General features: G+C 41.5%; 1 protein-coding gene across 1 annotated transcript; it reads left to right on the top strand.

Annotated features, from left to right (window-relative positions):
- The first annotated feature begins 34,748 nt into the window (after positions 1–34,748).
- On the top strand, positions 34,749–71,393 carry TMEM150B (transmembrane protein 150B). The gene is made up of 7 exons (XM_075191339.1): positions 34,749–34,835; positions 56,850–56,930; positions 58,123–58,182; positions 59,367–59,434; positions 64,302–64,429; positions 68,161–68,338; positions 70,638–71,393. The coding sequence occupies exons 2-7, from the start codon at positions 56,866–56,868 to the stop codon at positions 70,832–70,834; spliced, it is 696 nt and encodes a 231-aa protein (XP_075047440.1). The 5' UTR covers positions 34,749–34,835; positions 56,850–56,865; the 3' UTR covers positions 70,835–71,393.
- The last annotated feature ends 696 nt before the right edge of the window (positions 71,394–72,089 follow it).

Below are 72,089 nucleotides of genomic sequence, written 5' to 3'. Positions count from 1 at the left end.
TCCTGTCGGCGGTCAGACCAGCTGACCGCCGACCTCCACTCCAACCAATGATTGGTCTGGTAGCACTATTTAAACTAGACTCTGGCATCACTAGGGTGTCAGAGTATCTAGTCTCCTAGCCTGTCTCTTGGCTCCCCTGTGATATCTTAATATATATTCATTCTGCCTGCATCTCCTGGACTCTGACCCCTGCCTGCTTTACTACTCTCTCGGATTCTCCCTGGTTCCTGTTGTACCTATTGGCTCTGACCCCCGGCTTCCCGACTACTCTTCTGCCTGACCCCTCTGTACTTCGTTGCCTGCACGGATTTGACCTCGGATTGTTGACTACATTTATTCACCCAACCTCGCTGGGAGAACCGCGACCGACACGTCTCAGCGGCTAAGTCCAAAACTCCTTGCGGGGTTCCCTGGTGAAGACCTGGGGCGTGGTTAGATCCCGCGCCTCCCTGCGTAGCAGCGCAAATACCAGCAGGTAAGGCCTTCCAACTATCTTGTTTGTGACAGAATAAAGTACTTGATCTACAAGTCTAACATACTTAGCTTAATTGCTTTGTTTAATCTCCTTCTTCAGTTTCTCAAGCTGTTTTTCCAAAAGTCTAATTAAGGGAATCACGTGACTCAAGCTAGCAGTGTCTGATCTCACTTCACAGGTGACTACTTTGAATGGTTTCAGCACCTTGCACAATAGTACTCTTGAGTAAAATACTTCCCACCTCTTTTCCCAATGTCATGGCTTGTGGAGTACGTGGGGAAGGCTTTTCGCTGTTCCTCCATCCGCAGAAGCATATACAGGGTGGAATTCCACCTTGTCACCACCTCTTGCTTCAGTTGGTGTCAGGGCAAATTAAATTGCTCTTGTAGCTGTTGCAATCTCATACATGCTGTTGCCGAATGCCGGAAATGTCCAGATATTTTACGGGCCACTGACAGCGTCTTCTGCATGTCCCTGTAATTTTTTAAAAAGCTCTGCACCACCAAGTTTATTGTGTGAGCAAAACAGGGAATGTGTTGGAATTCACCCAGCTGTAATGCTCTCACAATATTGGTGGCATTATCAGAACTGACAAATCCTGAGGAGAGTCCAAGTGGGATAAGCTATGTTGCAATGACATCCCTTAGTTTTTGTAACAGATTGTCAGCTGTATTCCTCTTAGTGAAGCCGGTGATACAAAGAGTAGCCTGCCTCTGAAAAATGTGTTGTACTTGGGTACCTGCTGCTGCTGTTCCTGCTGGTGAAGGCGAATCACCAACCCAGTGAGCTGTCACAGTTATATAGTCTTTAGTTTTCCCAGTTCCACTTGTCCACATATCTGTGGTTAAGTGTACAGTGCGTAGAATGGCATTTTCTAGCACAATAATTAAATTTTTACGAACCTTCTGGTAGAGGTGAGGAATAGCTTTTCTAGTAAAATGGTGTCGTGATGGAATTTGGTAACAGGGAAACAAGACCTCAAGTAATTGTCTAAAACCAGCTCTATTAATAGTAGATATTGGACGTAGATCTAATACTAGCATAGTCGCCTTGGCATTTGTGATTCGCTTTGCAACTGGGTGACAGCTTTCATACTTGCTTCCTCTTGCAAATGATTGTTTAACAGTCAATTTTTGTAAACTACTAGTAGTCTTCTTCTTGGTCTGCTTCTGGGATGAAGATTCACCCCCAGCAGCAGCAGCGGGATTAACGCTCAATAATTCTTCTGAGGAATCCAGGATAGTGGAGCAGTCATCTAGCCTTACCATCTTCAATGCAGCACTAACTCCGATCGCTACTGAGGATGCTGTTGTGGGTGTAGATTGCAGGCGTCGGGATCTAGCTGAGAGAAGGGACCTAGCTGATGATAGACTGCTTGTTGTTATTTTTTTAGCATAAGTTTCTGTTTTTCCCAACAGCTTGCCATGAACTCGCTTCAAATGGTGTAACATGGATGAGGTCCCTACCTCTACTGACTGTGGCTTTACAAACGCTACAGATGGCTAGACAACTGTTGTCAGGATTTGGGTAAAAATAATTCCACACTTAAGAGGTGGATTTTTTTGGTCTTATGCCCAGGCATGACAATGGCCTTCTTATTATCACGTGCAAGAACTGCTTCCACTGGTCCAGGACTTACACAACAACATCATTCTCATCAACATTCCCATTAGCGCCCTCGTCAGCTACACAAATATCCCCCTCATCCTGCTGCAATTCCTCAATTTGTGTATCACCGGCTACACTTTGGCTGTTCATGCATACATCTGCAGAAATGCTAAAAGGGGCCTTCTTTATGGGTACACTATCAGACAGGTCAGGATTACACAGAGCACTCGTGGATAGATTCTCCTAAGGGATTTGTGTCATTTCTGAATCTGAACATACATTTTCCTCTAATGCCTTACTGTTTTCTTCCAGCTCGGCTTTTACATGTAAAAGTATTTGGACACCAGTTTTGGAGTCCGAATGACAAGGTGTTGCTTGGTCATGACTGACCTTACAAGAAGATGCCTCAGTGACAGTTGCAGAACTAGCACTCATAGAGAAAGGCGAAAGCCCCATTCTTTCCTTGCCACTGCGTGTATAGAATGGTATGTTGGCAATTTTATTTTTTTCTGCAGATAACTTTGCCTAGATTACAGGTCTTTTTTTATTGACTAAGGTAAAAGGTGTTTTTTTACATTTTTTTTCCCCTGACTTAGAAACACTATGCACTTTAACTTAGACTTTAGCAGATGAGGGATTACTATCATCATGACTGGTGTCAGCAGCTGCTTGGTACTCCTGGGCCTCTGTGTACTGCTGTGAACCCATTTTGATAACACAGTGCAATGTGACTGCAGATTAAGAACAATACTGCCAGCCCTATTATTTCTATTTCGGCAATAACAATTAAAAATGGAGCAATGGAGCAATGGAGCTCTGCTCTTTGTGTTTTACCTATATAACACAGTACAATGTGACTGCAAATTCAGAAGACCAACCTGCCAGCCCTATTATTTCTATTTCAGCAATGACAATTAGCAATGGAGGTCTTCACTTTGTATGTTTCATCTATAACACAGTTCAATGTGACTGCAGATTTGGAAGACCGAGCCTGCCAGACCTATTATTTCTATTTCAGCAATGACAATTAGCAATGGAGCAATGGAGCTCTCCTCTTTGTATGGATGACCATTTAATAACGTTATTTATTATTAACATTCTAATTGTAAAACTTATATATATTATAAAACAGTGTAAAAGTGTAATAGTATTTATATAAACTCAAGTGATTTCGTTTCACACAATACATTGCAGTCAATTGCCCGTTTAATACATATATAGGTCATTGTGTCTGAGTAAGTGCATGTGTGTGAGTCAAGCTTTACTTATTGTTCCAGGTGTGTGAATGCATTGTGTGTGTGTGGGGGGGGGGGGGCGACAAGGGGGGGCTGTGTAGGGGGGAGATACACAAGCTAGACTTCAGTTTAAAACCCACTTTTCAAACATAAATTCCGCAGCCAAATCTTCTCACACTATAAACTCCATTTACCTCACATATAAACGGTAAATAATAACAGTCAAGTAATTTCCTCTTGTGTATACATTTATCTAGCGCTGTAAGTATTGATTGTGTTTGATTACATATGAACGGTTACCATTTATTCTCCTATTACTTCATATCACTTATCTCAAAGTCCAACAGCCATTATTCCCTATCCCCATTCCCTTCACAAGGAACCTTCTAGATGGTAGCCATTTTACAAGCATGGTAGCTTCTAGTTCCATTTTCTCTGTTGTCTGCACTCAGCCTGCTCTAAACATTTTACTTTGCTGCCATATTAACTATTCTAATCTCTCCAGCAATAAACCACATATTTTCAGAGTTTAAGAGTTACAAACTACCTTTTAAACCAACAGTCTAACAAAACTTTATATTGAACAATCTGACCACTTCCTGAACAATCCAATCATTTTCTATGCATCTAAGTCCTGATCTCAGCCACACTCTTCAACAAACAGCATAGCAAGCTTTCCAATTCCATCTTAATCAAAATCTCAGTAATATAACAAACAGTATACCAACTACACGTTTTCTTAATATACTTGTAAGTCTACCACAAATATCTATTTTACACGAAATACATCTATTTAGTGAAAGCCAACAAGGCATATTACACAAAATAACTTTTGCAACCAATACAAATGCTACCAGGACCAAAACTTCACTAACTCCATATTATCTGAACTCAGACAATTCTATTTAAATAACCTAACAAAACAAACAGTTACATCTTATAACTATTCCATTCAAATAACCTAGCAAAATTTCATTATAACATTAAACCAACACAGAACCACACAGAACTATGTATATATCCAGATTCAACCATCTTCCATTCAAAAACACATTACGGTTCATTCAAATTAACTTCATTTACAAACCATCACAAAACTATATATTTCCAAATTCACTCACCTTCCATTCAATTACATTTTACCTACTAGCCAGAGCCTTCCCAGGCCCCAGACAACTTACTTTCCAGCATGTTCAGCTAGGAGCTATGTCTGCATGTCTTATCAGGCTGGGAGCAGGGCACTAAGAGAAGCTTAGTGCACTTAGTGTTTCCGCTAGTGAAAAAGTTCACTTGCAAGTGGGCGGAGTTTACCTTTCCACAGGAAGTACTCCCAGCATGTAGCCTGTCTCAAAAACCAAGACCTGTTTTTCTTTGGTTTTCATTAGTTCCATAGTAACAGGTGGGGGAACAGATTTTATGTGCAAAGTCACTGTCCTCATTCAAATATAGTCAAATCTGCTCATATATTATGAAATGAAATATAAAATAGATTATTTATATACTCTTCATCAACGATCAATATGGCTCATTTAGTAACTTTAGGATGCAAATTTTGCCCTGATCCACAGAAAAAGGCATTATACATCTACTGCAAGTTAGACAAGGAAAGCAAGTATCTGATATCTGGATGCTATGGTTTAGTGCACATTTTGTCACCAAATGCAATATTAATAAATGAGTGCTTCTGTGGACCTTATGACGGATAGTTGAAACACAGTGTAAAATTCCTTGGTTTTGCATTAGTGCGTCTGGATAGTCCACCCCAGCACATGAAGGTGCACACTACTCTCTGCTCTCTGGACATGCTTCCGCAATCTTGAAGTGTACCTAAAGTACGTGAACACTATTTCCCCCATCTGTCCCTATTTAGGTGAAACAGTCGTGATTTGGGGGCTATATACGGCTGTCCCAACAGTGGATACCTTTGTCCCATGGATCAGAAAGTTGGGAGGTATATCCTGTTCACTGCAGTGATGAACAGGTGCTGCACGAACCTTCCACTGGTATGCACGCCAATGAGTGGGTGTTTTGAGAGGAGTGGAGTAATGGTGGCCTAGGATTTCAGAAATGATGTGGCCTCACTCCCTCGGACAACTGTTCAGATTTGAAGGGCTGCAAAGTTATGAGGAATTGGAAAGGCTGAAATATCTAAAGAAATGCACATTGCAAAAGTCCAACCTCCTATCACTTTAGCACCACCCCTTAAATTAAATAAAACTTTTAGTTTTGCTCCTAAAATACTGCTTAGTTTAGAATCATCGCTTATATTAATCTCAAGAGTGAGGGGAAATTAGTGTTGTATTTATGATTTGTGGGTTTAAGGCTTTGTTTGGGCAAAGTGTGCCTACAAATGCACTTTTCCACCAAATCGCAACTGGAAAAGGCAACTTGACTCCCATTAAAATACAGGATGAGCCACAATATCCATTAGCTCAATTCTCATGCAAAAAATCCCTTTACGTTCCTCAGCAAAAGGTATGCCCCTAAAAAGTTTTCTCTCCATCTCTTTATCTAATTTAAGCACTATAGCTCTGTAATGGAAATCTTGCTTTTGCACTACTCCACAAATCTGGATGCACCTCTGCACCTACTACATAGTTTGCAAGGAATGCTCTTACTCTGTTCACCTCGTCTCATCAGCTAATGAAAATTTCTTCTACCTCAACAATTGTTGTCATCTTGCTTGGCAAATGCCAAGTGCCAAGCACATGGCATTTGCCAAGCAAGTGGTCAAAGTGGGCCGGTATACAGCGGTATGCCATATCGCCACTTCTATCACTGCTGGTGGTACCCTGAACAGTCTGCTAGATGTGACATCTGTGCTGCTGGGACCAGGTGACAAAAGACCTCTTCTGACCTGCAGCCATAAGCGACTTGCTTCTGACCAGCTCACTTCTTACCTGCAGCGATGCTCATTGTCGATGCTGGTGCCTCATCTCTACTGCCTACCACTGCATCCAAGCCGCGTCTCACTTCTCATCGTAGACTTCGCGATGACCGGATGTGGAGCGGGAACCGCAGTTTAACGCACACTTCTGGTTTCTGCATTTGGCATTTTCTCCAATCAGGACTTTGACAAAGTTCTGATTGACATCCGGTCATCGCGAAGAGGACGGTAAGCGACTTTCCAGCATCAGGATCAGAATGGACAGAAGAAAGAAGACTTTACTGGACAGAGAAAGCATCTGACAGGGTAAGGCAGAATTAGCAATAGGGTTAGAACTCTGTCTCTCCTCTCTGTACCCGCTGCACAATTACTCTGTGAAAAAATTGAGGATAATGTTTTTTGCAGTCACCAATTACTCTGCAAAAGACTATAAACATTATCCTCAATTTTTTCACATGATTTATACAGGTGCGTCTTATACAAAGGAGCATCATATACATGGGGAAATACAGTATTTGTAAGGAGTTATAAAACTACAATTGATGTAATCCATATTATGATTATCAGTTCTTCTATTCTTTCTATGCACAATATTTCAAATTTGTATAATCTATGTAATTCCATCTTGACCTGACTGAGAAGGGGACTGTTATTCTTAACAGAAACATTTGAGACTGAGAGAGTTAAATGAATTCCTAAATAGTTGTACTTCCATACACAGGCAACCTGTGATTGTATCTTGTTTGATTTTTGTGCCTGTGGTTAGACCCAATACACTTGACCTCATATTATTGACTTTGTAGTCTGCAGCCTCAGCAAATGGGTACAAAGTTTCCTGCACAGTTGAGAGGGAGGATAGCATGTTTGATAATGCTAATATTACATTATCTGCAAAAAGACCTATGACGTATTTTGTGCCATTGATGTTGATTATTTTTGATTAAGTTCGATCTAGAGCAGTTAATGCAATAAACACAACTCTGCTCTTCCTAATATAGAATTTGCAGGTATATGTGTATATATATATATATATATATATATATATATATATATATATATACATATATATATATTTACACTATATGAACAAAAGTATTCAGATGCTTGACCATTACACCAACAGGGACTATAATGACATTGTATTCAAATACATATACTTTAATATGGAGTTGGTTCCCCTTTTGCAGCGATAACAGCGTCCACTCTTCTTGGAAGGCTTTCCACAAGATGTTGGAGTGTTTCTGTGGGAATTTGTGCCCATTCATTCTGTAGAGCATTTATGATGTCATGTACTGCTGTTGGACGAGAAGGTCTGGCTCGCAATCTACGCTCCAGTTCATCCCAAAGGTGTTCAATGGGGTTGAGGTCAGAGCTATGTGCGAGCCATTCAAGTTCTTTCACACCGAACTCATCAAACCATGTCTTTGTATTCCTTGCTGGGGAACAGTCATGTTGGAATAGAAAAGGGCCTTCCCCAAACTGTTGCCACAAAGTTGGAAGCATGCATTGTCCAAAATGACTTGGCATGATGAAACATTAAGATTGTCATTCACTGGAAATGAGGGACCTATCTCAAGCCCTCAAACATAGCCCCATACCATTATCCATCCATGTTTTTGGTTTTGGATCTGTATTAAATTTGTGTTTTGGTTTTAGTTTTGGAAAAATCTCCCTCAGGTATTTTGGTTTGGGTTTTGGATCAGTATTTTTGTTTTTTAAATTGCTAAAAAATGCTAAAATCACATAATGTGGCTCTTTTTTTGTTCCTACATTATTATTAACATCACTTTCCAGTCATTTCCAGTCAGTTTTTGTCAAGTGACAAGAACACTGCTGCCCCTCCTGTTTCAGTACAAGCAATGGCATTGGAGAATGGAAAGTGAAATAGAACACAGCTACCCCTGTATCTGTGTGAGCAATAGTGCTGGATCTCCTGGGGAGGGAGGTACGTATGGAATCCAAAACCTGCGAGATCCGACAACGCAACAATAACGTTTTACCTCGATTCAAATCCAAGGAAGCGGGAAAGTACCGGAGCTGGCTTGATATTAGGATTGGCGTTGTTTGGGAGGTTTCGGTTTTTGGAAAACCGAGCCTGAGCATCTCTGCTTCACAGTTGGCATAATGCAGTCAGGTAATGTTCTCCCGGCATCCGCCAAACCCAGACTCACCAATCTGACTGCGAAACAGAGAAGTGTGATTCGTCACTCCACAGAACACTTTCCACTGCTCCACAGTCCAGTATCTGCATGCTTTACACTACTCCATCCAATGCTTGGCATTGTTCTTGGTGATGTGAGGCTTGCCTGCAACTGCTCGGTCATGGAAACCCATTCTATTAAGCTCCCACTGCACAGTTTTTCTGCTTACATTAATGCCAGTGGAAGTTCGTAACTCTTCAGTTATGGAATCAGCAGATCGTTGGCGACTTTTACGCACCATGCGCCTTAGCAGTCGTTGACCCCGTTCTGTGATTTTACGTGGTCTTCCACTTGCGACGAAGTTCCTAAACACTTTGACTTTCTAATAATATCACTTACAGTTGACAGTGGAATATCCACCAGAGGTGAAATTTCATGAACCGTGTTATTGCAAAGGTGGCATCCTATCACAGTACCACGCTTGAAGTCACGGAGCTCTTCAGAACGACCCATTTTGTATGGGGTTTGCAAATGGAGACTGCATGGCTAGGTGCTTGATTTTATACACCTCTGGCAATGGGTCTGATTGACACACCTCAATTCAATAATTAACAGGTGTGGCCAAATACTTTTGTTCATATTCTGTATATAGTGTCAATTATTAATCCATTCTCTGCAATACCCGCTGTACAGTCCCTTGGTTGGAGTTGTCAGTCACACCACCCAAAGTTGTAACAATAATTATGAAGTGTCCCTCCCCAAAAAAGTTGTCAAAGACACATCCAAAAAGTGTGGGAAATGCAATATCAGTAACAGAGCTGAAAGTCTTACGGTAATGCCATTTATCTACATAGGCACCTTCTACAAAAGATTGAGTGCAATTCTGATTTGTATTTAATCCCACTTGGGCATAAATTTACTAAAAACCACAAGTTTTTTTGTCACTTTGATTAGTGATTTGGAAACCATCAGGCTTACTAACAGCCATACCGCGCCTAAAATATACAAACTAGAGTGTTTGGATTGGTAGAAATCCAACATTGGGGATCCAAGTGAAAATGAGTCGTGGCTCGGTTTCGCTCCCCAAATTCGGATCTCAAAACAATGCAAAACGTAGTTTCAGGGAATTTTTTTTGCAAAACTCGCGATATATATATAGTCCTCCCTCATTTTCTCAAGGGCCATTTTAGAACAGACAGCGTGTAGTGAGAACGTTAGCTGCACTGGTCTGCTCTGAAAATAGCATTCAGGGTGAATGAGGGACATAGAAAGCAATAGAATTGTGTTATTATTGTAAAGCAGTTCTGTACAGATTAGTCAGCTAGAATAGTTTGCTGAGCAATTGGTTTTAATTTTAATCTTTCAGAAAAGTTACACGAACTAGTGGCTACTGGTTGTTTCTAATGCTTTGCATATATAATAGTACTAATATGTAGACTGAGTTAGCTATCATTCTGAACTAAGTAGTACATTTAGTGGAGGAAAACAGTAACAGCAGAATCCAAAAAGAAAATAGATTTATTTCTTTTAAAGTTTTTCTAGTGAAACTAATCTTGCGTGGGGCAATAACATTTGAAATTATTTTGAAAAAAACTCAGTGTTTGCGAGTGAGGTTCAGCAGTAGCTGCAAAAACGCAATATATTCTAATCCTTTCTATTTTTTTAATACTTGTCAATTTGGAAAGGGTCATTCAGTGACATCTGTATTTAAAAAAGGGTGTTTGTGTGACGGATTTTAATGGGCATTTTTGACATTCAGCGACCCCATGTAGAACATTGCAGCAGCTAACAAAAAAAATTTCATCTGAGATGCCACCAACTGAAGCAAGCCCAGTAGATAAATTAAACAAGCCCATTAGATAAATTAGAAAAAAAATAGTGTAAGGTGCAAAACATAAAAATGTTGAAACGCTACACACACTAAATTTGGAACATTACACAACATGTTTCATGGAGAGTGAAGTAAAAATCAGATGTCATTAGATGAACAGATGCATCAGTAGATATTTAGACAAGTAGATAGCCAATTGTAAAGAGCTAATTTACTGTCACTATATAAATAAATGATGATGCTGAAAGACGAAGGTCGCCTGTACCCATGCTTAAAAACTTCAAAGACTACGCACACAATACACATCTCAACGGTCATTGCATTCATCAGTATCCCGAGTGCAGAGCTTTCATACCTTGTTTTACTTATATGCTCTGTACCATAATGCTGCCCTTCTAAATCAAACCAGTGGACTAATATATACTTATGGGGAGGGAAAGCTGAATAATCATTCTCCCAGAGGAAGCTTCATCCACCTCTGAACTTGCAGCAGAGGTCGTCCCCAAGAAGGGGTGTAGTCACTCTGACACCAAATTTTGCACAGGCCAATTGTATGCTGCAATGGCTCGAGTGTATCTAGATGGTGGCCGCGTTCCGCCTTTGCCCTGGCAGCCAGGATATCACTTCCTGGCTGTTGCATCCACCTCTCACACTGCCACTGCATCCCGGCTAGTAACAGGCAGCCGGGGCATGCGTCTGTAATTAAATTATTGCTGCCTTCTGAGTACACGGGGGGCGTGCTCTTGGCACCATTTCTGATTGGTTCTGATCAGTTTAAAAAGTTAGGGAGGGCTTAGTCTCCCTGCCGATTATAGCGCTTTTACCCTGAAATAGCTAAACTGCTCTCTGTGCTGTGAAACCTCTGAATACCTCTGATTGATTCCTGCTGTGCTCCTTGGCTTGTTTTCTGGATCGTACCTGATTTCTGATTGCCCCTGACCTCTTTTGGCTCATTCTTCTGGACCATCCTTGTTTGTTGCCAGCCCCGACATACAGGCCTGTTTGTGACGCTCCCTGCTCGCTGCTGACCCACGACCTCTGGCCTGACCCTGGTTATCTGTGTACGGAGTCGCCTGACTCCCTAACTCCTATCTCCGTGCTAGCAGTTCCTGCTCATCAGCTTTTACTATATTGAGTTAAGTCCTGGGGGCATCCAAGTACCTGTGAGTGCGTTCAACTCTACGGGAAAAGTGGCTGCTATAGGTGAAAATCTCTCCTGCTAGTTCTGAAATCTTATGACAGTTACTAGGAAGCTGTAACATCGTAAAGGATTGGGTGCAATAAAACCCAGATATCAACACTATGCAGTTTAATTATTTTTTTAATTGAACCAAAGAAAGCAAATGCAATCATTGCGTCACATTTCTGTGTTAATAGCTGGAATTAGTATTTACAAGGAGTATGCTCAAAAAAACAGAACAGTTTTATTGAACAAACATAATTAAAAATAATGCAGGGAAGGTACAGACCAGGTATAGCTGAGTATAAACAACGAATATCTGGGTGTGGCTGGAAACAGGTAAATAGCAGAAAATACAACAATTGGTACACGTGAACTGGTTGAGTGTGGTGAATAGCCAGTGTCAGGGAAGACAGCTAGCAGCTTGCAGGAAGTCCAAGGGAACAAGAACAATAATAACAATGACCAGCAAGGTGCACTGTGGGAAGCAGGCATAAATAGGCAGAGACACAGGTGCAGTTATTAACCAGTAAAAAGGTTAACTCCTGCTGGTGAAAGGAAATTGACAATAGCAGCACCACTTGTGAGAGAGGTACTGCAGGGTTGGTGTAAAATAAAGACAAAGTCCAAGGATAGTCCAGCAGTCAGGAGCTGCAGAGGCAGAAAGCTTTCTAATGGGGGATGCAGCAGTGCAGCCTGAGGTAGATCCTGACAGATGGCAAGTTACAAAATCTTTTATTAAGACAGTTCATTGCAGACTTTGGCCAAAATTAGTAAAAATTTGGACAGTTGTGAAGGAATCATTAGAAAATAGACTGGAAATGGCTGGAAATGAATGTTAATACTATAAGTAGCAATATTGGAGCAAAAATAGCTCAAAATGACATTATTTTACCTATTTTTCACAATTTTTTATTAAATCCGAACCCAAAACCAAAACCTTTCACAATTTTTTTGGCAATACCTGTCACAAAACCAAGACATGAATGTGTTTTAAAACCAAACCCAAAACCAAAAACGGGGGGCAGTGCTTATCTCTAATACAAACCATGTGAAGCTGCATTTGCAAAAAAGCACTTAAAACCGCTACAGAAAATCAGGTTTTTAGACTGATAGTTGAGATCGATAAAAACTCATGTAGTTTGAGGTATCTTATCTGCCAGAACGTGCAATGAATAAAGTTTAAAAAAATACCTCCCTTCCCTTCCAAACAGCCAAGGCTCCCTTCCCTTCCAAACAGTATTGAGACCGGTTATCTGGGGGGAAGGGGGGCATGTTGAACAAAAGAACCTAGAGCTAAATGGCCCAATTTTGATTAGCACTGACCCATTGTTTTCTTAAGAGTCCGTGCCTGATTGGCTGCTCGGCTATTAAGTAGGTAGGCTAACTGGAGAGTAACTCTTGTTGAACAGTAGCTCTTGGGGTGTGGTCTTTGTTATCTCTCTGTTTTGTTTTTTAACTTCCCATATGGATTATGTTGGATCAAGAAAAGAAGAAGATTGTAGGAAAGTATTTACAATGGACGCTACACTACAGAAAAAAATATGAGAGCAATTTATTGTTTTTGATTACGATGGCCTTTTTAATTATTTTCCTTCATTAAGGGGGTGCTATAATTATTTTCTATCATTACAGTTTACATGACATGATGAATCATAGTAATAACCCATCCGTGGTCTTGTATCCTTAGACAAACCCTACCTAATATGTTACTATGAATAGTAAAGTGTTTAATTTTTGCCCAATATCTTTGCATATGATTTCCCATTTACATTTAAAATTGAGACAGGTCTAAAATTTTGAGGTCTGTTTAGTTTGTCCCCAGATTTCAGGAGTGTATTTAGCTTTACCTCCAACATTTCTCTGGGATATTAAATTGAATAAGGATAGAATAAAGAATTGGGAGCCAGGACATTTGTAAATCTTTTGCAATAACCATCTGAAAATCTATCTAAGTCTGGGGATTTCTGTATGACACTTTTAATTGAATTTCTGTTGAGATGTGAGATGTTGCTGTCTTCTGGGAAATTTCTATTCAAGTTTAATTTCTGTATAATTCGGTAGCAATGTTAGTAGTAGGTTGGGGTAAATTTCATATACAATTACAGTACAGCAAGGTTAGAGGTAAACAGTGTGATATAAAATAACAGTGAACCATCTTTAGTTCTTTGGTTAATTTATAAATCTCACTTTCCCTAGTTTTCTTAGCATGGGATGTCATCTTTATTAGTTATCACCTTAGTAAGCCTTCATGAGCACACCAGACAATATTAAAGTAAGGTACCCTGCTGGTTTTTAATAGGGATGTGCACCGGCGACTTTTGAGGTCTCGTGTTTTGTGTTTTGGATCCGGATTTTCGTTATTTTTGAGGTTCGGATTTGTCTCGCAAAACACTTGACGAAAGGTCTCGGTTCGGATTTAAGGTATTGGATTCGGATTTTTTTTGAAAAAAACATAAAAAGTTTAAAAATCAAGTTTTTGGGCTTATTTTCACTCCTAGGCTATTATTAACCTCAATAACATTCAATAACAAGCATTTCCACTAATTTACAGTGTATTCTGAACACCTCACAATATAGTTATTAGTCCAAAACGTTGCAACAAGGTATCTTTCTGGACTGCGTAGAGGAGTGGGTCACCACAATATATATTAAAAACCCTGAACTTTTATGATTCGCACCAATAATTGTACCTGGACTGCGTAGAGGAGTGGGTCACCACAATATCTTAAAAACCCTGAACTTTTATGAATCGCACCAATAAATGTACCTGGACTGCGTAGAGGAGTGGGTCGCCACAATATATTAAAAACCCTGAACTTTTATGAATCGCACCAATAAATGTACCTGGACTGCGTAGAGGAGTGGGTCACCACAATATCTTAAAAACCCTGAACTTTTATGAATCGCACCAATAAATGTACCTGGACTGCGTAGAGGAGTGGGTCACCACAATATATTAAAAACCCTGAACTTTTATGAATCGCACCAATAAATGTACCTGGACTGCGTAGAGGAGTGGGTCACCACAATATATATAATAAGAAAACCATCAACTTGTTTGATTCGCACCAATAAATGTACCTGGACTGCGTAGAGGAGTGGGTCACCACAATATATATAATAAGAAAACCATCAACTTGTTTGATTCGCACCAATAAATGTACCTGGACTGCGTAGAGGAGTGGGTCACCACAATATATTAAAAACCCTGAACTTTTATGAATCGCACCAATAAATGTACCTGGACTGCGTAGAGGAGTGGGTCACCACAATATCTTAAAAACCCTGAACTTTTATGAATCGCACCAATAAATGTACCTGGACTGCGTAGAGGAGTGGGTCGCCACAATATATTAAAAACCCTGAACTTTTATGAATCGCACCAATAAATGTACCTGGACTGCGTAGAGGAGTGGGTCACCACAATATCTTAAAAACCCTGAACTTTTATGAATCGCACCAATAAATGTACCTGGACTGCGTAGAGGAGTGGGTCACCACAATATCTTAAAAACCCTGAACTTTTATGAATCGCACCAATAAATGTACCTGGACTGCGTAGAGGAGTGGGTCACCACAATATATATAATAAGAAAACCATCAACTTGTTTGATTCGCACCAATAAATGTACCTGGACTGCGTAGAGGAGTGGGTCACCACAATATATTAAAAACCCTGAACTTTTATGAATCGCACCAATAAATGTACCTGGACTGCGTAGAGGAGTGGGCACTGGGCACCACAATAAAATATATAAAAAACCTTCAACAGGTCTGCATTACACTACACATACGGCTGCTCCTCCATCCTCTCCATCATATACATGTTGGAGTTTTAGCGTGTGACAACCTCTTGTTTTTGATAATGTCAGTGCATTTTGAATATTTTTCAATTTGCCCCACACCACTGAATGTACTTTATCTATGATACGCATCTATCTATCTTGACTGCGTAGTGTGGTGGCCCCGGTACACAATTTGGTACCGGGGCCACAATAAAATAAATACACCCTCCACGTGTCAGAATTCCACCAAACAAGTATCTGGACTGCGTAGTGGGGTGGCCCCGGTACCCAACTTGATACCGGGGCCACAATAAAATAAATACACCCTCCACGTGTCAGAATTCCACCAAACAAGTATCTGGACTGCGTAGTGGGGTGGCCCCGGTACCCAACTTGATACCGGGGCCACAATACCTCCTCCAAACATGCTACAGACAATTCGTCATTGAGATCCCATTAAGTATGTTAAAGACAGACAGGGTCCAAGTGTTATTAGTTGACTTTGTAAAGAAAAAAACTGTCCCTGTTGCACATAGTCGTGCAATGAAGACTTACTTTTTCATTTAAAGGCACGATCTTTCAAGTGTAGTGTTTGTAAGTCTAAGTCATATTATACTTTTGGTAAAATTGGTTTTTTTTGTTCCTCTTTATGTTAATTAATTAGTAATAGAATTAAAGTAGGAAATAGAATTAAATAGAATTAAAGTAGGAAATAGAGTGGTATAGAGTTGTAGTGTGGTATAGATAGAGTGGTCCACACAATATAATAATAAAACCCTCAACTGGTCTGAATTCCAACAAACAAGTATCTTGACTGCGTAGTGTGGTGGCCCCGGTACACAATTTGGTACCGAGGCCACAATATAATTTAAAAACCCTCCACGTGTCGGAATTCCACCAAACAAGTATCTGGACTGCATAGTGGGGTGGCCCCGGTACCCAATTTGATACCGGGGCCACAATACCTCCTCAAAACATGCTCCAGACAATTCGTCATTGACAGACCCCAGACAGACAGGGTCGTAGTGTTATTGTTTGACTTTGTAAACCCAAAAAAATGTCCCTGTTGCACTTGCACATAGTCGTGCAATGAAGACTGACTTTTTCATTTAAAGGCACGATCTTTCAAGTGTAGTGTTTGTAAGTCTAAGTCATATTATACTTTTGGTAAAATTGGTTTTTTTTGTTCCTCTTTATGGTAATTAATTAGTAATAGAATTAAAGTAGGAAATAGAATTAAATAGAATTAAAGTAGGAAATAGAGTGGTATAGAGTTGTAGTGTGGTATAGATAGAGTGGTCCACACAATATAATAATAAAACCCTCAACTGGTCTGAATTCCACCAAACAAGTATCTTGACTGCGTAGTGTGGTGGCCCCGGTACACAATTTGGTACCGAGGCCACAATATAATTTAAAAACCCTCCACGTGTCGGAATTCCACCAAACAAGTATCTGGACTGCATAGTGGGGTGGCCCCGGTACCCAATTTGATACCGGGGCCACATTACCTCCTCCAATTTCCAAGTGTAGTGTTTATAACATCTTAACACTACACTAATTCTAGCACGTCAAAACCTCTTGTTTTAAATAATGACAGGGCATTTAACTTTTGATTTAATTTATTGAATTTGTTGGCATTTTCTTTTACTTTTTGAACATGGCAAACGACTGTTGAATGGTCACATAATGCCAAAAAAAAAGGTGCAAGATGGAATTGTCCTTGGGCCCTCCCACCCACCCTTATGTTGTTGAAATAGGACATGCACACTTTAACAAACCAATCATTTCAGCGACAGGGCCTACCAAACAACTGTGGCTGAAATGATTGGTTTGTTTGGGCCCCCACACCAATAAAACAATTCATCTCTCCCTGTACAAACTAAACAGGCTCTACTGAGGAAAGATGTCGTCCTTATCCTCAACCTCTGATTCCTCTCCCCCTACAGTGTGTACTTCCTCCTCCTCACACATTATCAATTCGTCCCCGCTGGACTCCACAACCACAGTCCCTCTGTACTGTCTGGAGGGCAGTGCTGTACTTCATTGAGGAATTGATTATTCATTTTTATAAACATCATTTTTTCAACGTTGTGAGGAAGCAACCTCCTTCGCCGCTCACTGACCAGGTTCCCCGCTGCACTAAAAACTCTTTCCGAGTACACACTGGAGGGGGGACAACTCAGTTAAAAAATAGAGCCAGTTTGTACAGGGGCTTCCAAACTGCCTTTTGGAGTTCTACCACGTCACTACCTCTAGTTAATTTAGATTGCAAGGCTTGTAAATATAAATACTTTGAAGATAAAAAAAAGCAGGCTGCACAGACTGTGGAGCTAGAAAGTGAAATTAAATGGACCACGTTACTTTGGTGGCTATCTATGCCCCCCCCCCGCCCTACACTTGTAGTTGAATATAAATAAAGCAGCCTGCATAGACTGTAGAACTAGCAATTCAAATATACAAAGAAATGGACAAAGGCAGTTTGGTATCTGTCTGCATCAGATCCCCTCTCCACTAGGAGTAAAACAGAAAACTTTTCAGCCGTTATATAATCTAGAATATAAATAGAAATTGAGAAATGCAATTTGGTATCTGTCTGCATCATAATCATCAACATCCTCCTCAGCGCCAGCTACATCAATATCCTCCTCCCAGTGCACAACATTCACACCTTCATTAGCCAAATCTGTAACTGGACTGTGGGTGATCCTTCCAGCATATGCAGAGGGCGTGCTGCAAATGCTGGATGGAGTCACCTCTTCCCGTACAGTGATGGGAAGGTCAGGGTTCACAACCAACAACACCCTTGGACTCGCCTTGGGGATTTGTGATGTCATCTGTTTAGAAGGCAGAGTTCTTTGCTGTTTTGTTGTTGTTGCTGACAGCATAACTCTCTTAAATTTTTTGTAGGGGGGGGGAGGAGGGCTTTGATCCTTGGGTGAAGTTGGACCACTAGTCATGAACACGGGACAGGGCCTAAGCCGTTCCTTGCCACTACTTGTCGTAATTGGCATATTGCCAACTTTACGTTTCTCCTCAGATGATTTTAAGTTTCTTTTTTTGCTGTTTTTTGAGAACTTGGGCTTTTTGGATTTTACATGCCCTGTACTAGGAGATTGGGCATCGTGCTTGCCAGACGACGTTGATGGCATTTCATCGTCTATGTCATGACTAGTGGCAGCAGCTTCAGCATTAGGAGGAAGTGGGTCTTGATCTTTCCCTACTTTATCCTCCAAATTTTTGCTCTCCATTATATGTAGCACAAGATACTGCAGAATGTGTGAACTTGGTAATATTGCAGTACCAATGGACTTATAATGCTGGATTGGTTTTGCAAATTTGGTTATAATTATTATTTTTTTTTTATTTTTTTTTATTTTTTATTTTTTTTTACTTTTTTTTTATTTTTTACAAACTTGGGAATAATGGGGAAATAACTATGCCCTTAGAAGCACAGAGCACAGGACACAGCACCACTGGACTGAACAGGACACGGCACAGGACCCAGCAGCACTACGGAACTCAGCAGGACAGAGCACAGGACACAGCACCACTGGACTGATACTGCAGAATGTGTAAACTTTGTAATATTGCAGTACCACTGGACTTTTACTGCTGAATGTGTGAACTTGGTAATATTGCAGTACCAATGGGCTTATACTGCAGGATTGGTTGTGAAAATTTTGTGGTAATTAAAAAATATTAAAGTAGTTTTTGGTATTTTATAAAAAAAATTTTTTTTTATTTTTTTAAACACAGGGGAATATTGGGGAAATAACTATGCCCTTAGAAGCACAGAGCACAGGACACAGCACCACTGGACTGAACAGGACACAGCACAGGACCCAGCAGCACCACTGACCTCAGAAGGACAGAGCACAGCACACAGCACCACTGGACTGATACTGCAGAACACAGCACAGCACAGCACAGCACAGCACAGCACAGCACAGCACAGCACTAAACAGCACAGAACTAAACAGCACAGAACTAAACAGCACAGAACTAAACAGCACAGAGGACCACCTAACACACCCTCCCTCTACCCTGATCAATGCCCGAGTGAAGATGGCGGCGACTAGCGGGGAATTTATAGGATCCGAGTATCGCGAGATCCGACAACGGGATTATGAGTCAGAGCCTCAGTTTCACTTTTGAATTTGGCGCCAATACCCGGATCTGTCTCGGATCCGACTCGGATCCGCAACGTTCGGGTGGGCTCGGATTTCAGAAATCCGAGCGCGCTCATCCCTAGTTTTTAACTGAACAAGACTTTTTAAAAGAACTTTTTAAAAGAAACTTTTTATAACATTTTAAAATGTCTCACTGTTAGACCTTTTTCCACTATCTTTTGAAGGACAAATTTATCAATCCGTACAGTACAAAGCCATTTTTTTAATTCATGTTATTAACTGCTGAATAATAAGAATAATCTTGTCGATTACCTTGGTTGTAGTGTCAGACAACTTATAGATCAGCTTTCATTTAGCCATTTATTAAGGTTGTATCTTTAGACATTTTGGTTTTGCTTGATGAGCCTAATTGTTTATCGTTGACTTTGTTAAAGTCACTCACTCTTACCAAATCTGCTCGTCCTTCTACACCTTATTTAAAGCTTTGTTTTTGAAATGTACTTGTTGCCTATTTGGGGTGTACAAGTTCACCAGAGTAGGTCAATTATTTTTAATTGTATGGAATAGTATAAGATAATGCCTGTACTAATTTGTAATAGTATGGTGAATTTTTAATGTCATTGTGGATTTAATAGCAATCAAGACAGACCTTTTCCTAAGGTGCATGGCTCACTGTCCCTTCCATTAGAAAGATCCTCACCTATAGCTGGAACCTCTGCTGATCACTTTCAGAGCTGCTTGTGGTCTACGTAGCTGACGAGGCAGCCGTGAATGAAAGCGTTTAATTGGAGGGGCAGGCTGAGGGATCAGCATATACAGAGGTATTTTGTTAAGTTTCTTGCTTTAGACATGAAACATTTTTTAATATACTGACCTTGACATTATGTCTTTCAGGGTGGAGACCGGCTTTAGCATTCTTTATGCTCCGACGACAGATGTACATTCTATGTTTATGGGGGGGCAGCTGCTACAGGGCCCAGCAATTAAGTGGGAACTTTAGGGTTTATCAGCTTCCTGGCCTCATGTAGCAGCCACCCATGCTGCCTGCTCTGCCATCTCTTCTGAACACTATGCTTAGAGAATAGCATGGTGTCCATGGTCAGCAGGGAGCTTAAGGAACTCCCGGCTGTGTGGCTGCCAACAATGCCAGCAAAGCTGCCATTCTAGGGCTCCAAAATTAAACTCTACTCTAAAAGTGAAGGGTACTCTGAAGTTACCTTCCTACCTGAGCAGGGAGCACAGGCCAGCATCTCGGTAAGGTACGGTAAGAGTAGGGTGCCATCGGCTCTGATTACCAGTAATCCATGGGACTTTTATCTGGGAGATGAACAGTAAACAGGCCCTCCAAATATTCATTCTGCTTTATCAGGACTGATATGCTCAGGTGCACCTCTAAATCTCTAAACATCATATTGTTCTTTCTCATTCTCATCATCATCATCATTTATTTTCTAACTTCAAAGTCTGTCACTTTGCTGGTTAGTCTGACAACTTCCTCTTATAGAGCATGATTTGAATTTACAATTTCATTGTGTGTAACAACTCTTCCTTTTTATTTTCCATGTGCCTCATTCTGACCGCCAGCTGATATACTTTGGTTCATAAATGCTCTTATAATGGGCCTTTGAACAGTAAGGACCATTTATGAACCATAAAATCTGGAGAACTGCAATGCTTCATTATGTATGTATCTTTGCCCACCAAGCATATCTCAAGGTAATCACACACTTTAGGGTCATTGCAAATACCCTCATAAAATCAACCAGCACCTAGCTGTGTAAGTTGGTGGATACTCTGCAAAATGTTCAATTTACTACCATTTTAGCCAACCCATTTATTAATGTATACTTTTCCCCTTTTCTCCTAAAATGCTGATCAGTTTAGCTTCATGTCTTAACATAATTATGACAATGAGGGGCCATCAGGACTGTCTTTATTTTTAGTATTATTATTATTATTGTTATTATAATAACAATTATTATCATCAGAATTTTTAAGGTGCCACAGTGCTCTGCAGCTCCGTACAGTGCAGCAAATAGGATATACATAACCAAAAGAATACAGGGTAAATAAAATAAATGCAGATATGAAAACAAAGGTTAGGGAGGGCTCTGCTCATAAGAGAGCATATACACTAATTGGAAGAGGGCACAGCTGAAACAAAAGGAGCAAATGTGGTTTAGATTGGAGATTGGGACAATTTTGAGTGTGCATTAGTGTGACTAGCATAAATGGGAGTTTTGTAAGCTCTAATAAAGAGATGGGTTTTCAGAGAATGTCTAAAGATTTGAAGGCTCTGATGGGGAGTGGTAAAGATGTGGTTGAGGGCTTTGTAGGTAAGGGTGATTCATTTGAATTGGATTCTGGTGGAGACGAGGAGCCAGTGTAGGGATTTGCAAAGTGGTGCAGGTGGTGTGGAGCAGCAATAGAAGAAGATAGGTCTAGCTGCAGCATATAGGATGTGTCAGGGAATTCCAGAAAACAGGAGGTTGCAGTAATCAAGGCAGAGATGATGAGAGAATGGATAAGAGAATATGGGAGTATGTTGGGTAAGAAAAGGGTGTATTCTGGCAATATTCCTAATAATGGATGTGAGGAATAAAGCAGAGGGTGAAGTCAAGCATGATACCAAGGCAGTGGGCTTGAAGAAATTGGTTATGTTATTGACAGTGAGGAAGATTTGAAGGTGTCATTTCCCGATAAACTGTTTATTGCGACTGTTCACCAGGTGCAGGGCCTGATCAACCAATAGGCTGTTCAGGCTGCAGCCTGGGGCGCTAGGTCCGGGGGGCGCAGCGTTGGCACACAGAAAGATTTTTTTTAGGCATTTATTATGCCCCCAAAAAACTTCTGTCTAGCGAGTCAGCCTATTACTCACCTGCTCAATCGAGGAATCCCCCAATCATTCAACAGACGGCAGCTAACAGCAACTCAGAAGCTGTTAGCTGCTGTCAGTGCGAATGTGGTGTTGTTTAGTGTGGTCACGTGAGATTTTAACATCTCACAAGACCACACTAAGCAGCAGACCGTGCCTGCACTGCAAGAAGGATGAAGCACTTGAGCGTCGCTAGGGACAGAAGAGGACCAGTCCAGAGTCCACTAGGTAAGTTGAAGTCAAGCTGGCTGTGGGGGCATGATTATTTTCCTCTATGGGGGGGGCAATCCTGACTAGGGGTGGGGTAGACTGTGGGGGCATGATTTTTATTTTCTATGAGGGGGGGAGATCCTGATTTGGGGGGATAATAGGCTGTGGGAGCATGATTATTTTCCCCTATGAGGGGGGAGATCATGACTCAGGGGGAGGGGGGATAGGCTGTGGGGCATGATTATTTTCCTCTATGAGGGGAGGGCGGTCATGACTCAGGGGGCGGGTAGGTTGTGAGGTCATGATTATTATTCTCTATAAGGGGGAGCTCATGACTTGGGGGGGATAGGCTGCTGGAGCATCAAACTCATTAATTGGTTAGGGAGTGTTAATTAACTGACTGTTAGGCAGGGCCGGACTGGGACTAAAAATCAGCCCTGGCATTTAAAGCACACAGGCCCACGTGTTGTGGGCTCTATGCACTATATTGCTGCACACTGATGCTGGATATGATGTAGTATGAGTGTGTGTGTGAGGGGGGTATTTATTTCTTCTAATGACCCTCAACATTACATTGTTAGCACCCCAATTACATCAATAAATACCATGACAATACATTAGTACCCAAATTACAGCAATAAATAACCCCACACACACTCATACTTACCCACCCACATTACAGCAACCGGCATCACCCCCCACATTACAGCAACCGGCATCACCCCCCACATTACAGCAACCGGCATCACCCCCACATTACAGCAACCGGCATCACCCCCCCACATTACAGCGTCCAGCATCACCCCCCACATTACAGCAACCGGCATCACCCCCCCACATTACAGCGTCCAGCATCACCCCCCACATTACAGCAACCGGCATCACCCCCCACATTACAGCAACCGGCATCACCCCCCACATTACAGCATCCGGCATCATCCCTCACATTACAGCAACCAGCATCACCCCCACATTACAGCGTCCAGCATCACCCCCCACATTACAGCATCCAGCATCACCCCCCACATTACAGCGTCCAGCATCACCCCCACATTACAGCCTCCAGCATCACCCCCCACATTACAGCGTCCAGCATCACCCCCCACATTACAGCGTCCAGCATCACCCCCACATTACAGCCTCCAGCATGACCCCCCACATTACAGCAACCAGCATCACCCCCACATTACAGCGTCCAGCATCACCCCCCACATTACAGCGTCCAGTATCACCCCCCACATTACAGCGTCCAGTATCACCCCCTACATTACAGCGTCCAGCATCACCCCCCACATTACAGCGTCCAGTATCACCCCACACATTGCAGCATCCAGCATGACCCCCCACATTACAGCATCCAGCATGACCCCCCACATTACTGCGTCCAGCATCACCTCCCACATTACAGCATCCGGTATCACATCCCACATTACAGCGTCCAGCATGACCCCCTACATTACAGCGTCCAGCATCACCTCCACATTACAGCATCCGGTATCACATCCCACATTACAGCGTCCAGCATGACCCCCCACATTACAGCGTCCAGCATGACCCCCCACATTACAGTATCCAGCATCACCTCCCACATTACTGTAACCGGCATCACCTCCCACATTACAGCATCCGGTATCACATCCCCACATTACAGCAACCAGCATGACCCTCCACATTACAGCAATACCCTCTCCTACTTATTAACAATACTAAGCCCCAAACACACTACAACATTGCCACCACCACACCACCCTATACTACAGCCATACCACCAATTATACAGGCGCCACTGTAGGAAACCAATACGCACATGCGCGGCAGCTTTCTCGCTTTTTTTTTGGGGGGGGGTGGAGGGGAAACCCCCCCTTAAAAAACCTCTGTGCGCCCCTGACCTCTGACATATATATAAAAAAAAACATAACTATTGAATGATCATTTAAACCCACTCGGCCGCATTAAAAGTATTTCCATCTACAGCAAAATGTCAGAGAAAAATATTTTTTTATTACAGTAACTGGATATGCGTCTTTTCTATTCATTTTAAATAACACAGTATATAAATTAAGAGGGATAGAGGAGGTGGGTGAGAGATAATTGGATGTGATCCATGAGTTTGATTAGATAGGAAACAGTTAGATTATTTACCTGGAGACGCCTACCCCTTGACTCACAGGCAGGGCCGACAAGAGGAAGTTTGGGCCCCAATACAGCAACTTCTTTGGGCTCCCATCATATTCAACAATGAAAGACTTGCCTTTGGCAGAAGTTCATATGATGCCACACCGTAGTGCGGCCAGTTCATATTATGCCACATCAAGCTTCTCGAGAGAAGTGCCTACACCCGCCTCACACACTTTCTTACAGCAAACAACCTATTGGATCCTCTTCAGTCAGGCTTTTGCTCTCAAAACTCCACAGAGACTGCGCTGACCAAAGTTGTCAATGATTTGATCACAGCAAAAATAATAACCAATACTCTCTTCTAATTCTCCTGGATCTCTCTGTTGCATTTGACACTGTTGACCAATCTCTCCTCATACAAACACTACAATCCCTAGGTCTTGAAGGCACTGTCCTATCCTGGTTCTCATCCTACCTATCTAATCGCTCTTTCAGTGTTAATTTCTCTGGATCCACCTCTGCTCTGCTTCCTTTATCAGTTGGAGTTCCACAAGGCTCAGTCCTAGGTCCTCTGCTATTCTCTATCTACACCACTTCTCTTGGAAAACTAATAAGCTCCTTTGGATTTCAGTATCATCTCTATGCGGATGATACACAAATTTATCTATCCTCTCCTGATCTTTCACCATCTGTGTTGTCTCGCGTTACTGACTGTCTTTCTGCCATTTCATCTTGGATGCCTTCTCGCCAACTCAAACTCAATCTTTCAAAAACTGAATTAATAATATTCCCACCCAAAAACAGAAGCTTCCTGCCTGACCTTTCTATTTCTGTTGATAACATGACCATAAATCCCACCCCGCAAGCTCGTTGCCTAGGTGTAATCCTTGATTCACAACTGTCGTTTATTCCCCACATCAACTCTATATCTAAATCATGTTACATACACCTAAAGAACATTTCCAGAATACGCACATATCTGACACAAAAACATTAGTTCATGCACTCATCACGCCCCGCATCGACTATTGCAATTCCCTCCTTACTGGTCTTCCCAAAGTGAGACTTGAACCCCTACAATCTATTCTGCACGCAGCGGCTAGATTCATTTTCCTTACAAACCATTATTCCTCTGCTGAGCCACTTTGTCAGTCTCTACATTGGCTGCCTGTATTTCAACTAATCCAATATAAAATTCTTCTACTAACATACAAGGCCATCAACAAAATTGCACCGACATACATTTCCTCACTTGTCTCGAAATATCTCCCTACTCGACACCTCCGTTCTGCACAAGATCTACGTCTCTCCTCCGCTCTCATCACATCCTCCCATTCTCGGTTACAAGATTTTTTCCTGGCTGCACCCACTTTGTGGAATTCCCTCCCATGCACAGTAAGACTTTCCTCTAGTCTTCAAACCTTCAAGCGTTCACTGAAAACCCACATCTTCAGGCAAGGTTATGATATTCCACAACCATCATCTTAATTTCCCTAGATTACACTATTACCATCCTCTACACTGCTAACGCAAAACAACAACCTTCTGACCAACATTGCAACACACGTAGCCCACTCAGTACTTTTACCTTTGCAGTCTGGCTGGTCCATTGTGCAATATGATGTAGCACATGCCCTTTTGTTTCTAACTCCCAGTGTCCTATAGATTGTAAGTTTTCGAGCAGGGTTCTCTTACCTCTCTGTCTGTATGTATTACCCAGTATTGTCTTATTAATGTTTGTTCCCAATTGTAAAGCGCTACGGAATTTGCTGGCGCTATATAAATAAATGTTGATGATGATGATGATCATAGTGTCCCAAGGTCATATTATGCCACATAGTATTACCCTCAATTCATATTTGGCCATGCAGTAGAGCCCACAAATCATATTATGGCATAGTAGTGCCCCCAAATCATATTATGCCACAATAGTGCCCCCAAATAACATTATGCCATAGTAGTGCCCCCAAATCATTAGTAATGCCCAGACAAAAACTCATTCACAAATACAAATTGGTACAGCATATCAGATACTGAGAGAGGGAGTCCCAGGAGAAGCTTAATACACCATTTACAATGCAAACAAAAATAGATATATTGACACAATCACAGATAAAATTTATGACAAGAAGCGTTTTTCCTCTTAATTAAAAATCTATGTACAGATAAATATGCAAAAAACATTACAGAGCAATAATGAACAATACATAGTGTTTTAAACGTCATTGGATACACAGTAGTGCCCCCAGTTCAAGAAAGGATGGTTAAAAACACATTGCACACGAGAAAATATATGAACTTACCTTTAATGGCATTCTGTGTTTTGTTCTCCTACTGGGCGCGCTGGGCGATGAGGGATCTGCAGCTGTCAGCTCACGCAGGCAGTCGGGAGCATTCTTAAGATGTCTCTCCCTTTACACATTATTTTACCTATGCCCCTGCACCATCTTCTCCTTTGTCCCTCTCACTTAACCCCCTGCACCCTCTTCCCCACTGGCTCTCTCACCCCTCTCCCAGTACCCCCTACCCCCTGGCTCTCTCACCCCTCTCCCAGCACCCCCTTCCCCCTGGCTCTCTCACCCCTCTACCATACCCCCTTCCCCCTGGCTCTCTCACCCCTCTCCCAGCACCCCCTTCCCCTTTGGTTCTCTCAATCTCTCTCCCAGCACCCCCTTCTCCCTGGCTCTCTCACCCCCTTCTCCCTGTCTCTCTCACCCTCTCTCCCAGCACTCCCTGGCTCTCTCTCTCCCAGCACCCCCTTCCCCTTTGGCTCTCTCACCCCTCTTCCAGCACCCCCTTCCCCTTTGGTTCTCTCACCCCCTCTCCCAGCACCCCCTTCCCCCTTTGGTTCTCTCACCCCCTCTCCCAGCACCCCCTTCCCCCTTTGGTTCTCTCACCCCCTCTCCCAGCACCCCCTTCCCCTTTGGTTCTTTCACCCCCTCTCCCAGCACCCCATTCCCCTTTGGTTCTCTCACCCCCTCTCCCAGCACCCCATTCCTCTTTGGCTCTCTCACCCCTCTCCCAGCACCCCATTCCCCCTTGGCTCTCTCATCCCTCTCCCAGCTACCCCAGTGCGCTAACTAAGTGGCCACTATAGCTGCACTGTCCTATACAGCAGCCGCGGCGCTGTCAAAGAAGTATCCGCGGCGGTGCTGTATTGTATACAGCACCGCCGCAGATGCTTCTTAGACAGCACCGCGGCTGCTGTATAGGACAGCGCTGGCGAAACGGAGCTGCTGCGCAGCTCTCTCTCTGTTTTTTTTTTTGGTTTTTTTTGGGTCGGCGGGGGAAACAATCCTCCGTGCGCCGCTGGAACCCCCCTGCGCTTAAATCATGGCACCCCGCGACCCCCCGTGACACCGCGGCACCCCGCGACCCCCCCCGTGAAAATCGCGGCACCCCGCGACCCCCCCCCCCTGACACTGCGGCACCCCGCGACCCCCCCCCGTGAAAATCGCGGCACCTCCACGGAACCCCTACCCCATTCCGTAGAACAGAATCTGGAAGCTGTCCAGATTACATGTGGCAGTGCACAGCATAGGGGAAGGGAGCTAAAGAGCGCACAACATAGGTAGGGAGACAGGAGGAGTCGGACCGGCCCATCCAGCCATCGGCCCTTCTGGCATTTGCCAGAAGTGCCAGATGGCCAGTCCGGCCCTGCTGTTAGGGGTTGGTAGATGTTGGTATATGATTATATATAATTTTAATATATTTTATTGTCTATATACGCCTGTACTAGGGGGTTGTTTTATTCTGTTGTAATGGAGTGTTGTGTTCGTGTTTGAACCATTCAGGGTTTGTTAACATTTTCCATTATAATACAATTTTTGCACATTTTCAATACAGGACCCCAAGCTTCAGAAGCTATCCAACTGACAACAACGCCTCAAGAACAAGCAAGAGAGAACATCAGGTAGTCTATGCTGCAAGATCAGGTTAGAGAGAACAGCGCAATTTGTCTATGAATGTGAAATTTTACTTTAGTGACATTTTAATGTGTTTGCAGGATAATGTGGGCCTGATTTATTAAGAAAAGTAAGGCAAACAAATGAGTAAGTTTTCTCCTGGTAAAAACCTTGTTACAATGCAAGGGGTACATATTAGTTTATTATTTTGCGCATAAGTTAAATACTGGCTGGTTTTTTATGTAGCACACATATACTTGATAGCTTTATGTTTACACTGCTATTTAAAGTTGATCTAGGGCCCAACTATAAATCTGTCCCCACATTTATAATTTACCTCTCTCTCCAATGCAACATGGTTTTGTCCAGGTGCAAAGTAACTCATTTTTTTTTTACATTCCTTTTCCTAATGAATCAGGCCCTGCATGTTTTATGTATTAATTAATATTTTACAAATGTGTGTAATATAGATATATATATAAAGTTAGGAGGGGTGGGCGGCAACCGGTGTGTTAGCCTAGGGCTGCTGGAACCTTTAGTCAGGCCCTGACCAGGTGACATACTTATATGCTGTGTGTACTTAGGGAGATGGTGTGGATGTGTATATGTTGGTCATTTGTTTGTGTGGTAAGGTTATTATTTCTGGTATTACTTTTCCAATAAAGCAAACTGCCTCAGAATTGGGAAGTAACCATTTATAAGTTTTTCGTCCACAGATATAGTAAATGTCATCAGGGAGGATATACGGCATTGAGTATCCTAAAATAATAGTACACAGTCTGTGTGTAAATCTACCAACCCAAGGGTTTCCATCTGCTGACAACATGTATTAGTCGGTATGGTTAACCTGCAGTATGCAGGCTATACCTTACCCACTAACACTCTTCTGGCCTTACCCATATACCCCATACTACGGAAATTGTTGTCACCATTGATTCGATTGACTGTAACTGTGTTGATAGGCTTGCGTTCTGCCCTTACAGAGTAGCTTATAGTCTGATTGAGTCATATGATCTCTCAGTACCCAGTTTTAGTTGTATTTGTAATATTGATGCATGTCAAAGATTTGTCCACTTAATACTGCAGAAGTTTAAAATTGGGGACTTGGATTGAATTTCTCATCAGTAGGTCTTCCCTCCCGCCATTAAAGGACCTCAGAGATATTAAATGTCATGTGAACTAATCCTACATTTTCCTGTCCTTGAGGCATGTGAGCACATACCCAACAATTACTTTGGTTCACTAAATTTCCCACAAAAAAATGGTATCTATCCAGTGGGCATTATACATAATCAATATTGGCATTGGACTGACACCACTGAATACATTTTTTTCTCACTGATATTACCACAATACTTACAAATACAAAGCTCTTTAGACAATAACCCTTCACACTAGGTTTTATGGTTGGCAGACCTTTTCTTAACCCCTGAGTCGATGAAGTTGTACAGGCTGACCCAAGAGGACTATCTGTTTACTGTCTATATCTATATCATCAGACCCATCCCCAGAACTGATCTCTTTGGTCTTATGTCAATGCAAAAATAGGAACAAAAAAGAAAAAGAGAGAATAATCGATATTAAATAGTGGTATTCGTAATGACAGTCATTCTGACTCCAATTGTTTTTGGATTTTAAGCAAGTCAAGTCTCCTCTTCATGATTGACGGTGTTGTATCTTCATACAGTCAAGTCCATAAATATTGGGACATCAACACAATTCTCATATTTTGTGCTCTATACACCAGCACAATGGATTTGAAATGAAACAAACAAGATGAGCTTTAACTGCAGACTTTCAGCTTTAATTTAAGGGAATTTACATCCAAATCAGGTGAACGGTATAGGAATTACAACGGTTTGTATCTGTGCCTCCCACTTTTTAAGGGACCAAAAGTAATGGGACAATCGACTCAAAGCCTATTTCATGGACATGTGTGGGCTATTCCCTCGTTATTTCATCATCAATTAAACAGGTATGGACTTGACTGTATGTATCCTTGTCTCAAACCTTTTCTGGATTGGCGACTCTTCTGCAATGGGTCTCTTTCTGCTCCCTTCAGGGATGTGGTGTTGGTTATAAACACTTGGTATGGGCTTTCCCAATGATCTACTAAACAACCTGAGCATAAAAAGTTTCTTATCATTACATATTCTCCAAGTACAATGTCATGACTGCTAGTTTCTGGCACATTTGGTGACAGCAGTTTCAAGCTTTTCTGCTGCTGTCTCAGCTGTTTGTTAATTTTTCTCAGATAATTGACAGTCACTTTACTGTTACACTTCAAATCATTCTGAGGATCTACCACCAAATGAGGTTGTCTACCAAAAAGTATTTGAAAAGATGACAGGTTAAAAGGTGGTCTATGAGTGGTTCTGATAATAAGTAATACTTCCAGCCATACCAACCATGTTTCAGCCGTCACCTGGCTCAACTTATTCTTGATAGTGCCATTCACTTTCCCACTGTCTTGTGGTCTATAGGGTGTGTGTAATTTAATATTGTGAAGATACGTTGTTCCCAAATCACTCGGACATGGTATTAGGGGAAAAATAGAAGGATGATTTATTCTGCAGAACAGGATTAAATACAGCACATCCCTATAACGATAGCAGGTCCAACAAATGAGGAAATCAGTTCAAATAAATTCAGTGAGACATGTTCCACAGCGCATCTCTGGCAGAGCATCACCTCTTGGCCAAAAGTTAGTCACACATGTCCAGCTCCCAGGGTATCCTCTTTTATCACCTCCTAATCGCACCTTGGGAACTGCCTGTCCAGGGGAGTTGTAAAAGGTCTCTATTGGGGGACTGTTTACACTATCCAGCCCCCTCCCCTACCTCCCCAGGTGTCTTCCCTCAGGTGACCCCTGCTGGGTCCGGCTCCTGGCTGGCTGTAGAGCTTACTACTGGACAATAGGGAGCAAACAGAAATAACAATTATAGCTTAAATCACTTAACTCCTGAGTGCTCCCTGTGGAGGTGGAATTTAACCCCTGAAGTACTTTTCCAAGGAGATGTTATAATTACATCACTGATACTTACTGATAACAACATGGCTAAAAAGTGTAGTTCAGGTATGGATTAGATTGAGGGGTTGTAATAACACCATACACCATGCCGTTGCTTTACAACTATCAATGCCCATAAGGTTACACATTGTTCAAAACACATCACCAGAGAAATGTATACCCCGATCACTTTCAATGATATCATACCTACACACAAACTTCTGCACAATTTTGTTTGCAGTAAACAAAGCAGTATTTGTTGTAGCTATATAGGCCTCTACCCAATTAGAGAATTTGTCAATGCAAACCAACACATACTTAAGATTTATACAGGGTGGTAATTGTATAGAATCAATATGAATGTCCGTCTGTAGGAGGGATGTGGGACGGTTCGGTTGGTATTGCCTTCCTTATATTCTTTCTCAGGTAAGTAAAGCACCGACAGCTTTCTTACTAGCATGAGAGGAGAGACCAGGAGCACACCAGTACACACCTACTAATCTACACTTACCTTCTCTTCCTAAATGTGTTAATGTATGGGCTGCTTCCGCTAAGCTTGGAAAGTATGTTTTCAGAACTACGGGCCTACTGTTCCTGTCTTTCCATAGTCCTGACGTATCCTGTCCACATCCCTTCGACTTCTAGAGGGTCTGTTCCTGTTGGTAACACATATGTTGCATGTCAATGAACTTCTAAGTGTTGGGAGCTTGGCAGACTATTAAATTTAAATTTTCTATGATTATGTCTTAGTTTAGCTTTGAACTATGCAGTTAGCAATACAACATTCCAGCATATAGCAAATGCACTATACACAAAAATATATATTCTATTGATGGGCAGCATGGTGGCTAAGTGGTTAGCACTTCTGCCTCGCAGTACTGGGGTCATGAGTTGGATTCCCGTCCATGGCCTTATCTGTGTGGAGTTTGTATGTTCTCCCGTGTTTGCGTGGGTTTCCTCCGAATGCTCCGGTTTCCTCCCACACTCCAAAAACATACTAGTAGGTTAATTGGCTGCTATCAAAATTGACCCTAGTCTTTCTCTCTCTCTCTGTCTGTGCGTGTGTATGTTTGGGAATTTAGACTGTAAGCTCCAATGGGGCAGGGACTGATGTGAATGAGTTCTCTGTACAGCTCTGCAGAATCAGTGGTGCTATATAAATAAATGGTGATGATGATTGATGTAGATGTGAGTGCAGTGATTCCCTAACAAATTCAAAAGGAACTGAAATTCGAATACATTCTCCTGATATACAACAATAGAATATGGTATATGCACAAGTCTTGCTAATTATGATACCGGTCACACATTTAAAACACTACTTTATATTCTAGATGATAAATAAATGATCAATTATGTGCCCCAATATAGAATATTTCCTTTTGTATCTGTTCTGATTTACTTTCTGCCATCGCACATGCTCTTGTGTTACTATGTCAGCCACCTGCAGTTTTAAAAAGAGATATTAGTAGTAAAAAAAAAATGACAAGTTACGGAGGACTTATAAGAATTGTTAGCATTTTTTGTATGTATGTTAAACTTCCTATCTGTAAAACTATCAAATGTAAGAGGCTGAACTGATAGATAACCAATCATTTTGCACACCGCAAATACAAATATAATACCACACAATATGACATATCTTTGTTTTTAGATACATTCGTTAAAGGTGCCCCTCCAGATTGATCAGCTGAATAGGTACTTATCCATATATAATACATAATATAGGTATGTGCACAGTCATGTGTATCTGTATAAATGTGAAATTCCTCAAGATCCTGATTATGTAGCTATACAATGTCACTTTAGTATAAAATAAATAAATAAATAAAATTATAGTGCTAAGGATCATTTCACTGCGACCACCGAAAAAAACCAAAACCAGAACAAAATATGTGACCAAGACTTCATTTCGTCTCATATGACCTCAAACTCTTAATGCAGTTCCAGAATCATAAAATTATCAATATTTTTCCTACTAATAATAACTATATTTACAAGCACAGAGAGGAGAGAAAGACGGATTTCTTGTACCGTCAGTATATATTATATACATCTGACATTCTGGGCATCAGAAAACGATCTCTCTCACAAATACCCGCTACGGGAACTTTGACAGATCCTCTGCACTATCTATGTATATGATATACACTTGATATTTTGGCATTAGAAGACGGTCTCCCTTACAAGTATCCACTACGTGAACATTACCAGCATCATTATTGTAAGTTAATTTCCAATATAACATGTTTGAAAATCTGCATGGTCTCTGAATGTTCTGAACCTCTACAACATATCGAGTCAGCAATCGCTCTGTCTATTGTGGGATTCCAGTAGCGCTGAAAAACATCCCATATTTTATTTATAAAGCACAGGGAAACATTTTTTTCAATGAATTACTGTACATAAAATGCATTCTTAGAGTTGCTCCTGATTGCAAACACATGTTCTAACATGCATACAGGAACGTCATCAGTAGTAATCAGCACTTACACCCGACCTGTAGCTGGTGCAAGTGATACAACAGAAAATCATGTACCTCGGAAATGCCCACAGCTTGAATCGTACACTGTGGTGTGCACTCCAGCTTGCCGTATCCTTACTGTAAACTGACTACGTGCATACGCTCCTTCCCTAAATATGCAGCTTACTCCCCACTTACATGGCACACACTGGACATTATTTGGTTTAATCTGAGTAGTATTATATATGTTTGATAAATATTTATAGTCAACTGACTTAGAATGGCTTAATATGACAATTGTTAAATACAGCATAATTTGGAACTATTTAAAGGGAAGCATACCAAAGGAAAGTAGGGGGGGGGTGTTAAAAAATAATATTGATTGTGGGAGCCTGCATCATCCAGCCTCAATATTTGCATATTTATATGCCGTTTCATACAAGTCTGACTGTAACCCAGTGTTGCAACTGTAATTACTTTACTGACACATATAAATGACATACATTGCATCTACCAATATTGAATAATATGGATATTAAACGTAAAGATAAAACCTGAAATATCAAATAATTTCATGACATTTTGATTTTCTTGTGTGGCCCTCATGTAGCCCACAGCTTGCCATGAATTTTTGATTATAGACAGCTCACTACATGAAATTCTCAGGTAACACTGAATTATAAAATAAATGTCACCTGTATAACAATACGTATTACACTTCACATACAGTATAGGCAGTGCTGCTGTTTCTAGGGTTTGACCCTGAATCACCTGTAATTATAACAAGCAACTTGTTTCTGTTCATACTGTGGACTTTTCACCGCCACAGAAGTCATTAGGTGGGTGTGTCTTGCTGCAACTAGTCCAGCAGTTCAGTGAGAACTCAACTAAACACTACCTAATGGAACATGAAACACTCTATAAGTAAAGGCGTGTAGTGACGAAGGGGACAAAAGACAACATATAAAACACAAGGTAAGCCTGAACTTTACAACATAGCAAAACACAAGCAAAAAAGTATGTGTCACACCTCTTCTTCAAGTTTATATTTCATGTTGTTTTTATTATGTTACATTTTGTATTATCCCTTATAACATTATACAGTATTAACTTTTATTCATAAGTCTTGATGATAAGGTCTGTGTCACAGTGGCGATACTCGCTCATGATTTAAATCACAATCAATAGGTAAATACTGAAATACGGCTACTTAGAAATGAACGGTTGTACAGGCTGTCACATGTTGTATAGGAGAATGCTGGGAGCAATGAAGAAAATTACTGATAGAAACTGCAACGACCTGAAAACAATGTAAGCCACTGGGAGCATGACACACTGAGTAATTAAACAGCTCAAAGCACTTATTTTATAAGTAAACTTTCTCAGAATGAGATCTGTAAACAGTGAAAGAATCTACTTTCACTTTTAAGAACCAGAGATTTTTGCAGCTACCACCAGTGACAGCGAGACACAGGACCAAGTTTTAACATTTTTACATTTTTCCAATACTATACTCTTTTATTTGAATTAATTTGTAATACACCAGTGGCTGGTGCGCTTTATATTTAAAATAATTAGCCTTATTAATTTTACTGAAATGTATTTATCAGACATTTTCAAACATTTTACATTTTCAGAATTAGCCCTCAACATTCCTTTTAATCAAAAATCCTTACTTCAACTATAGTTATGTAACTATGGCAACATTCTATAGCCTTACTAAACACTCAATTCAAGTTGTGTGTTTTGGGATGTACTGGGAGGGAGCAAGGACATAGGGAAATGATGTGGCTGGACAACACAGACATTGGGGAGAAATTTATTGAAGCGTGGCTTGCGGTATAATGCAGGTTTTTACATGCTTTCATGTGCCATTTGTAAACTGTACATCAAAACACATGAATTAAATTAGCCCAATCTGAATCCGCAATTCTGATTTTTTTCAAATGGGAAGCATACAGTTTTGGCAACCTATTAACCACATATAAAGCACATGCTGTTTGAGCTATCTCACTTGTCAGAACTGTAAACAAAAACAAAAAACAAAAAAACACATCCGATGAGTGGCGATTTTCAAAGCGCATACTAAACTGACCATTAGCAAAACTTCCTCCAGCAGTGGTGGAACTACTATTGGTGCAGCAGGTACGGTGCACCGGGGCCCATGGAGATAATGGGGCCCACTGCACAAGGAACTAGCGAGCTCCGGGGTTCCCTCCTCCCCGCTTCCCTGCATCGGAGCCCACAGATCGCTAGTTCCACCTCTGCCCCCTAGATATTAATGCAAAATAGGTAGGTAATAATCAGGGCAAGGACGTGCACACATCCTCAAAATTGAACCAAAACATTATAACCTGTTGCATTAATGGTAGGTATGGCATCACAGTCCACATACATCACAGTCCCCATACATCACAGTCCCCATACATCACAGTCCCTATACATCACAGTCCCCATACATCACAGTCCCCATACATCACAGTCCCCATACATCACAGTCCCTATACATCACAGTCCCTATATATCACAGTCCCCATACATCACTGAATTTGCCCAGAGAGCCAAAGCTAATTTAAATTTATAAAGCAGGAAAAGCCACATTCAGTTTTTCTCAATCTACAGAAGGTGAGTGTGATATTTGTTTCCATTTATGAAGCTTTGTTTCCAAGGAATTAATCAGCAAAATAGCCAGTGTAGTAGAGTAGTTATTCTGAGGGCCACCACCAGTAGTATTGGGTTTTGTTGCAGGACCAAATTATCTAAATCCCATGTTGTTTTTGAACATGACATGAGGTTGAATGTGGAAATTTTGGTGGGAAATATTCTCAAATAAAATTAATTGATTCACATTGGAAAAATGTCAGACAAATATTTTACACCATAAAAGTCTCCGATAAGGACATATAGAACAGTAAGAAGCTCTACAATGTCCCCATTATACCACAAGGGTGTCCTGGGGGCAATGTTGGGGAATGATTCAAACATCACTACAAACTAGGGATGTGCACCGGCGACTTTTGAGGTCTCGTGTTTTGTGTTTTGGATCCGGATTTTCGTTATTTTTGAGGTTCGGATTTGTCTCGCAAAACACTTGACGAAAGGTCTCGGTTCGGATTTAAGGTATTGGATTCGGATTTTTTTTGAAAAAAACATAAAAAGTTTAAAAATCAAGTTTTTGGGCTTATTTTCACTCCTAGGCTATTATTAACCTCAATAACATTCAATAACAAGCATTTCCACTAATTTACAGTGTATTCTGAACACCTCACAATATAGTTATTAGTCCAAAACGTTGCAACAAGGTATCTTTCTGGACTGCGTAGAGGAGTGGGTCACCACAATATATATTAAAAATGCTGAACTTTTATGATTCGCACCAATAATTGTACCTGGACTGCGTAGAGGAGTGGGTCACCACAATATCTTAAAAACCCTGAACTTTTATGATTCGCACCAATAATTGTACCTGGACTGCGTAGAGGAGTGGGTCACCACAATATCTTAAAAACCCTGAACTTTTATGATTCGCACCAATAATTGTACCTGGACTGCGTAGAGGAGTGGGTCACCACAATATCTTAAAAACCCTGAACTTTTATGATTCGCACCAATAATTGTACCTGGACTGCGTAGAGGAGTGGGTCACCACAATATCTTAAAAACCCTGAACTTTTATGATTCGCACCAATAATTGTACCTGGACTGCGTAGAGGAGTGGGTCACCACAATATCTTAAAAACCCTGAACTTTTATGATTCGCACCAATAATTGTACCTGGACTGCGTAGAGGAGTGGGTCACCACAATATCTTAAAAACCCTGAACTTTTATGATTCGCACCAATAATTGTACCTGGACTGCGTAGAGGAGTGGGTCACCACAATATCTTAAAAACCCTGAACTTTTATGATTCGCACCAATAATTGTACCTGGACTGCGTAGAGGAGTGGGTCACCACAATATCTTAAAAACCCTGAACTTTTATGATTCGCACCAATAATTGTACCTGGACTGCGTAGAGGAGTGGGTCACCACAATATCTTAAAAACCCTGAACTTTTATGATTCGCACCAATAATTGTACCTGGACTGCGTAGAGGAGTGGGTCACCACAATATATTAAAAACCCTGAACTTTTATGATTTGCACCAATAATTGTACCTGGACTGCGTAGAGGAGTGGGTCACCACAATATATTAAAAACCCTGAACTTTTATGAATCGCACCAATAAATGTACCTGGACTGCGTAGAGGAGTGGGTCACCACAAGATATATTAAAAACCCTGAACTTTTATGATTCGCACCAATAAATGTACCTGGACTGCGTAGAGGAGTGGGTCACCACAATATATTAAAAACCCTGAACTTTTATGAATCGCACCAATAAATGTACCTGGACTGCGTAGAGGAGTGGGTCACCACAAGATATATTAAAAACCCTGAACTTTTATGATTCGCACCAATAAATGTACCTGGACTGCGTAGAGGAGTGGGTCACCACAATATATTAAAAACCCTGAACTTTTATGAATCGCACCAATAAATGTACCTGGACTGCGTAGAGGAGTGGGTCACCACAAGATATATTAAAAACCCTGAACTTTTATGATTCGCACCAATAAATGTACCTGGACTGCGTAGAGGAGTGGGTCACCACAATATATTAAAAACCCTGAACTTTTATGAATCGCACCAATAAATGTACCTGGACTGCGTAGAGGAGTGGGTCACCACAATATATTAAAAACCCTGAACTTTTATGATTCGCACCAATAATTGTACCTGGACTGCGTAGAGGAGTGGGTCACCACAAGATATATTAAAAACCCTGAACTTTTATGATTCGCACCAATAAATGTACCTGGACTGCGTAGAGGAGTGGGTCACCACAATATATTAAAAACCCTGAACTTTTATGAATCGCACCAATAAATGTACCTGGACTGCGTAGAGGAGTGGGTCACCACAATATATTAAAAACCCTGAACTTTTATGATTCGCACCAATAATTGTACCTGGACTGCGTAGAGGAGTGGGTCACCACAAGATATATTAAAAACCCTGAACTTTTATGATTCGCACCAATAAATGTACCTGGACTGCGTAGAGGAGTGGGTCACCACAATATATTAAAAACCCTGAACTTTTATGAATCGCACCAATAAATGTACCTGGACTGCGTAGAGGAGTGGGTCACCACAATATATTAAAAACCCTGAACTTTTATGATTCGCACCAATAATTGTACCTGGACTGCGTAGAGGAGTGGGCACTGGGCACCACAATAAAATATATAAAAAACCTTCAACAGATCTGCATTACACTACACATACGGCTGCTCCTCCATCCTCTCCATCATATACATGTTGGAGTTTTAGCGTGTGACAACCTCTTGTTTTTGATAATGTCAGTGCATTTTGAATATTTTTCAATTTGCCCCACACCACTGAATGTACTTTATCTATGATACGCATCTATCTATCTTGACTGCGTAGTGTGGTGGCCCCGGTACACAATTTGGTACCGAGGCCACAATATAATTAAAAAACCCTCCACGTGTCAGAATTCCACCAAACAAGTATCTGGACTGCGTAGTGGGGTGGCCCCGGTACCCAATTTGATACCGGGGCCACAATAAAATAAATACACCCTCCACGTGTCAGAATTCCACCAAACAAGTATCTGGACTGCGTAGTGGGGTGGCCCCGGTACCCAATTTGATACCGGGGCCACAATACCTCCTCCAAACATGCTACAGACAATTCGTCATTGACAGACCCCAGACAGACAGGGTCGTAGTGTTATTGTTTGACTTTGTAAACCCAAAAAAATGTCCCTGTTGCACTTGCACATAGTCGTGCAATGAAGACTGACTTTTTCATTTAAAGGCACGATCTTTAAAGTGTCAGAAAGAGAGAGAAGACACAGGAGAGGAGAGTTGTAGCTGGGGACCTGGGGTGGAAGCTCCCAGGCTCCCCCAGCATTGCCTGGAAGTCTGAGCGTGGTGACTGAGCCAGGGCAAGGAATGTGTGCCCTGGATGAGGGGGAGAACTCCATGCCACTATAGTGAACCCAAGAGAGAGGGGGACACTGCACATGGAAGAGGCCCTGGAGTGAGGGCTGCTACAAGAGGCATGGTAGCTGTAGTGTCAGATCCTGAGGCTGAGAGTACACAGAGTGACGTGTCAGAGCACAGGAGACATTATCCCCGCAGAGGAGGGATGAGCTGCAGTTGAGAGGTCTGTTGTTGAAATAGGACATGCACACTTTAACAAACCAATCATTTCAGCGACAGGGCCTACCAAACAACTTTGACTGAAATGATTGGTTTGTTTGGGCCCCCACACCAAAAAAGCTATTCATCTCTCCCTGTACAGACTAAACAGGCTCTACTGAGGCAAGATGTCGTCCTCATCCTCAACCTCTGATTCCTCTCCCCCTACAGTGTCTACTTCCTCCTCATCACACATTATCAATTCGTCCCCGCTGGACTCCACAACCACAGGTCCCTCTGTAGTATCTGGAGGGCAGTGCTGTACTTCATTGAGGAATTGATTATTCATTTTTATAAACATCATTTTTTCAACGTTGTGAGGAAGCAACCTCCTTCGCCGCTCACTGACCAGGTTCCCCGCTGCACTAAAAACTCTTTCCGAGTACACACTGGAGGGGGGACAACTCAGGTAAAATAGAGCCAGTTTGTACAGGGGCTTCCAAACTGCCTTTTTTTCCTGCCAGTAACAATATGGACTGTCTGACATGTCTACTTGGATGGTGTCAGCAAAGTAATCATCCACAATTTTTTCTATTGTCACAGCATCCAATGCAGCGAGAGTAGACATGTCTGCAATGGTTGGCAGGTCCTTCAGTCCGGACCAGATGTTATCAGCATCCCCGCCAGTGCCTCTTTTGGGAAAACTGAGCTTTTTCCTCGCAGTCATAGATGTGGAAGAAAATGAGGGTGGAGCTGTTGGCATGTCACGGTCCTCTTCAGAGGACAATCTCCTGACCAGCAGGTCTTTGCACCGCTGTAGATTTGTGTCCGCCGGAAACAGAGACACAACATACGCTTTAAACCGAGGATCGAGCACGGTGGCCAGAATGTATTCCTCTGACTTTAAAAGAGTGACCACCCTCGGATCCTGGCAAAGCGTACGAAGGGCTACATCCACAAGAGCTACATGCTTGCTGTAATCGCAATGGCTTACCAGCTCCTCCCTCACTTTCTCCAGCTGCTTCTGCAACAGCCTGATCAGGGGAATGACCTGACTCAAGCTGGCAGTGTCGGAACTGACTTCTCGTGTGGCAAGTTCAAATGGCTGCAGAACCTTGCACAACACGGAAATCAGTCTCCACTGCGCTTGACTCAGGCGCATCCCCACTCCTTTGCCTATGTCGTAGGTGGCTGTGTAGGCCTGAATGGCCTTTTGCTGCTCCTCCATCCTCTGCAGCATATAGAGGGTGGAGTTCCAGCGCGTCACAACCTCTTGTTTGAGGTGATGGCAGGGCAGGTTCAAGCTTTTTTGATGTGCCTCTAGTCTGCGGTAGGCACTGGCTGAATGCCGAAAGTGTCCAGCAATTTTGCGGGCCACCGCAAGCATCTCCTGCACACCCCTGTCCCTCTTGAGGTAATGCTGCACCACCAAATTAATGGTGTGGGCAAAACATGGGACGTGCTGGAAATTGCCCATATTTAATGCCCGCACAATGTTACTGGCATTGTCTGACACCACAAATCCCCATGAGAGTCTAAGTGGGGTAAGCCACTGGGAGATAATTTCCCTCATTTTCTCTAATATGTTGTCAGCGTTGTGCCTCTTATTAAAGCCTGTAATGCACAATGTTGCCTGCCTTTGCATGAGCAGCCATTTTGTAGATGCTGCTACTGATGCAGCTGTTGCTGTTGCTGCGGAAGGGGATGCATCTACCCAGTGGGCTGTCACAGTCATATAGTCCTTCGTTTGCCCAGAACCACTTGTCCACATGTCCGTGGTTAAGTGGACAGTGGGTACAACCGCATTTTTAAGAGCACTGAGGACACTTGATCGTACTTCTCTGTACATTTTTGGTATCGCCTGCCTAGTGAAGTGGAATCTCGAGGGGATTTGGTACCGGGGACACAATACCTCCATCAACCCTCTAAATCCCACTCCACTGATGGCGGACACCGGGCGCACGTCTAACACCAACATTGCAGTTACAGCCGCAGTTATACGCTTTGCAATAGGGTGACTACTATCGTATTTGGTGGTCATGGCAAACGACTGTTGGACGGTCAATTGTTTGGTGAAAGACTTAGCGGTCTTACGACTTCCCCTCTGGGAAGATGACCGACTAACAGCAGCAACAGCAGCAGTGGCAGTAGTAGGCGTACCGCTGCAGGATTCCTCGGATGAATCCCGTATTGAGGAGGACTCAGTCTGGCTGCTGACTTGGGCTGCAGGACTGAATCTGATGGAGATTGTGGAGGAAGTTGACGAGGAGGGTGTTGCTGGTGTGTATCCAACTGGACCACGGGATTTAGGTGTCCCTGTACCGATGAGGGTCCTAGCCCCAGTTCCTGAACTAACCACTGAACTATGAAGGTTATTCAGGTGACGTATAAGGGAGGATGTTCCTAGGTGGGCAAGATCCTTACCCCTGCTTATTTGAGCTTTACATAAGCTACATATTGCCATACATTGGTTGTCTGGATTTGGATAAAAATAACTCCAGACCGAAGAGGTGCATTTTTTGGTCTTCTGACCAGGCATGACGATGGGCTTTTTCATCCCATGGACATCAGCTGTTTCCCCCCCTGGTGCCTCATTTACAATAACCACATCACCATCCTCATCATCAAGTTCCTCCACAGCGCCAGCTACATCATCAATAGCCTCCTCCCGAGCCACCTCTTCCCGTACAGTGATGGGAAGGTCAGGCTTGACAACCACCGACACCCTTGGACTCGCCTTGGGGATTTGTGATAATTTCTCTTTAGAAGGCAGAGTTGTTTGCTGTTTTGTTGCTGACAGCATAACTCTCTTCAATTTTTTGTAGGGGGGGGGGAGGAGGAGGAGGGCTAAGATCCGTGGGTGAAGCTGAACCACTAGTCATGAACACGGGCCAGGGCCTAAGCCGTTCATTGCCACTCCGTGTCGTAAATGGCATATTGGCAACTTTACGTTTCTCCTCAGATGATTTTAAGTTTCTCTTTTTGCTACTTTTTCTTAACTTGGGCTTTTTGGATTTTACATGGCCGGTACTACGAGATTGGGCATCGGGCTTGGAAGACGACGTTGATGGCATTTCATCGTCTATGTCATGACTAGTGGCAGCAGCTTCAGCATTAGGAGGAAGTGGGTCTTGATCTTTCCCTACTTTATCCTCCAAATTTTTGGTCTCCATTATATGTAGCACAAGATACTGCAGAATGTGTGAACTTGGTAATATTGCAGTACCAATGGACTTATACTGCTGGATTGGTTTTGCAAATTTGGTTATAATTATTATATATTTTTTTTTTTTTTTAAAATTTTTTATTATTTTTTACTTTTTTTTTATTTTTAAAAAACTTGGGAATAGTGGGGAAATAACTATGCCCTTAGAAGCACAGAGCACAGGACACAGCACCACTGGACTGAACAGGACACGGCACAGGACCCAGCAGCACTACGGAACTCAGCAGGACAGAGCACAGGACACAGCACCACTGGACTGATACTGCAGAATGTGTGAACTTGGTAATATTGCAGTACCAATGGACTTATAATGCTGGATTGGTTTTGCAAATTTGGTTATAATTATTATATATTTTTTTTTTTTTTAAATTTTTTATTATTTTTTACTTTTTTTTTATTTTTTAAAAACTTGGGAATAATGGGGAAATAACTATGCCCTTAGAAGCACAGAGCACAGGACACAGCACCACTGGACTGAACAGGACACGGCACAGGACCCAGCAGCACTACGGAACTCAGCAGGACAGAGCACAGGACACAGCACCACTGGACTGATACTGCAGAATGTGTAAACTTTGTAATATTGCAGTACCACTGGACTTTTACTGCTGAATGTGTGAACTTGGTAATATTGCAGTACCAATGGGCTTATACTGCAGGATTGGTTGTGAAAATTTTGTGGTAATTAAAAAATATTAAAGTAGTTTTTGGTATTTTTTAAAAAAACTTTTTTTTATTTTTTTAAACACAGGGGAATATTGGGGAAATAACTATGCCCTTAGAAGCACAGAGCACAGGACACAGCACCACTGGACTGAACAGGACACAGCACAGGACCCAGCAGCACCACTGACCTCAGAAGGACAGAGCACAGCACACAGCACCACTGGACTGATACTGCAGAACACAGCACAGCACAGCACAGCACAGCACAGCACAGCACAGCACAGCACAGCACTAAACAGCACAGCACAGCACAGCACTAAACAGCACAGCACAGCACAGCACTAAACAGCACAGAACTAAACAGCACAGAACTAAACAGCACAGAGGACCACCTAACACACCCTCCCTCTACCCTGATCAATGCCCGAGTGAAGATGGCGGCGACTAGCGGGGAATTTATAGGATCCGAGTATCGCGAGATCCGACAACGGGATTATGAGTCAGAGCCTCAGTTTCACTTTTGAATTTGGCGCCAATACCCGGATCTGTCTCGGATCCGACTCGGATCCGCAACGTTCGGGTGGGCTCGGATTTCAGAAATCCGAGCGCGCTCATCCCTACTACAAACATGATCAAGCTTTCTTAATTAACCCTGTAGGGGAGAGAGAGACCACCAAGAATTTATTGACCCCTTCAAGAATTTGTATATGGTTCAATTATCATGGTAGGATTATCAGGAGACAGAGCAAGCCACCAATGGGCATCACAGTAACCATTACCACCCCAAAAAATACTAATACTTATTAAGTTTACTGTTTTTTTTTCAAATACTGATTTTTTTACCCCCAAACATCTAGTTCATTTTTAAATGGACATTTTAAACTATTTCAATTAAAGTTTGGATTTTGGCTTATACTTGAAGTCCAAAGAATGCTAATGGTTTACAGCTTCATTCCAATATAGCATGACTGTTAGCAGTAGCTACAGTATAAACAGACAGAAAACATACAAGTTATGCTGCTGAATGTAAACAGGCTGTATTCCCATATACTGCCCGTCCTTTATTGTAAAATTAGAAATTGTTCAGTGATGGATCTTTTTCTCCTGGAGGAACACATTGTTGGAGGTAGAAGTTTGAGGCGATAATCAGAGAGAGAAGATAAGGCACAGGTTAAGGACTGATCTAAGAGAGCAAGAGGTAACATGTCTCATAGCAAAGTCAGAGATGTTTGAGGAAGAGGTGTTGGTGAAGATATTAAAGGTGAGGGTGAGTAGCCTGAATTGGATTCTGGAGGTTATGGGGAGCCTGTGTAGGGAGGGTGAGGGTGATGGGAAGCCTGGTAGGGATTTCCAGAGTCGGTGCAGTGGAATGACAGGAGCGAAAATCAGCATTTATGATGGATTGGAGCAGATACAAATGGGTGAAGGGAAGGTCACATAGGGGGAGGTTGCATAAACCAAATGATGTTGGTGCAGTCGTACAAGGCTTTTTATTGGTGGTCAGTAACATTCCTCAGCATGGCGGACACCTTGATGTAGACACTTGAGCAGCCAAGAAAACCAGTGTTTGATGTTCATGTAACCACTCAGTCAGTGGTTACACAATCATTTGGTACTGGCTCCACTGGCTGCTCTTGTGCCTGCAACAAAGTCTTTGCCAAGCTGCCTGGATCCTCAAAAAAGCACTAGAGGCACAGATTGGATGAAGTACATCAAGCTGGATAGTAACAACCATTTTGTTTTGTGAAATATATATACATATACACGGGGCAGTGCTGTGGCCAAGTGGTTAGCACTTCTGCCTCACAGCACTGGGGTCATGAGTTCAATTCCCGTTTATGGCCTTATCTGTGTGGAGTTTGTATGTTCTCCCTGTGTTTGCGTGGGTTTCGTCCGGGTGCTCTGGTTTCCTCCCACACTCCAAAAACATACTGGTAGGTTAATTGGCTGTTATCAAAATTGACCCTAGTTTCTGTCTGTGTCTGTGTATGTTAGGGAATTTAGACTGTAAGCTCCAATGGGGCAGGGACTGATGTGAGTGAGTTCTCTGTACAGTGCTGCGGAATCAGTGGCGCTATATAAATAAATGTTGATTATGATTTTATATATGTATATATATATAGATATATATATATATATATATATATATATATATGGGTTTGGCGGCCATTTTGGGCAAGTGTGTGGTAGGCAAACACAGTGCTACAGTGCAGTGTGTGGATAGGAGTGATACAGAAAAACAATTAAGAAAGTGATTGGAAAGCTGAGATTTAGTAGATAAACTAGCAGCTACAGCTAGAGAAACCAGACAATAATTTAGAGAAGGGAGTAATAAAGTAATAAAATAACTGATTTAGGAGTAGATTTATTAAAACTTCAAAAATGGAATAATGAAGGTGCTATCCATAGCAGCCAATCAGATTCCTGCAAATATTATTATTAATTCATTTATAAGAGGCCACAGATTCCATGGTGCCAGATACAGTAGGCATGTCACAAATAGAGGAGTTAACACATAAGTTGCACAGATGAGGGTGAGTAATGCTATGGGGACTCACACAGAGTGTAGCAAAAGACATGACAGGAGGTACGAGGGAGTCAGACAGTAGACAGACGTGGGACAATAGGTAGAGAGGACCCTGCCCATTAGAGCTTACATTCTAGAGGGTGAGGTGGTGAGACACAGTAAACTAGCTAAAATGAAGGCTGAGGGGAAGCTACCAGCGAAGAGAAAGAGAGGTTAAAGAGGTGAGCAATGTGATGACAGGCTATGCGAGGGTGGAGAGGAACTTGTAGAGAACAGGGGCAAGAGGACAGGTTGTATAAGACGAGGAAGAGAGAAGAGGAAAGGATAGTTAGAGAGGATGGGTGGGGAAAGGTGAATCTGGTGAGAAAAGATATCATTGTGGATATATTCAATTTTGTCTTTGGGGTAGGCGGCAATGTCAAGAGTGGTGATGGACGAGGGGGGAGGAGGTGTTGGGGGACACAGTAGAGAATTAATGGTAGCGAAGCGCTGTCGGGGGTTGTTGAACAGGGAGGAGATGAGGGATGTGAAATAGGTTTGTTTGGCAAGAGAGAGGGCAGGAGGAGAAAAGGATGAATGTAAAGTGGATAAAGTCAGCGATGGAGCTGGATTTCCTCTATTGGTGGTTCAGAGAAGATAAATATAAGTTGCTAACAGTCCAAATCATCAAGAGTTGAAAAATTGTATTTCTTGTGTTTTAATTTTGGGGAAGGGCAGCACAATTTTGGCTTGCCACCTCGGGCAGAAATATCTCGTCCTGGCTTTATGTTGAACTACCTTCTCCCACGATGGTCAGTTAGTTTCACCATGGAATCATAGAGAGCATATTGTAATTAATAGTTGCACTATTAGGGTTCACCGGGCGGAACGTGATATGAGCAGGTATTCGATTAGATTAGTAATGTAATATGAGGGTCTGGTCATGCATAATTTTCTAGTGTTTCAGCCTGGCCTATAGTTCATACTGCCACTCAGGAGCATAGCTAGATATTTGTGGGACCTGACCTAAAATAAACATTTGTTAAGATCCCCCGGAACCACCCAGTGGTGAAAATCAAAAATAAATATGGGGCTCTGTTAAAGAAGATAGCCTAGCTCAGCTGTGGGTCCCATGCCAGCTGCACCCTGTGCATGTAGTGACGCACTTGCTACCACCCATTTGAACAGCAGATGAGTGCTGGCACCAGGTCTCACTGTTCTGTTTTGTTTTACTATGGGACTCTACAGCCTAGGGATCTATGGATCACTAGGCTGTAACAGATTCTGGATACTATATTACTAATCTTGATTAGCGCTGGCTTACCTGAGGTGCGGAGTCTAACGATCTCCCCGGTGTTCACCAAGAACCGCCGCAAGGCGGGGTGGGCTTCGCTGCCAGGAGTCGCAGGTCGCGGTCCCCAGGTTCGCCTCAAGATGTAGTACAGCGGAGTGAAGCGGTGGTAGCGGAGTCAACAAGCCGGTTCGGTACACAGGAATGGAGTCAGGCAGAATCAGAAGGCAACTCGGAGTCAACAAGCCAGGTTCGGTACACGGGTCACAAGAATAGGAGAATGGTCAGCAAGCCGGGTCGGTACACAGGGAATAGAGAGCCAGGGAAGTCAAACAGGCAGAGATCAGCACACAGGAGACACAGGAAACAGGAAGACACTGCAATCCACGAAGAGCAGGAGCCAGGAACAGGTAAGTGTTGCTCTGACACTCAGCGAGTGTCAGAGTGAGGTTTTTATACAGAAGGGGATTCAAAATCCCCGCCTCTAGGTTGTGGTCATGTGACCGCCTCCGGGTGCGGTCACATGGTCCTGAATGCGGAAGTGCGGCTGGACGGAGCGGCGGGGATAAGGTAAGTCCGTAACAGTACCCCCTGCCATAAAGGTGGACTCCGAACACCTAATAGGGTTTCAAAGGAAATTTTTTATGGAAGGATTTAAGTAGACGGGGAGCATGTAGGTCAATGGCTCTTACCCATGAGCGCTCCTCAGGGCCGTAACCCTTCCAATCCACCAAGAACTGTAGCAGTTCCAGATAATAGGTACTGCAATCTATATTACATTTAATACGTTCAATTTTTAAGCAGTTCCAGATAATAGGTACTGCAATCTATATTACATTTACTATGTTCATTCTTTAAGCAGTTCCAGAGAATAGGTACTGCAATCTATATTACATTTACTACGTTCAATTTTTAAGCAGTTCCAGAGAATAGGTACTGCAATCTATATTACATTTCCTACTTTCAATTTTTAAGCAGTGCAAGAGAATAGGTATTGCAATCTATATTACATTTAATACGTTCAATTTTTAAGCAGTGCAAGAGAATAGGTACTGCAATCTATATTACAAGAGAAAGTGAGGGAGGAGCTAGTAAACCATTGCGATTACACCAAGCATGTAGCTCTTGTGGATGAAGCCCTTCGTACGCTTTGATGATATATTGTGGCCCCGGTACCAAATTGGGTACCGGGGCCACTCCACTATGCAGTCCAGATAGATGCGTATCAACTACATTCAGTGTTGGGGGCAAATCCAAAATTAATGACCTGTCATCGTCAAAAACAAGAAGTATTGACGCGCTCGAACTACACCCTGTATATGCTGCAGAGGATGTAGGAGCAGGCAGCTGTGCAGTGGAATTCAGAACTGTTGAGGGTGATATATTGTGGCCCCGGTACCAAATTGGGTACCGGGGCCACTCCACTACGCAGTCCAGAAAACTACCTCGGTGCAACGTTTTTGACTAAAAAGAATATTGTGAGGTGTGAGGTGTTCAGAATAGCCTGGAAATTAGTAGAAATGATTGTTATTGAATGTTATTGAGGTTAATAATAGCGTAGGAGTGTAAAAAAAACAAAAAAATGGATTTTAGCGCTTTTTATGCTTTTTTTAAAAATAAATCAGAACCCAAAACCCTAAATCAGAACCAAAACCTTTCGTCAGGTGTTTTGGCAAAACAAATCAGAACCCAAAACCTCAAGCTAATCATAACCCAAAACCCAAAACACTAAAAGTGCCCGGTGCACACCCCTAGTAGCAACCAGGCTTCTAGCTTGTAGTTTGATAATAGAAACTTAAACACATGTTGTGCTTTGTTTACAATGTGTCAATTTAATCATTTGCACTTTACATATGCCAGAGTTAATAACATATTAATAGACAGCAACTAATAAACGCATACAGAGTATCCTACCTAAAAATGTGCAATACTGAGGTCAGGATGTCTGTATTCTACTGTTATAACAATTAAACAGTGCTGTGTGAACATACTGGGCCTTGTTCATTACAGCATGCAAACTGAAAGTAGTGAGCTTTTTTTCTTTTTTTCTTAAATGCACATAATTTGGGCATACGCACGTCAGTATCCAGCTAGAAGCAGGTCTGAAGAAATGACTCTTGCTGAATACAGGTGTAGGTAAACTCTGCTTATGCAGCACATATTCGCTTAGAGACAGGCAAAAAAAAAAAACACTGCAGGATACTTCCAATACATGTGTGCAATATAAAATCCCATCTGAATGCACAGAAAATATATATATATATATTTATTAATTAAAAAAACATAAAACAATACATTTCCATTTCCCCATTAAATAGATTTAGAAGGATGTTATTAATGTACTACTGTACATCAAATGCATTTTTACAGTTGCTCTTGATTGCAAACACATGTTCTAGCATGTCTCGGCAACAGTCATCACTATCACTTAGCAATTACACCTGCTCTGTAACTGGTGCAAATGATGCGCCTGAAAAACACGTACATTAGAGATGCCCGAAGCTTGAATCGAAAGCTACTCCGTGCACTCGAGCTTGGCAAGCCGTTACTGTACATTGACTATGTGTTTCCGCTCCCTCCCTCCCCCATGAAATTGTAGGCCGTTGAAGGTGTCATTTACGTTCGAAGAAGAATTGGATGTAATTACGTTCACTGGCATGTAGTCTGTTCTGGGCATGCGCAGTGCAATTTTATGCAAAATCAGCATTTACGGTTCCACTATATCTAAAATGTGAAAACGTAATATAGTGATCATCATTAAGATGCATATATACAAAGCTGGATTAATACTGAATAATTAAATGTTTCATACTTGTTCCTTAACTTTTCCGGAGCAGCGAGCAGTTCGGCTCTTTAAAATGGCTCACTGGGGGAGGGAGGGAGTGGCGAGGGGGGGGGGGGGGGTTAGCGTGTAAGCGACAGGTCCAGTTAGAAGCCGCAATTTATTGCAGCTTCTGATTGGTCCTCCTGCTCACATCCCACAACTTCAGTGTCACACAGCCTGGTTTTTGTCTGCCCCAAGAAACACAGCTGTTTGGAGCAGCCCTGAGCCCCGGGAGCAGGTTAGTAACATTTAACCATAAGGTGGTATGCAGCTTTAATAGTGTCTTTCAAAATTGTCCCTTATCTTTTGTTCATTTGTTTATAACGGACAAAAGTTACTTTTTAGTAGATATGAGCGAAATTGCAGCAAAACTTCACAGAAATAGAATTTTGCAGCGGAACCGTTTCACAGAGGTGAGAAGTATCGACTATACAATCCAGTTTCCACTTCTGCTTCTCCATTCCGCATTTCATGAATTGTATAATATCTAAAAAGAGCTGGGACAATGGCAGTAAATTGATTAGGCAGATGTAGTTGGAGTAGGGCTCGGAAAACATAAGGCCAAATTCCACCAGTGAAATATTTATCTATAATATAATTACTGTGTGTTTTAGAAGTAGCCAGTAAATGCACATGTAACTGCTATCTTACAAATGTTTCATAATTCAAACTGTATTTATGGCTTTGATTAATTTTGCTATCTATTAATAGAATCACAATCTTCCAGTTTCTCACCACTGAGCTAAAAAAAGAAAGCAAGATAGAGGAAACCGTATAATAAAAAGATAAGACGCTACACTTTGCCCTGCTGCTTGCCACACATGCAAAATTTTGTTAGGACATTTTATAAGTTCCTTCACTAGCCCTACGTTACTCAATAGTCTCCTAGAATAATGGTAAGCAATTTTGTAACAATGGTGAAGAATTACATATAAGACAAGAAGTAACATTTGTGTCTTTGTGTGTTTCCTTCTCTAATTTTGTTAATCATTCAATTATGTTACCTATTTTAATACTGTGGCTAATGCATTTCTTCCGCTTGGCATGGAAGAGAGCCATCTGGTAAGACAGTTTCTGCTGCAATGCCAGTCCAAGGTGTGAGACTGGGCAGATGTATAGGACATCCTCCATCTCAAAACAGGTGGCACTGTTGACTGTTAAAGATGTGGCCAACCAACTTCGTCTACAGCCACATAAGCCCCCAGTTCTGGGAGAAGCATCAAGAGCATGGATCACATACGAAGCTCAGTTCCTTGATCTCTACCCTAGAGATCTTTCCGTCCCACAGGACCTGGTTGCTATTCTGCATACCTGGTTATTTCCAGTACCTGGAGCCAGGAACAGAGGCCATGAATTTCCAGACTGGTGACCCCAGAACAATTGGTATCAGTCGTGCCTCTTTCGACAAACATACCCGCAGAGTAGATCCATTCAAGAGGCCCAAGTCAGCCTATTTGTTCAATAGGATGCATGAGCAACAGAAGATGTCTGGATACATTATTGACAGAATCCGGGATGGGAGTGCTTGATAAACCAAGTGAAACAGGTGTCCGATATCATTCATCAGCCCCACAAGAATATGATGGACCAGTAACAGGCTGTGATCATGGAGCATTTGGAAATTAGGAGTCTCCACTACAATTGTTTGTCATCGTTTATTTATAAGGTGCCACAGTATTGGCATATAGCTGCACTAATACAACATAAAAAAATAAATGAATACACATAAGTATAATAACAAACACAGTTAAGTATAATAGCAGAGGAGGTAGAAAACTGAGTAATGCTTGAGCAATTACAGATAGCACAAAAATCAGCACTAATTGGTTGGGGGGGCCAACCAATTAATGTGTGTACCCATGATGCTAGGGTTGCTTGGGAAGAAGAGCTTGTATGTATTGGCTGGTCTAGAAGAGGTCACCCCAAGAACATTGAACACCACCGTTCAACTGCTCTCAGAAATTTAGAGCTCTACTACTGTCCTTGGCCTACAATATCCCCTAGCCTGCGATTTAAGGCTAAAGAAGACTGTGGCCTGACTGCATCATAAATCCTTTTGGGCTGGCATTACCCTGCAAGGTTTGGACCTCCATAAAATGTCCATCGAAGTAGTCATGGGTTGTCTAAGCCCCCATAAGCTTTAGTGTAATATCATATATACTAGTATACATATATACGATTTAAATTTACAATACAAATAGTACAACTACCAGTGTTTTTTATTTTATATGCTAATAGTTAATTTGTATGAAGAATTCAATATAGGATTGCATGAGGGCCAGCCCCTCTCATGTTACTGCTGCTATCCCAATCTGTGATGGTATGGTATATTGCCCTAGACTGGCCGAATTCGACCACTGGATATGGATGAGTGTATTTCTGTGGTGATTACCTGTAACTGCGTCCCAACATGGTTAGTGTTGCACTTTCCATAGGCTGTGACATGGTAATTAAGTGCTGACTCTTTGCACCGGGGAAGGCACATTCCTATGTATGTTAGGGCTAATGGGAGGAACTTACCCAATGAAAAACCATACCTTTGCTGATATGCAGATGTTTGGGAATCACAGTAAACTGTATTTAAGTTTCACTTTTTTGTACCCTAATGTTTCCTGTGCCTAGCGCTACACCCTGATGCCACCCATTAGTATAATTGTGTTCAAAGCTTTCCTATTTGGAAGAGGAGAGGTCTGTTCTCATGACTAACAAGGAGAGAAATGCAGATGAGCAGAAAGTCCTTGATCAATAGTCATTAGCACTAATAGTAGTAGTCAATAAAGGCAGGTTACTCATGATAACAGGAACTACAAGGCAAATCTGTAAAACCAAACCCAACAGGTTGGCAATGTTACCATACCCAGACTAACAGTCTTTATGAACGGTTCAACAGAACATAAATAAGGAGAGAACAGGTACAGATAATTAGCAGGTGCAGCAGGTTAACCCCTGCTAGTGAGAGAAAGAGGCCAAGCACGATAGCAGCACCTCTGGTGGTTCAGAGGTACTACAGGGTACATTCAACTAGTATCAAGTCCAGAGTAGTCCAATAGACAGGAGCTGCCAAGACAAAGCAGCATGCTGAAGCGATGCTGCAGTAGAAGAGAAGGCAGATCCTGACAGATACTTAATAGCCCACAAATGTCTGATTCATTTATATTTTCTAAAATTATCACCAGGAAATGTAGGAAATTGTGAGAGACTAGAACTGGCAGCAGTTCTAGATGTATGCCAACCTGAGATATAGAAATGATGACTGTGCACCGATAAAAGCAGCTGGCAGAGTGTTAGCAATAATTTGCTCAGTATGTCAGAATTCCACTCATTAGATAATGTAGCTGTGCAAAGTTTAGGGATCCAATTAACCTTTTAAACATCTGAGTGTGATGTGGAACTGTTTCTCAGAAATACAGCATAATATTGTAGACCATGACCACAATATTAAAATATTCACACTTATTCAACTACATTGAAAATGACATTTAAGGTCAGAACAGAACAGACTGAATTAAAGGAGAGGTACTACTTTTCTTTTCATTAAAGTTCAACATAAGTACAGCTCACGTACCAAGTCCCAATATCAGTATTCTACCTTTCCCTGCTTAGATACTGTATTATAGTGCACCTGTCAGTTGCTTTGAATTGGATTTTTATTTCACATGGAGAAAACATTCACATATAAATGTTTTTGAGTACAGATAATTGACTGATTTACCAGTTTCTCCTGTGGCCCCCTCCAAGACCCACCCGGGAGACCTCCTGCACCTAGGGCTCCCACATAACTCTGATGCTACCACTTTGTTCTCAAAAGAGCAGATCAGTGTCCTTTTTGGAGCGGAGTGGGTGCATGCCCCTGCCACACGGCCCCAGTCTCAGTGGCTGTATGCCGTGGCCACACGACACGGCCCCAGTCTGAATAGCTGCATGCCCCAACCACATTACTCCAGTCTCAGTGGCTGCATGCCCCTGTCACACCTCCCCTGTCTCAGTGGCTGCATGCCCCTGTCACACGGCCCCAGTCTCAGTGGCTGCATGCCCCTGTCACATGGCTCCAGTCTCAGTGGCTGCATGCCCCTGTCACACCTCCCCTGTCTCAGTGGCTGCATGCCCCTGTCACACGGCCCCAGTGTCAGTGGCTGCATGACCGTGTCACACGTCCCCAGTCTCAGTGGCTGCATGCCCCGGCCACATGGCCCCAGTCTCTGTGGCTGCATGACCGTGTCACACGTCCCCAGTCTCAGTGGCTGCATGCCCCTGTCACACCTCCCCTGTCTCAGTGGCTGCATGCCCCTGTCACACGGCCCCAGTGTCAGTGGCTGCATGACCCTGTCACACGTCCCCAGTCTCAGTGGCTGCATGCCCCTGTTACACCTCCCCTGTCTCAGTGGCTGCATGCCCCTGTCACACGGCCCCAGTCTCAGTGGCTGCATGCCTTTGTCACACGGCCCCAGTCTCAGTGGCTGCATGCCCCGGCCACATGGCCCCAGTCTCTGTGGCTGCATGCACTAGTCACATAGCCCCAGTCTTAGTGGCTGCATGCCCCAGCCACACGGCCCCTGTCTCAGTGGCTGCATGCCTTGCCACACGGCCCTTGTCTCAGTGGCTGCATGCCCTGGCCACACATGCTCAGAAGAGGCACCTTCGTTGGCATGTTACAGCTGCATCGCCATGCCCCTACCCAAGCTTTGCAATGGGGCCCGGCAATGCACTTTTCCACCCGTTGTTTCATGGTTGGGTATCGCTAATATGATCTCTGAGAAAACAGTACTTTATCGTGGAACATGCAGGCATGAATAAGTGCTACTGAGGGCGAAGATGTGGAATGGGATGTCATGCCTGTGCCTGTCACCGTCCTTGTCTCTCCTACTCAATTATCTTCAAGAGCCCATCTAAGGATAACTTATGGTCTTCATCCTTTACCATGGGAATATGTCAAGATTAAAACCTTACAATTTTTATTCATGCTTCTTTTAAATTTTGGAGAACAACTATTCTGTTATATTTTAAAATAAATTTCAGTTTATACCTCTCCCTGTAACAACTCCCTGTAACTCCTCTCTCGCCGCTCCTTGTCTGTCTCCCCCCTCTACCAATCCCTTCACTGGCTCCCCTTCCCTTTCAGAATCCTCTTCAAGCTCCTCACTCTTACTTACAAGGCCCTTGCCAACTCCACTGCACCCTACATCTCCACCCTCCTCTTTATTCATGCTCCATCCCGCCCTCTCCGATCTGCCAATGACCATCGCCTCTCTTCCCCCCTGATCACTTCCTCCCACGCGCGTATCCAAGGCTTCACCCACGCTGCCCCCCTCCACTGGAACAAGCTCCCTCCCTCCATCAGAAGTTCCCCTAATCTGTCCAGTTTCAAACGGGCTTTAAAAACCCACATTTTTCTTAAAGCCTTCCAGTCTCTCACTTAACTTCCTACCTTTTCTTCTGCCTCTTCCCCTTCATTCCCCTTCCCCTATCCTCCGTTCCTCCTTCTCTCCCTCTCTCCCCCGTGTCTCTCTGTCTGTCTACCCCACCCCTTAGATTGTACGCTCCTTTGACCAGGGTCACCTCTCCTCCTGTCTTCACCACTGTTAACTCTGCTCTCCAGCTACCTTGCCCTCCTCTTTGAGGACCCTCTTCCCCCCTTCCCCTCTCGCTCGCTCCTCTCCCCTCTGGGGGTCTCCCTGTCATCCGTGCCCTCCCTCTTGGGCTCCGTCGTATGTGGACCTTCCCCTCTCCCCTCCCCTGCCCCTAGCTGTGCTTTGAGCTCACAGAGTTACTGTGCTTATTGTTTACTGTACTGTGCTGTCTCTCCTCGTATTGTAATTTCGCTTGTCCCTGTACGGCGCTACGGACATCTAGTGGCGCCCTATAAGTAAAAATTAATAATAATAATAATAATAATAATAATAATAATTTTGTACCCCCCCAAAACCTCACGCCCTAAGCTGCAGCCTAGTCAGCCTATCGGCTAATCAGGCCCTATCTATAAGTTTTAAAAATATTCTAATGGGTTAATTCTAGCCAATAATCCCAAAATTGTACTAAGCTTAATAATGTATGTAAGTGAAGATATTAACTCACCAACTAAATAATGCATTTCTGTAATCCTTTTTTATATTTATTTCATTATTGTACATTTAATAATGCATATTTATATATTTTATTACCCGTATGTCAGATCTGTGTATATAACATGTATGCTGTTTGTAAATAAAGAATGATAGGTTTATTTGATGATACATCATTAACTGTACCCACTTAATGGTTTTCAGATTGACTATTAACGCTATGTGGCTGTGGGCTCTTCTGCCGGTTGTCCTGACAATATGGGCCACTGCTGGAATATGGATAGTGTAAGTTGTTTTGCAATTTTGTTCTCTTATGGGAACATATTTAAAACGATGACGTCTACAAAATGATTTTTTTTTTTTTATAGATTTAGATTGATGAAATCACACATTATGTGATAAGCTGAATAATGAATAGTGCAAATAGCCAGACTACACACCGAGATCACAAAGTAATTTCTAGTACTATAGCATGACCTGCAACCTGTAATACCATTGTAGATATGCACCTAGGGAGCATTGTTAATCATCTCGGCCTGAGGAGAGCAGATGGCCCAATATAACTTTCATTGTCAACTGGTATGTAAACACAGGACATCAACGCTACTTCCCCATACTTACCAACTTTTTTCAGTTGGTGTCCGGGAGCCTCTCGGTGGAAGGTGGGCATGCGTGGGGCTCCGAAATGGCGTCATTTTGGCCCCGCCCCATGACATAATGACGCAAAACGCGGGGGCGGGGCCAAATGCCGCGATTTTCGGAGAATCGCAGCATTTTGGCCCTAATTCGGGCAGATGCGGGAGATTGCCACACTCTCCCGGGAGTCTGGGAGACCCACCCAAAATGCGAGAGTCTCCCGGACATTCCGGGAGAGTTGGCAAGTATGTACTTCCCTTTTTACCTGATATCAACTGAGGTCTTCTCCAATAGGCAAAGTGCACTACTAAAAGCAAAGAAACATGCTGTACGTGGGACTCTGGTTCTCTGCTTGGTATCTTCCTGAATATACAGTAACACTCTTTGGGCCTGATTTATTAAGGAAAGTAAAGCAAAAAAAATGAGTAACTTTGCCCCCTGGCAAAACCATGTTGCATTAAAGAGGGGGGGGGGGGTCAATTTAAAATGTGTTGGCAGATTTATAGTTGGGGTAGTGCATGTCCTAGATCAACTATAAATTTCAGTGTACAAATAAAGCCATAAAGTATTTGTGTGCTACATGAAAAAACAGCCAGTATTTAACTTATGTGCAAAATAATAAACTAATTTGCACCCCTTGCATTGTAACATGGTTTTGTCTAGGAGAAAACATGCTCATTTTTTTTATTTGCAACAAATAGAAGAACATTACATTCAGAATACAGGGACCTAATTTCTATGTGGATTCGTATGGTTCATATACCTGGCTTTACTCCCAGGGTGAAGAATAGTTTTTGGGCAATATACCACATAACCTTCCTGCTCTCTTATTCTTTCACAGATATGCAATGGCTGTCAGCAATGGCTCAGTCAACATCACAGAAGTGTTTCCTTATATCAGGTAAGAATATAAGTCTTTATGTTGCACATAGTTCAAATGAACTGATTGAGAATAGATGCTGTGATATATAATGACTATATTAAAACCTCCATTATCTATGTATAGTGTTCTGAAGTTCTCTATTCATAATTTTAGGAAGTAACAAATTGTAAAACTTCCCAACAGTTTGCTATAACCGTCAGTGCTTTTGAGGGATATTTACCAATAAACTACAAATGAGAAGTAACTCACAGTAACTAATCAGCAATTATATTTGACTGATTTAGAGCACGTTAGAAGATACCAGCAAATGACTGGTAGGTTCCTGTGGATTACTACACACTTGTACTTTAAACTTCATGGTCTGTGATATAATTAATTGTTGAATGTAACTTGTGCTTTTATGTGTTTTGCTGCTTTACTATAATTAGTGTTTATTATTATGCAATTAAATCTGTTCTCTTTTATTCACAGAGTGAATTACATAATTATAATCAATAAATCCATTTTCCCATAAAACAACCTGTAGATATTAGGCAGCTTGCACCTGCAACTGTAGGTGTACACACATCTGACACTCGCCTAGGCAAATGGTCAGCATCAAATATACGCAAAGCAAGAATTTCCATTTTGTGTCAATGTCGAATACAAAGACTTCAGCGATTGGCTTGCAGTGTCCTAGGTAATAGGATATTGGTGTATTTAAACACGAGAGCATCCCCGGTAGTGCCACTATTAGTTTGAAGTGGAGTTACTTTCATGCTATACTTTGCTCTTTAAGCTTCTTGTCTTACAGCCATTGGCTTCAAGCTGTTGAACGTGGCTTTTGCTGTTTGTGATGAAGAAAGAAGGATATTCTCCGATACTATATGCTATAAATTAAATATAGAGATATAATAGAGATTATACAATTATTTTGCTATCTCATTTTTTCTTTTAAAAAGCTATAGATGTGCTAGCAAACCTTAAAGACGAATTAATGTCCCTAGTACCAATATACCCAGAAACAACAAGGTATTCCATGCACTGCAGGCGTCATGTCAATATACATTAGCATTATATAGAATTTGTGCTAAAGTTTGCAATCACCTTATTGCTGCAAATGTAAGAAATAGATTTATGGTATGAGATGTGAAATTATTTGTGTAACCATTAATTGCATCCGTTAAGAATTGACTAAGTAAGGCCATCTTTTTTTTGGACAGCACATGTGGATCATACCCTCCCCAGAGCTGTATATTTGGACAAGTGCTTAATATAGGTGCAATGTTAGGTAAGTCATTTTGATAACATGCTAATGTATATTAATGAAATTCTCATTTATTCATTTTTTTAAATTTCTTTATTGGTTATTTATTTTATATCTGTGCTAACTTCTCCATTGCTGCCTCCCTAATGCCAGTCGCATTACATGCAAATAGGAGGGAGAAGATTCGCCAATAATTTTCAAAGTTTTAAAAGGAAGGAGGTGCCTGCTAATGTAGCAATGGGTACATGTTTGTCGTTGGTTTGTTTTCATTTGTTATGGTAATCCAATATGTTAGAAGTGTATATGTTACTATTGCTTTTGATAGACTTTGACCTAAATCAATGTAGTAAATACTTTGCTTAAATTTTAATTAAATGGCTTGCATCTTTTTCAAAGTCCATTAATTCGGATGTATACAGTAGTTGGAATTATGTGTTCTTTAGTGTGCCAATAAGATTTCTACTTGTTAAAGTTGTATCTGCTAGTCTTACAGAGGTATATTTTTTCTTTCTTCATAAAGTACTCTAGAGGTTAGCTTCCCATACATGTTATATTCTGGACATTTGTCCTCATCTTCCACTTTCTAGTTCGGTGTACAAATTGACCATACTTGTGACAACAATGCTCAAATGCTGACAACATTTTCGGCAGGGGAACAATTAAAATCCAGGTGGATTTTAATTCTTGTTCGCCATTCTTAGTGGTCAGTGAAGACCCCTACATACAGTGGCTTCAGGACAATTTGGCCTAAATCGGTCTATTTTGTTTACCAATTTACCATGTGCATTGTCAACTTTAGCAGCATGCAGTATGTGGCAAAATACTTAGCTCAGGTCATTTGCCTGAATAGCGAAATGACTGGAACAGTATGTAATTTGGCCTCACTAAGTTGCACACATTGTTATAGCCAAATTGGGTACACTCATTCCTTAAGTTGGTGGGCTGAACAGAATCAAGAGAGTTGTGCCCATCAGCCATTTCAACATTTTTACCAATTTGGCAAAAATTGGCAGGTAAGATTTGCATATGCGTTGGTAGTTTTAGTTTGTTAAAAAGTGATTTTACTTTGTTGGAGTGCTGAATAGAGACCAAATAGTCATGAACATATCTGAAACTGTTCTAACCCTAAGACTAACTGTACATGACATACAAAGTACAACAGATTAAAACCGCAGGTATTAAGGGCCATGTCCGTGGCAGAACTTATCAAACCTGTTCCATTTTCTGTAAAGTAAATACTGATCATTTTGCTTCACTCAATACAAGATTACTGTTGAATGCTTGTGTAATACCCTGCAAAGCACAAGTTTATTACTGTATTTAATCATTCAGAAAGCTACAGTTCCCCAGAGTGCCTCTGGGAAGTTAAATGCAAATTGCATCTGCTATTTTGGGTTGGGCAAATTGCAGTGAATGAACTAGAAGGTTCCATGAGATTCTTGGGGGAAAGGGGGGGAGCCAAAAATGGACTGGCTAGAGAAAGAAGTGATGTGTAACTGCTGACTAAGCTAATGAAGGATCTTCCGACCAAGAGCCACTGAATGCTATGGCCGAATTGTTGTCCTGAAGGATGTTTGCAGCTAGCACAAAAAGAAGCACCTTTGCAGTATAGGAAAAGACCTAACTTGCCACTGCCCATGAGATGTCAGTAGGACTCATATGAAGACAGATAAGTTTGTTTTGCTTTGCTATGTTCAAGTTATTTAAGTGAGACATCAAACTGTATTATTAAAACCTCTGACCAAGACTGTAATGTTGCTATTGAGAGGTGTTATAGCACTGGCTAAAGGAAGAGTTTGTTCCAGCCAAATCTGCTGTATTTAAAGTTTTCTGCAAGCTGACTGAAATTTCCTAAAATGGATGCTGATGAGAGAATTGCAAGTTGTTTAACCCTACAGTTGCTGGGAGAGAGTTGCTTAGCCCATTAGACGAATTGCTAAGCGACACCGTCCTTTACACTGCAAATTGTTTAGTGTGCAGAGTTGCTGTTTACGGAGCTCAGGAGTCACAAATGCATCAACTTAATTACTGATTTCACCTTTTACAAGTAAATAAGCTTCATGTGTTGATAACACATAAATGATTAAAAAAAATATAAGTATTTGAAAAAGCAAAGGTTATCTTTATTCTTACAAATTGCATATGCAATTGCCTGTATTCATCATGAAACAAGCAATATTCTCTATGTAGACACAGGTTATATAGAAGTAACACCATTCCTCTTACATACGTCACTAATCACTTCACATACTAAAGAATATACCTCATAAGGACAAAGTTGGTTATATATATATATTCTCCACAACCTCATTATAGTACATAGATTTCTATGCCTAAGCAGGTCAAAGGGCATTTGTGACCTCTTACACTCTACTCTCTATATAGCTTGACAGCTGCTGACCATTTTAACATCCTATGAATAGATGCCCTATTGTGGGGTATAACATACAAAAAAGATTTTAACCATTTCACAGAATACAGAAAGAAATCATTTGACCATACAGATTTTATACATCAACATTGTTTTATCCAACATATATTTGTACCATAATTTATTCCATTACAGTGTCAGCTGAAACTTCGCTTAAACCTGTGGATTATAATTTACCCCATTGGGTTCTGCATATCATAAAGTGAACTAAAAAACATCTAATCTGAACCACCTGGATTACTCCTTGTTGCATCTCTACTGATTTTTGTGTGATAAGTATAGTCTGTATAATTGCACTAAAAGTATTGTGATTGATTGGTCTATATTATCTGCTGCCGCAGAATTTAGTGTAATGGTCTAATTAACTTGTAGCAACAGGTTGTCTCCTAAAGTATCTATCCAGTGAAATCCATTTCACTGAAACACAGTGCCTAAGTTTAAAGTGGGATACATTTATTCAGTGATCTATGTGTTGCATATTGCAGTGATTTATGTTTGCATATTGTTGAACCAAAATTTCTAAAATGTTAACTATTTTGTGACATGTTGAATAACATTGCATGTTGATGGTATAGTGCTATTACTTTTCTGCACTACTGCTACTTATCTGCTACTGTGGTAAAGCCTTATGCCACAAGCAAAGAGAATAAACCCATGAGTTTATGGAGTTTTTGCCCTGTGTTCCTTGTTTTATTCCAACACTACTGGGGTGGACCTTTGCCTATCTTCCATACCACCGGGCCTGTAGAATCCTTCCTTACACTACTTTTGGGGTGCCAACCATCTGCCCCGTTACACTTGGAAGCATCCTAAATCAAGTATGATTAAAACATTTGCACAGAAGAATCCTTGCCACTGTTATTACAGTGTTGACAAGGAAGCTGAGAGACATTGCTATGATGCATTTAACCAATGTTGAATTTAGCATAAGGCACAGCAGATCTATGCCTAGGCAAAGGCTTGAGAGTTGGCTTTTTGGTTGCACAGTGCAATATTATTTTCTTTGATTAAAAAAGAACACAGAACTTAAGAAATAAGAAAAATGTTAACTTTATTATTGTATTGTTAAGTCTGAAAATGGAATGATTTGAAGCAGGTTAGGGCCAATATATCTTAATCTATGACCGGAAAGGCAAGGTGTGGGTAGGATGGTGATTAGTTTGCCAAAGATTGTGTGCCTATGAGCTCCAAAAGCTTAAAAGACTTAGGAATACAGACACTGAGAAGGTTTTTGTTAAAATAACTTCCTTTACATAAGCAATGAATAAAACCTCATTTAAATATTATAGCCACCGATAAAGGAGACAGCAGAAAAATAAGTTAGAAAAGTAAAATAATTTGCACAGTGGTTAGATGTGCTGCCTCGCAGCACTGAGGTCATAGGCTTGATTCTATCCAGGACCCTAGCTGTGTAGTGTTTGTAAGTTCTGCCCGTGTTTGCTGGGGCTCCCTCCAGTTCTTTTGGTTTCCTCACCTACTCTGATGAAGAGATAGGTCTTTACTCAGGAAGATTTACAGAAATACCTCACACACATGGGCATTGACAGAGCATTCAAATTATTTTCATTAACCGGTGTCAAAGCTTCTTTTAGAACTCCATTGTATTTTCAGCAAGAGGTAATGCTTCTGAACGCTGTAGGCTAAGTCAAAACATTCACAAAATGTAGTAAACACTTAAAGGTGAAGTACAGACACACTTTCTGATAGCTTATATTACCGTATTTCCCCATGTATAAGGCTCTCCCATGTATAAGGCGCACCTTAATTTTGGCCCTGAAATTTGAAAAAAAAAAATATTACGGTAGCTGTCAAAAAGTGTGCGGAGATTGCAGGGGCTTGCTGCCGGCAGCTGCACACTATGTGCAAGTCCGTTCGGCAGAGACAGGCAGGGAGAGTGTGCTGGCTGGCAGTAAGCCCCTGCAATCTACCCCCGTTGCCACTGTACCGCTGTCCCCGTCCCCCTGGTTCCCCCCCGCTTCTACTGTACCGCTGCCCCCCTCCCCCTGGATCCTCCCGCTGCCACTGTTTCGCTGCCCCACTTCCCCTGGGTTCCCTTGCTGCCACTGTATAAGAGTGTGTTGAGATTGTAGGGGTTTTAAACACAATCAGAGCAGCCGGCCAGCACACTCTCCATGCCTGTCTCTGCGGAACGGACCTGCACATAGTGTGCAGCCGCCGGCAGCAAGCACCTGCAATTGCCCCCCCCCCCCCCCTGAATCCCCGCTACCACTGTATAAGGCGCACCCAGTTTTTAGACCCCAAATTTTTGGGAAAAGGGTGCGTTTTATACATGGGGAAATACGGTAATTTTTGGATGGTCAGCATCAAAGCACATTTAGTGGGCTTTAGGAACACTCTTTAAATGCTTTAAAATAATGCCCTGTGTCTGAGGAGATAAGCAGCTGAAGATATTTACTGTATGTTGCCTAAATCTGACCATGCTCTTTTGTGATCTTTTAGTGGTCTGGATATCTGCCATACGGTTTCAACAAATCAGGGACTATGGCTGCCACTCTCATCTAAACTCCACTGGGCTGGCGATGGGATTTCTTTGTGCTTTGGGAACTTCAATCGTTGGTAATTTTCAGGTATGTCTTATAACCACGGTTGATGGGCCTGTCTGAACTAGTGGTTAACAATTGTGATTTATTTGTACTATTATATATTAAGAAGTCCATATACTGCTCTGAAATGTGCTTTATTGCTATATGCTGGTTTGTAATGTATATTGCAATGAAACATGTTTTTGATACAATAAGCCACACAGCGATGTCCTTTTAGTTGTATACTAATTTGTCTTGTCTTAAAGTGGGCCTATATGTAATTTTTGCACTTGATTCTGGAAATGTTTAAGTGAACAATAGCCACAGATATTTGGAAATTAATATTTTGATAGTTGCAGAGCATCTTTTAAATAATAGCCATCGATCCCTGTTAAGCTGCATGAAGTCACGTGACATGATACAAATAGTGTATACCACATCAAACTGTCTTGAGCTTATTTTGACAAAAAAAGAGTACAGATGGAACATACTGTCTTCCTCCTCACTGCATTGCTACAATGAAGTCTAATAAGACTACACCAGTATGGTGGCTCAGTGATTAGCACTTCTGCCTCACAGTGCTAGGTCATGAGTTCAATTCCCAACCATGGTCTTATCTGTGTGGAGTTTGTATGTTCTCCCATTGTTTACGTGGGTTTCCTCTGGGTGCTCCAGTTTCCTCCCACACTTCAAAAACATACTAGTAGGTTAATTGGCTGCTATTAAATTGACCTTACTCTCGCTCTCTCCCTCTCTCTGTGTATGTTAGGGAATTTAGCTTGTAAGTTCCAACGGGGAGGGACTGATATGAGTGAGAACTCTGTACAGTACTGCGGAATTACTGGTGCTATATAATGATGATGATAATAATGCTGACCACACATTGGTTGGTCCTGCTGCGAAGTCCAAGATTCGAGGAACAATTTCAGTGTCCAATTTGGCCACTAGATGGCCACACTGATTTTATGGCACCACTTTGTTAACTTCTAATACATTTGCAATTGCAAACACTATCAACGAGTCAGCTCACATTGAGGGACAATTATGAAAACTGTTGTACAGGTAACTGTGTAAAAAGCAGGTGAGGACCTTAACGACCAATTAGATTCTAATTGTCTCTTTCTTAGTACACTGTATTAACTCTACTTTTCTGCTCTGATTCGCTCACATGGGCCTGTTATTGTAAATAAGAAGCTAGATTTTTGAGTCATTCTCGAGGGATGCTGGGAGATATATTTGTGATTTATTTTCTAGGTAATGGAAATTCATATTCAATAACATATTAGGATCACAAGCAACAATCTCACAGACCTGGACAAATTAACTTGCTGATTTTATTTCTCACTGCTTCTTTTTGTTTATTTGCAATGGTCCCCTGCCGTTCATTAAAATCTCTTTCTTATTATCCCTCCATGAGATTATTCTTTAGATTTGCAACATTGATCATCTCCCCTGCATCACACCACTTTATCCATATAACTATTTCACTACTCTCTTATGCTATCTTATTAAATACAGGTCCCCCGCGCATCTCCCATGAACTTTATTTCCATTCTGCATACCATAGCAATCCATCAAACCTCAAACATATCACCTATTTCCTGTCACTTTTAAGACCTTTTAAATGTGCCCTATGTACACACTCAGTTTGTACTTCAAGGGGTAAATGTATCAAGCTGCAATTTTTTCAGCAATTTAAAATCGCCGAAAATCGCGAGAGATAACCGCCGATTTGAAGTGCAATATCGCCATATGTAACAGAAACTGACACTTGCCTGAGATTGAACAGAAATGAAAGCATGTAGTGTAAGCTACCTGGTCAATGTTAATATAACACATACATGCCAACTCTCCTGGAAAGTCCGGGAGACTCCACTGGCATTTCTCCCGCATCCAGGATATCACAGAGAATCGCGTCATTTGATGCGATTCTCGGTGAATCACGCCATTTTGGAGGGTGGGAGAGGGCGGGGCGAGGTCAATCGCGTCATTTTGGCCCCGCCCCCGCAATGGAAATTATGTTTTCGTGGGGGGGCGGGACAAAAATGACGCGATTGGCCTCACCCCACCCCCTCTCGCCCTCCAGTCATGCCCCCTCTCCCGGAAACAAGTTTCCAGGAGTTGGTAAGTATGATATAACAGGAGTCACAAACTAAGTGTCAGAATGCACATGAGCACTTGTCGGGTTACAAGTCTGTTCTTTAAATGGTGACCCCCATCTGGAAATATAAAGTGTTGCCATATCATAAAAGTATAAACATTGCCCCAATGGTAATGAAATAGTAAGCCACTGTTATAAAAAAAATGCAAAAAAAACCCCACTTACATTTAATCTATAATTACATTGGGTACACTAATTTATTCCTATAATAAATTGTTCCCCATAAGAAAATTCATAATCATTTTTGCCCCTCTACAACAAGAAGATGGTTTATTGAAACTTTCATTGTGCCTCCTGTTATATTAACATTGCCCTGCAGGCCCGATCTCGCCTGTAGAAAGCAGTGTGGTGTAGCGTGTTGAATATAAACTCTGGGGAGTTTGCAAAATCGCAGCTTCATACATTTGGCAATTTGTATAGGTAGAACAGTAATAGATCGGGGCCGCGATTTGTAGCGATTTTGAAAATGACGATTTTGAAAGAAACACATCTCTGGCGATCTTACATCAAATCTCTGGTTAATAAATCGTCGATTTTAAACTCGCCTGAGAATATCACTGGAAATCCAAAACCACAGCTTGATACATTTACCCCCAAATGTACTGTACATGTCAAAATCCACGATAAGCATACTTATGTGTGTATATTGATTCTCACAGTATTTCTGCATCATAAGTACAAATGTGTATACTTGCGCCTAAGAATTGCATAGGGATGGTTAGTAGTAAATATGCAAATTGCATTACCTTACTTGAACACAATATAATAATGTAATGAAGTGATATATACAGCAAGGTGGGAGAGAGGGAAGCCAGAAAAGGAGGAGGTTGCAGTAGTCGAGGCGGGAGATAATGAGTGCGTGGATGATAGTTTTGGTGGCATCCTGGTCACAAATATCAACTTTAAATGTCAGTGTACAAATAAGCTATCAAGTATTTGTGTGCTCCATGAAAACACAGTCAGTATTTAACTTATGTGAAAAACAGAATACTAATGTGCACCCCTTGCATTGTAACATGGTTTTGTCCAGGAGACTTAAATAAGTAGTTTCTTAAGTTAAGATCCTTAATGAATCAGGCCCCTTGTTCCTAATTGTTTACTGCCATATAAATAACTGATAATAATAATACGATTTACTGAATGAAGGCACACATCTGATTGGATTATTTGGGCAACACCAGCTTTTCCTCTCATTTACCGACAGAACAGTTATCATAACTGTCCCGCTATATTCCCCTTAACTCAGCCAACGGCAGGCTAATGGAGTTAATAAATTAGAGATATCATCAAGCACAACTTGACTGCTGTGTACAACTCATCTAGTGGCACACTGGACCTACACATAACTATTGCATATAATTAAAATAGATATCCGAAAAACTATTTTGAAACATTTTTTTTAATGCTAAATACAATTCACTAGGCTATATTTAAAAATAGGGAATATATTTTTTCATGAAGGTGAAATATCTGCCCTGCTTGTCTCTAATAGCTGCACAAATCCATAAAACTATCATGATGTTTCTGTTTCAGTTTCAAAGTAAGGAGGTGTGATGTTACACTGTATGCATAACATTATTTAACATTTCTTATAATTACACTTTTTTTTACACAGCAATCAATCCAATTGGAAACGCACCTTGTTGGAGCATTTCTGGCATTTTTCATTGGCAACGTCTACTTCTGGATACAAACGGCGCTGACCTACAAGGTGAACCCAAGGCACGGCGGTTGTTGGATGTTATTAATTCGATTCATCCTCAGTATTGCTACCACAACACTACTTTTAATGAGTATCCTTAACAATATCAAGGAAGCAGAAAACCAAACGTTATATATAGGATTGAACTTTTCTGGTGCTAAATATATAAATACAAGAAAACACAGTGCAAGGGCATTTCTCAGAGGTATTGTTGCCACTGCCCTTGTAGAAACATTTACCGGAGCTGTGTCTCTGCAGAGTTTAGAGCCTGTATTTGTTTTCAGACATTCAAAGGGATGGACATAAAACTCCTTCCTATAAGGCATAAGTAGAAGAGGCACCTGTCATGAGGACAGCATTTTGACTATCGCAAAGAGCTCATAGCTAGCTGTAGATGCCGCGAGCCATCTAGCCGCTATTCCTGTAGACTGTTTATCCTCCAATACAATGATCTAGGCCTGCTGGGTGCCAAAAGTTAACTTGGAGCCTGTCGTATAATTGATTACTAGAGAACTATAGCAGCTTATTGGAGTTCCCTTAGTGAGAAGCAACCAGATTGCTAGTAGCTCCTGACTAACTGCACCCAGTGGACCTAATATCAGCAGCAGAAGAAGTGGTTGAGAGATGCTGGGTTACAATGTTTCTATTCTATGCTGGTGTGGGTAGGTATTGTATATTGAGATCTTGATTGTACTATTATCTGGGCAATGGGGTTGAGCCTATACTGAAATGAGAAGTGTACTATCAACTGGTATTGGGCTGTATTGGCATGGGGTATGACCCATTGTTTCCCCACTAGGAACACCTAAAACTAAGTAAATAATGTAACATAACAATTACTCAGCAATACACATATCTGTTTAACAGATGTCTAATCCAATTAGGCATCCTCTTTCCTTAAGACACAATGCCCAGATCTATACTGGGCGCAGCTTAATTTCATCAAGGAGATTCACAGAGCCCTACAGCCAAGAGAAATTACTAATGAGCCTCTGCTCAGTACTGAACCAGGAAAAGAGGCTTCACCCCTAACAACCAAGTCACTACAAAGCCTCCAGATTCCAGGTACCAGAACATAAATTAAAACAACTGCTTTATGTAGAAATAACAAGATTTTTCTCTTTTATTTACTTCGTGATCGGGCCTAAAAAAAAATATTTTAACATTTGAGGAACAGTAAACCGATAAAATCTTATAAAAAATATCTCTAAACCAGCCAAACTTGTTTATATGGCCACTGATGCAAATTACGATATTTGACGTTGTATGCAACTTTGATACATAACACACAATAAGCTATTGTCCTGAGCTATCAACCATTGTTGGCACCAAAAGGCCCTCTGCTGGGCACTGGTGTAGAAAGAGTGGTCCTAGCTGAACAGGGGGCATAGTCGCAACTCTTGATATGGGTTGGGTATGATGGTAGAAATACAGTCGGAAATAATACAGACATGAAAATCCCAACAGGCTAAATGACTGTATGTAAAATTCACCAACACGGATAAAATACCGACATTGTGATTATTGGTGGTAAACAGTGATATAAATAAATAAATGTTTAAAAAAAAAAAAACGTGCCCCCCACTCGTATTAACATTAGTGCTGCCAGTCCAGTGCTGGTAGAAGGAAAATTGGAGGGAAAAACAACTGTCGTGTCACCAGCCCCGGCTGGCTAAGCCTAGGTTTGGTTGGAGGAAAATTGGGGAGACCCCATGCTGTTTGTTAGTCCAATTGTCCTCCAATCAGCAATCACAATGTCGACATTTTATCAGTGTCGGTGAATTTTACATTCAGGCATTTAGCCTGCCGGGATTTTTATGTCTGTATTATTTCCGTCTGAATTTATACCATTAGAATTATGACTACCACTGCTTGATACAGGCTTCTTGATAGTTGTAGTGCCACATATACTTGAGAAACCTCTGCTGCTCCACAGTAGACCACCAATATCTAGACCTCCCTCCCCCCCTACCTTGATTTCTGTTGGTTTGGAGAACATGCCCAGTAGACTCCTCCACTTCAACTTGATGGTCATAATGCTATGAGTATCTCTGTGATAACAGCAATGTTCACAACTCTCCACAGTCTCAGGTCATCCACACAGTCATTTTGAGGATCCGGCCAGAAGTAGAGGCATCACAATGTTGGGAAAAGCTGGAGAGGTTAGTATCTATGTGCCAAGGGGTCCATGCAATCTGCACAAGAGTATTACTGTGCAAAATGCGTCCCACAAGCATCTATCTATGCCACTGCTGCTGTGTTCTTCAATATAGGCTACTGAAAAAGGCCTTCTCACATATGAAGTCTACATATATATCTGTGAATGATTAGTAACTCCATAATACTATAATACATCATCCATATTATGATGCCTTAACGAGATCTAACAGTGATTGCGTTCTTTGTGAAGAATATGAAATCTGAAGCTGCTATATGTGAATGGATTGTGGCCATGATTTTATTTTTGATGTATGGACTCTTCTGCGTTGACTTTTGGCATCTTGAGGGACATTTCTTTCATGTTAAGAAAAGGAGGGCGGTGATTCCTAATGAAATACAAGCTTCCACTATCACCCTGACCATGTAAAAACTCCATGTTACCTAGATTTACATTGGATTGTATCAAAGACTGTTGAGCCATGGCTCGTATATATGGAGAATTCTGGGAGTTTTTTTTATTATTTTAGCAGACATCAGACTATCATCTCATTTGGATATCCAACAACTGTAAATGAAGTCTCCATTCAAACCACGAGGCAGCACAAAGCATGAACACAAGCACTTTGCCACTGGTGCAACAGATTGTACAGACTTCAGTATTTTACTGTCAAATATTTGTGTCACACACATTTCAAGACAACAATAAATTATGAAAGCACTTACGGATTTTGTAGTAAGAAATGAAGGACATGACTGCCATTGGGTCTATGTTAGCATGCACACTAATTACTTATTTTCCTTAAAAAGGCATCTCGATAAATTCCAGATTGTGTAATTTCAATACAGTATTATCTGTTATCTTCATTATTTGCAATATTAGACCATTCTCTGAAGATGGAGTAGTCTCATTAAAGACAGTATTACATTCTCACACACTAGGGGGTATATTTACTAAACTGCGGGTTTGGAAAAGTGGAGATGTTGCCTATAGCAACCAATCAGATTCTAATTATCATTTATTTAGTACATTCTGCAAAATGACAGCTAGAATCTGATTGGTTGCTATAGGCAACATCTCCACTTTTTCAAACACGCAGTTTAGTAAATATACCCCTAGGTATTTAAAACAGATACAGATCTAAAATAGCAATGTATATGATCTTATCTTATTCTGAGTCAAATAATATGAATATAAGTAGAACCAAATCCCTCATTTTATCACTACGGCAGATATTATTCCTCATACACACAGTCAGCATTTCTTTTACTAATGAGACATCTCACAGAATTGTATTACCTTGCATTTCCTCCCCAATATTCCAGCTCTCCCATAATAGTCACCAGTGCATGATGCTAGATCATGTTAGAGAGATGAAGATGACAGATATATGCAGGCAGTATGGTCTCTCCATAAATTCCAACTATTCCATGTGCCAAACAAGTTTAGCCTGATGCTGTTATTTCCAACATGTTATATTAAATGTAAATTGTATGATACCTGGCCATTTTTCCTATTTATAAAAAGAGCATAGTGAAATAGCGTGTGTTCAGATGTTTCGGTATTCCCAGGTAAAAGAAAAATAAAGTGGACATTAACGGTTGCCACCTTCTCTGGAATAAAATATTTACTACTGCCCTTCTTACTGTATATACCTATTAATAATCTTGATGTCGAGATTAAA

This window comes from Mixophyes fleayi, chromosome 11 (genome assembly GCF_038048845.1).
Source record: "Mixophyes fleayi isolate aMixFle1 chromosome 11, aMixFle1.hap1, whole genome shotgun sequence".
NCBI classification, from domain to species: domain Eukaryota; kingdom Metazoa; phylum Chordata; class Amphibia; order Anura; family Limnodynastidae; genus Mixophyes; species Mixophyes fleayi.
This window is presented reverse-complemented; position numbering and strand designations above follow the sequence as displayed.

What these genes read in the sequence shown, in the direction of transcription:
- TMEM150B (XM_075191339.1), top strand. Translation starts at nt 56,866, where the DNA reads ATGTGGCTGTGGGCTCTTCTGCCGGTTGTCCTGACAATATGGGCCACT. An exon ending in ACTGCTGGAATATGGATAGT is followed by an intron (nt 56,931 to 58,122) that starts GTAAGTTGTTTT and finishes ATTCTTTCACAG; the next exon opens with ATATGCAATGGCTGTCAGCA. An exon ending in CAATCGTTGGTAATTTTCAG is followed by an intron (nt 64,430 to 68,160) that starts GTATGTCTTATA and finishes TTTTTTACACAG; the next exon opens with CAATCAATCCAATTGGAAAC.